The 60,948-nt window shown below is 57.3% G+C and overlaps 2 protein-coding genes across 6 annotated transcripts; both read left to right on the forward strand.

Moving 5' to 3' along the window:
* The first annotated feature begins 16,982 nt into the window (after window positions 1-16,982).
* On the forward strand, window positions 16,983-28,778 carry PHF24 (PHD finger protein 24). 2 transcript variants are annotated; one of them, XM_062620391.1, is made up of 9 exons: window positions 16,983-17,093; window positions 17,181-17,373; window positions 23,390-23,759; window positions 24,997-25,182; window positions 25,613-25,691; window positions 25,782-25,984; window positions 26,755-26,921; window positions 27,038-27,139; window positions 27,217-28,778. In XM_062620391.1, exons 3-9 carry the CDS (start codon window positions 23,394-23,396, stop codon window positions 27,311-27,313), a joined length of 1,200 nt encoding a protein of 399 aa, XP_062476375.1. In that variant the 5' UTR covers window positions 16,983-17,093; window positions 17,181-17,373; window positions 23,390-23,393; the 3' UTR covers window positions 27,314-28,778. The 2 variants fall into 2 exon arrangements, with proteins under 2 accessions (XP_062476375.1, XP_062476376.1); XM_062620392.1 differs by having other exon boundaries at window positions 17,082-17,099.
* Window positions 28,779-44,570: 15,792 nt separating this feature from the next.
* DNAJB5 (DnaJ heat shock protein family (Hsp40) member B5) lies at window positions 44,571-58,243 on the forward strand. Of its 4 annotated transcripts, none has more exons than XM_062620395.1 (4): window positions 44,571-44,625; window positions 51,045-51,289; window positions 53,334-53,932; window positions 57,903-58,243. In XM_062620395.1, exons 2-4 carry the CDS (start codon window positions 51,079-51,081, stop codon window positions 58,134-58,136), a joined length of 1,044 nt encoding a protein of 347 aa, XP_062476379.1. In that variant the 5' UTR covers window positions 44,571-44,625; window positions 51,045-51,078; the 3' UTR covers window positions 58,137-58,243. The 4 variants fall into 4 exon arrangements, with proteins under 4 accessions (XP_062476379.1, XP_062476378.1, XP_062476377.1 ...); XM_062620394.1 differs by lacking the exon at window positions 44,571-44,625 and adding an exon at window positions 46,978-47,196; XM_062620393.1 differs by lacking the exon at window positions 44,571-44,625 and adding an exon at window positions 47,449-48,158.
* Window positions 58,244-60,948: the final 2,705 nt, after the last annotated feature.

A 60,948-nucleotide genomic window follows, 5' to 3' on the forward strand; every position in this document is an offset into this window, starting at 1 on the left:
ATTCTGGAGGCTTTGCTTTGTGAGGTAGGTTGGCAAGAAACAGTGACTAAGCTGTGTTAGGGTGTTTTATTTGTGGAGGGCAGACTGGTGATCAAACCTCTGCAGGGCCACAAACAAAAGGAGAGCTGTTGACATCAATTCCATGCACCCACCACAAAGAGATATTCTCTTCAGCAGCAAGCTCGCAGGGTGCCCCCAAGTCCAGGGAGAAGTAACCTTTCCCCACAAACTGCTTATCTTTATTCACCACCCGGGGGTGGAGGAGGCAGAGGTGGAGAGCTGGGCAAAAGGGTCCCTTCCCACGGGGTATGCCCCCATTCCCCTTTAAAACCTTATGTGGGAGTTGCACTGGCTTTGCTTTAGGCTGCTTGGGCTTTTCCCAGAAAAACAGCCTTTCTTCTTTCAATATACTTGTAATAATAGCCATACCATCCCTGTGCGCCTGACTCACATGAAGGATGCTCTGTGCCAGGCAACATGGATGGCTGAGCAGGAAGATACCCCGCAGATGCCTGCCTGCCCTGGGAACACCAGGGAAATTCCAGCTGTAGAAGAACTACAAACCGTTGCAGCGAAGATCCCTCAGCTCATTCCTTCAGGGCTCTTGGGTGCAATTTGTCTGCGCAGCTACTTTTGAAATATTTGCCCCCAGTGTATGTCTTCTAGCATCGCCTCTAGTGCCCAATAAACTGGAAAGCATTTCACACCCTTCCTTGCTCCTTCCCAGACACTGAACGCAGATAGTGCCTTCATTTCTCTGTCTTGTGTAATAGCATTTTTATTCTTTCTGGAAGCAGATTTAAGAGTCGAGGACGTGTTTTGGTAGTAAAGCTGTCCTCCTCCTCCTCATCGCTGTGGTCAGCCATGCGTATCTCCCAGGAGCATTGACAGCTTTATTCACTTCCTAACTTCCCGTTTGCATCTGCTCATGCTGACCCTGCTCGTTTTGGATAGCTGCTCCCACTTCTCTGCTGAGACCACCAGTGAAATCCCCTTTCTCACTGCACAGCTCAGGCTTCAGCCTCAGATAACGCCTTTCTAAAGCACATGCCTTTCACTTTTGTGTTTTCAGCCTGCACTGCTTTGCCTGCTGCAAAACGCACTCAGGGAACACTCAATCCCGCTGATGTTAAGATATTAAACAGTACTGGTGCCAGTACATACCCTTGAGGAACACCACTCATTACTGGTTTCCACTTGGACACTGAGCCACTGACTGCAAATCTTGGGATGCAGCCATCCAGCCAATTCCTTATCCATTGCTCTTCCCAGGCGGAGCAGAGACAGCGGCTGGTCAGCACCACAGCAGCACCTCGAGTGCTTTCAGTTTGGCACAGGGAGCACGAGCACATGTGCCTGGTGGCACGGGCACTGCAGTTTGCCCCTACAGTTTGCTTGCATTGCTCCTGCCAAGGTGAGCTGTAGTGCCTGGGGTCTCTTCTGGGCTGGAGGACCACAGAATCCCAGAATGGTTTGGCTTGGGAGGGACCTTAAAGATCATCCTGTTCCAGCCCCTGCCATGGGGGGTTGCTTCTCTGGGCACCCTGCCTAAGAGCTCATCTCAATCTCCCCTCTGTCAGGTTAAAGCCATTCCCCTTTGTCCTGTCCCTACAGGCCCTTGTCCCAAGCCCCTCTCCAGCTTTCCTGCAGCCCCTTTAGGCACTGGAGCTGCTCTAAGGTCCCCCCTTCAGGAGCCTTCTCTTCTCCAGGCTGACCCAGCCCAGCTCTCTCAGCCTGGCTCCAGAGCAGAGCTGCTCCAGCCCTCGCAGCATCTCTGTGGCCTCCTCTGGACTCCCTCAAGCAGGTCCACATCCTTGTTGCACTGGGGGCTCCAGAGCTGAATGCAGGACTTCAGGTGGGGTCTCACAAGAGTGGAGCAGAGGGGTCAGGATGGCACAGCCACCAAGGGTGTCCTTGCCCATGGGAGGCCACCATATGCCCTTCTCCCTTGCAAGTCCCTGTTCCTAAGAGTGCTCCTGGGGCTGGTCCTCCAAAGCATCCATGGTGCTCCCACCACAATGTGCTCCTTGCCATGGTTCCAGCCTCCAATTTATAGCAAGACAAGGGCCAAGGAGAGACACAATGAGGGGCACAGACTGCACCATGCCTAGGGCTGGGTCTTCCCTGTCCAGATTAGCTTTGGCAGCATGGGACAGCCTTGTCACAGCACTGCTCACTGCTGGACCCTGCACCAGCACAGGTATGGCCCCTAGACACAGCTCTGGGTTTCACAGGGTTTCACAACTGTGCAGAGGTCCAAGGGAGCAGGGAGACCCAGCTCTGTAGTTCTCTTTCTGGGTCAGGTCCATGTTTCCCAGGGGAACTGAGGTTTGGTTCTGCCCCACAGGGTTGTCTAGGCTGTGGGGAGGAGGGGGAAAGAGTACGGAGCAACAGGGGCAGAAGAAGGTCCCCCGGGCTGAGGCAGCAGCCCATGGAGGAACAGCTGCCTTGACAATCAATGGGCACTGGAGAGGCAAGGGATGCAGCAGAGGCCCATGTGTTGCCATGCAGGGATGCCCTGAGCTGCTAATGCGTGTTCTGCTCTGCTTTGGCTTCAGCAAGGGTGACACAGGTGCAGCATGGCCACAGGAGAGCAATGACCACGTGCAAGGATTTGGGCAGTGGCTGATGCAGCCTCTCCATGGACCACAGCACCACCCCAGGAAGCTCCACAGCTTTATCTCCATTCATTTCTTGCTGTGTGCAGTCAGAGCCTGCTGAGCACCTCCTGCCTCAGCTTGAGATCTGAGATGCCAACACGAGCTGCAGTGTGGGGTTGGCTCCCATCCTCAACCATGCACAGGTGTGGGGTGGCAAAGTAAGTCTTTGCTTTGGCAGCACCAAAGCTCATCCTTTTTCAGGTCCTGCTGCATTGGTAAGGCTGGGGCAACCATGGACAAAGGCCACAGCACCTTCTTCCTCAGTCTAAGAGAAGGAGTATCTTGCACAGAGTGCTCCCCAGAGATGGTGTCTGGATGGATGAGCAGACCCCTGTGAGCAGCTCTTCAGCTCCATCATCTGGTTTGCAGCCCTAGATCTCCCAGTCTGAGGGGGCTTAGTGTCAATCAGGACCTGCAGAGTGTGCCTGGGGACCCCAGCTGGTGTCCCTGTGCCACTGTCAGCAGGCTGGGAGGAAAGAGGCCGGGTAGTGGTGATCATCTTCCTCTGGCAGGATCGAAGCTCATCCCGCTGCCAGTTCCACTACAGGTCCTGCTGCCTTGGGAAGGGCTGAGGGGGTCCATGGACAAAATAAGAGTGCACAGGGAACCCTTCTCCCTCTGAGTCAGCCCCCATCTGGGTGAAGGAGGCTCTTACACACAAAGCTCCCCAGCACTGGCTCCTGGCTGTCACAGGCAAAGCAGCATGGACCATCCCAGGCACCAGTCTCTCCTCCCCACATCCCCGCAGAGGCAGCCCCCCCTCAACTGGCAGTAGGGAACCTGCCAGCCATGGCAGATGGCACCTCTTCCCATGCTAATGAGCCGTCAGGATTGAATTCCTGCCTCCCATTAACACTCATTACAGTGTCACTTGGCCGTTCTTCTGTGTCTATCACATCTCTGCCACTTCTGCTTCAAGGTGTTAATTCAGGGCTGCTCTGGGGTGGCCACCATCCTCCACCATCACTCCCCAGTAGAAGGCTGCCACCTCACTGTCCCCGAAACCCTGCATTAAATGGGTCTTAAGAGGAGGCAGGCACAGAGCAGGATGCCCAGCATCCATGGGAGGGATGGATGGATGGATGGATGGATGGATGGATGGATGGATGGATGAGCAGACGGATGGGTGGGCCAACTGGGTCTAGACTCCATGTTTTCCCACAGCATCCCCACCTTGCACAAGATCCCACAGCCGCACCACGGGCACAGAGGTGCAGGAAGATGCAGCCAGATCTATTGCAGCTTGCTGGGGGCCAGAAGTAGGTTACTTTCCGCTGTGCATAGAAATGATGTGATGCATATTCATCAGTTACAGTTGTGCGGAGATTATAACAGTCGCATAAATTGCAGGTTTAGGGATCGTCAGCTGCATTCCCATGACTTTCCCAGGGCTTCCTCTCCTGAAAAAGACATGGAAATTAGAGTCATCTCATGAAACATACAGGTCAGCACTTTAAGTGCCGTCTTGGAAAAATAGTTTTCTTTACTGTACATCTTTGCATCCCTCAGGTGAACAATTCAGTGATTATAAGCCTCGTCTTCTTATTTAAAATTATATTTATCATCTGTAATCACTCTCAATACACTTTACTTCTTGAAAATCAATTTACCAGCTCTTCACAGGTACAATGGAAACAAATTGTATTTGAAGCCCAGCTTCGCTGGATTGATGCTGACTGTTTACAAAGGGAAAACACTCTTTCATGCAGCTGCCTTTGAGCATAATAGAGCTGAGGGAGCCTAAAAGCTTTTAATGGGGAGCAATTTGAAGATTGATGCTCTGCAATCACCCAGGAAGGCACAAGCTGGGGGTGAATGTGCCCTGGGCATGCAGTCCTGCCCTGGTTCTCCTGTTGAATGAGGGTCTCTACAGATACTTGTCACCAGCCTGGCCATGGTACAGGCTCTCTGGTGTGTGCCTCCTTGTTGGCCTGGCTGCATGGTACCAGGTCCCTCCGCAGAGACAGCACCATGGTGATCACTTCACCCAGCAGTGAGACCGCTCCCTTAGAGAGCCTTAGAGACCTCTCAAAACGCATCCCAGTGGTTCTCACCCCCTGCACAGGGAGCTCTGAGAGCCACCAAAACGATGCAAGCTCCTCTCAGCCAAAGGGGATGAAGTTAATGCTGGGGGGCAAACGTGCTGCAGTGCTTCTTCCCCTCTGCAACAGGCGGAACTCCAAACTGGCCATAGACGGAAGGAAATCAGGACTGAACAAACACTGCTGTGAGCAGGGTCTGTGCAACACAGAGACTGGGCAGTCAGACCCAGGCAAATACTCCTGTGTGCTGCCCACGCCTTGCAGAGCCCAGCAGTGTCAGCTGCACACAGCAATGGATGGCCAAGCTACTGACCACTTGCTTTGTCACACTCCCCACTAGTGCTGAAGCAGGTTTCTAGTGTCCAAGCAGTCCAGCAGACTCTGCGTTACTGTTTTTCAGTGATGGAGCGACTGCACAACAGCCAAAGTGACTGGAATGGTTTTGATATTCTCATATTTTGGGGTATTTGTGACCACAGAAATAAACAGGCTCTTTTCAGCCAAGCCTTTCATTAATTTTTCATCCAAAAGAGGTGGTTATACCTAAGTGTAAAGCTCCCTGCTTCCCAAGATGTCTCATTCGAACTCTTGGGACTCTCAAGAAAGACCATCTATTTCCCAAACAAGTGCTCCAAGTGCCTTGGGATAACACCACCATTCCCTTTTATTCCTCCTGCAGCAACCTCTGTATCACCACCTGTATTTTCACATCTTTTTATTAACAAAGGAAGCTGGGAGAGCTGCTGTTAGGAGCTATTGGAGGATGGCTCCCGCAACCTGTGCATCCTCACCACCACCAAGGAGAAGGGATAATAACTTCCCTCAATCCACTGGCCATGCTCCTCCTAATGTGCCCTGGGATGTGGTTTGCCTTTCTTCATGATGAGAGTGCTCTCTTGGCTCATATTCAGCCCAGTGCCCATGATAACACCAGGGTCCTTCCCATCAGCACTGCCTGGGCTCATTGCACCTCGGTGATGCACTTGACATCCCCCTTGGTGGGTTTCAGTGGGGTCAATGCTCACATCTATCTAATCCCTCATGGACTGAGGCTATGTCAGCCATCAGCCACCCTCATCTAGTGGCACCTGAGGCTTTGCTGAAGGTTCAATCTGTGTCAGTGCCCCTTTTGCTGATGGCAAGCCCTTGTGTCAGCCCCTGGGTGCTTCACTCCGTACTGGACAGCCACCAGCTGTCGAGCTGTTGGTGGCCACACTTGGAGTCCAGCACAGTTTTCCCTTGGGAAATCCCTGCTTGTCCTTTCCATGCTCAGAAATGGTTTCCGAGATGCTCTGCTCCATATTGGGTCTTACAGCAATTACAGCTCCCTTTACTGATCCTCGCCAAGTCACGTCTCCCCTTCCCCAGAGAGCCCAGAGCCCTTTGACTCCCAGATGGATAATCCCCACCACCAGTCAGTCCTCCTCCTGCAATCATATATCCACAAAGAACACAGAAATTAGGGGTCAGAGAACATAAGATGTCTCTTTCCCCTGTGTTCTGCTTGCCAGCCCAGGCGCTGGGTCCCAGCCAGCCAGTGATGCCCTAAAATCTCCTTCATGATGAACCATTTCCAGCACAGAGGACAGCTTTGGGTGATCCCAGCTGCAACGTTTCCGCGCAGGCTGGAGCTTTGCATCCCAGCAGCAGTCTCAGCTAGTTTTATACAAAGACGCTAACGAAATTCAGGATATCTTGGGTTTGAAAGCAAGGCATAATTGCAAGCTGTTATTGTCTGAAACCGCATTTGCAAGATGCAGCCTCAACAACCAGGCAGTTTGGGGAAAAGAAGCACTTGCTCGGTGTGGGAGAAGCTCCTGCAGAGGATACAGCCTCACAATACCCTTGCCAAGCATTCGCAGGTCCTCTTCTCAGCTGCCCAAACACCATGGGTTTCAAGCAGGAAGCTTAGGCAACATCCTACCCGAACACCCCCCAGCCCTTTATATAAGCTGAGGGGTTTTCTATCCCATACCGCTGTATGCCCGGTAGGACACTTCATCACACAGCATCATTACGTAGCAAAGCCAACAGTGGTTTGCAATGGGGCAGGTCTGAAAGCTCTCCCCACCCCAAAATGCTGCATCCAGAAAGCTCTGGCAATGTTTCCATGTACATGTTTCTACCCTGCTCACAGCAATCCTGAGGCTTTGCAGACTGTGCCCTTTCATGCAAGTGCTTGTGATCCCTTCTAGAATCTTCTTTCTCATCTGCCTTGAACAGCTGAGACCTGGGAAATGCTAGATCTGATCAGCATTGACAAAGCCACAGGCATGAGTGTTATTTCAGGCATGTGATTCATCAAGGGACCAGCGCACCACAGGACAACAGCTGGATTTTGTCTAGAGCTTTGTGGTTGTATTTTACAAAAAAACCTCATCTATTTTGGGCTGGATCCTGCACCTTGCACAGGGTCTGGTCAATGGCTCCATGATGCCCAGCAAGGGTTTGAATGGCAAGGCCAGCCTTTCCCTGCAGGACATCACTGAATATCCCATCCCTCATTCATGTCTTCACTTATCCTAACCCCCCTGCACCCAAACTTTGGACCACTTGTACAAAGCTCGGACTGCACAGCAAGTATATACAGTTGTTATATATAACATATAGCATATAACATATAACATATGACACTGATACCCTTCTTGGTATCACTGGGAGATGGATTTTGCAGTGCACTGTATTTTGTGATACATGGCACAGCCCTGTGTGAAGTCTGGTTACAGAGATTCCACCCATCCTTGGGGACAAAGAACAGGGACCATCCGCTGACTGACTCCAGCCTGGGACATACCTCCATGTGGCTTGTGCATGAGACAGGATCTGAAGTGGGTGTCCCAGGTACTTCTGGGTACCCGAGGGATGAGGATGGCACAGGGATGGAGTGATGCTCCAGTGGATGCTGCAAGTCTACTTGGGTTCAACAGGAGACCAAGCTCAAGGGATAGAGGCCACTGAGGACAGCTCAATACTCACATGGTGCCAGCACCCCGTGCCCTCGGCCACCACTGTGGCACAGCTCTGCATGGCCCGGCAGCATCAGTGTTAACTGGGCTCTGCCCCAGCCCTGCAGGGTGCACACACTGCCTGCGGAGCTGTGCTTCCAGAACACTCCTTGCAATTACATGCCCTGCCACCATGCAGGCGAGTTATTAATATTTATTAGGCTCAATTATTCATGGCCTCTTTAGGATCCTGTTGTTTAAGTCCAGCTTGAGATCTCCAGGCTAGCAATCACAAAAGTTGCTTTCCAGAGGAATTACAGTAAATCAATCCTTTGGAGATGTTCAAGGCAGCCACAAACATTAACAGATGGAGCTGCCTGGAAAGGAGCCTTATGCCCAGCCCTCTGAAGTCTTAGTAGTTGAGGGGAGCTCAGGCTTTGCTGGTGTGTGATGCAGGGTCCTGGGACACAACATTCCTCCTCAGCACGGAGGTCACACTGGCCATTTCCTTCTGAAGCTGCAGGGGAGAAAGCCTATGGATAAGGGCATGGAGGTTTCTCCCTGTCAAACGGAAACCTGGTGAGGATGAAGAACAAGCCATGATGTTCCCAGCACAGCAAGGCAAAGCAGGACAGCCTGTCCTGGCAGCTGTGACAGCGGATGCCCTTGCTTGCCCCAGCTAGTGCTTGGTCCATAGCTTCCAGGGAAGCCACAGGGAGGACCCGGTATCTGGGAAGGATACCCCAGGGTGCTCCCAGCAAGCACACCCCATGGCACAGGCACCCCACTGAGACCTGCCAAAGCAGAGCCGGCAGCAGCTCGGAGCACGCACACACAGCCTGGAGAGGGGGGGATTTGCCTTCCTGCCCTGCTGGTGCCCTGCTGTGCCCTGTGTCAAGGTCTGGGTGAGTCCCAGCACCAGGCACTGAGAGCACAGGGAGGAGGCAGGAGGCTGCCCGCACACCGTCCCCAGCAGACACAAGCTGCCAGGGCTGCGCTGTGCCAGCACAAAGCCATCTGGACCACTCGGAGATGCTCAGCAGGGCTGATAAGCCGAGGGCTGGCACCACGCTAACTGCGCCCGCCGCGCTGTCTCACGGCTGCTTGCAAAGCCCCGGGCAGCGAGGGCAATCCCAGCGCTTCCCTGGCAAAGCCTGAGCTGTGTTCTCGCTGCTGACCTCCGCATCTGCTCGGAGCAGCCACGCCGCATCCTGCGGCCACTTCCAGCGGCTCCCAGCACCATGGGAATAATGGGTGGGATGGGGGAGTCCCAGGGGATCCACATGCTGATGGAAGGAGATGTGGGGTGCACAGGGTCCCCCCGTCATTGTGCATGGTACATGTTCCTGCAACCCTCTTCTCCTTGGAGAAGCGAAGGCTCGGGGGGACCTTATTGCTCTCTACAACTGCCTGAAAGGAGGTTGTAGTGAGGTGAGGTCGGTCTCTTATCCCAGGTAACAAGTGATGGGACAACAGGAAACAGCCTCAAGCTGTGCCAGGAGAGGTTTATATTGGATATTGAGAACAATTTCTTCACAGAGAGGCTGCTCAGGCATTGGAACAGGCTGCCCAGGGCAGTGGTGGAGTCACCGTCCCTGGAAGCATTCAAAAACCACGTAGACATCAGTGACATGGTTCAGTGGTGGACTTGGCAGAGCTGGGGTAATGGTTTGACTTGATGATCTGAAAGGTCTTTTCTAACCTGGCTGATTCAATGATTCTAACCACCCATGGAGCAGCTTCACCCACTGAGATGGCTGAGCCACATCAACAGCATCCAGGGGATGGAGCAGGGGTCTAAAGCGAAGCAGCACTGCATGTTGAAGCCTCAGCCACAGGCAGGCTAAAAGGACTGGCCTGTGCCCCATCACATCCTGCTCGGGTGGATGTCAGGGGCCAGTCAGGGGATGCTGGGATGGAGAGGAGCTGGGCAGAGGCACTCAGATGCTACAGCAAGGGCCATCCCATGAGACAGGATGCCAAAAGGCCGCATGTCACCATCACAAACTGCCTTTCCTCGTACGTCATCCTTCTTCCAGCCTGCCCTCCCTGTGTCCCTTGTGTGCCTGCAGCAGCCAATGCCTCCTGCCTGTGACATGGCTCTGCTTTGACTAATACCCATGCTCTGGGCTGATGAGGACACCAGAGGCAGCCCAGATCCCACCCAGCTGGGCAGAGGCCTGATCCAGCTCACAGAAAGGCCAATGGTTGCAAAGAAATGGATTCAGAAGGCGGGAGAAAGGACCAGACCCCAGTGATGCTGGGGTCCTGGGACAACACCAGATTGGGGACCAAATAGAGCCAGACCCTCTGAGCTGTACAGTCTGCCCACATCTCCCCCCAGCCACCTTTACCCCATTGCACCAGTGGCTGCAACACCAGCCCAGCCCGATTTGGGGATGGTGGGTTCCCATTGCCCGTCCATTTCGGGATGGTGGGTCCCTGGGGCCAGGACCCATTGCCCATCCCCACACTGCCTGTCCGGAGACACAGGCACCTCTTCCACACAGCCCTGCAGAAGAAACGGAGATGGTCCCACCACCAGCAGTGCCTCAGACAGACTCCAGCAGGCAGGGGCATTTTCTTTATCCCCAAAAAGCCTCTGAATCCCAGCAAGAGCTGTTTTAATCAGAGCTTTCTGCCCTGCAGGACTCAGCACACTGTAATTGAAAGAGCCCTTTTTACTCTACCCCCACCACCACCATCAAACCTGGTTTGGCCTCCTCTCCCTTTTTAATCCCCGTATCCCCGCATTTCAAGCCTGCTCGGTAAGTGTTTTGAGAGCGATGCTGATGCCGTTGGTATGGCAACGCCAGGCTGGGGCCCTCGCCTCAAACCCCAAACACACAATTAGCTGATTAAGAGGCAGAGCAGCAGCCGCGTGCCGGGGCTCTGCCGCTCACCACATGGGGCTGTCCCCAGTCACCCCACCTGAAGGGTGCTCAGAGGTCTCCAATAGCAGAGAGCAGCATCGGGGGCAGGATGGGGTGCAGGCAGCATGTGCAGGCACTCATGTTGGGGAAGGACCCTGGAGAGGTGGAGAGCCGGGCTTGGTCAGGCTGCAGAGGACAAGGAACAGGGTGACCTCATGAAAGGGGAGCTACAAGAGACATGGAGGGGGCTTGGGACAAGGGCAGGCAGGGACAGGACAACGGGAATGGCTTTAACCTGAATTTAGATGAGTTCTTAGGCAGAAGCTCTTCCCTGTGAGGGTGCTGAGGTGCTGCCACAGGGTGCCCAGAGAAGCTGTGGCTGTCCCATCCCTGGCTGTGTTCAAGGCCAGGTTGGAGCAACCTGCTCTAGTGGAAGGTGTCCCTGCCTGTAGCAGGGAGCTGGAATTGGGCGAGCTTTAAGGTCCCTTCACACCCAAACTATCCTATGATGACAAGCCTCTGCATCAAGCCAGTCCGTAGGATGCTGCGGCTTGGGAATGGGGTTGATGGAGACAGCAAAATCAGTGATGAGGCTGCTGTTGTCATCGTGGTGATCTCAAGCACCACATCCCTATCCAAGCAGCAGCACCCAGGGGCCTTGCATAGCACCTGGCTTGGGTTCAAGTCACACCATGTCCCACAGGACAGCACCCAGCCCTGCCCCAGCGGTTTGCAGTGGTCACATTCAGCACTCCCAGCTCCACCAGCCATGCTCCCCTGGTGCCAACAGGGCTCTGCATCTGCCTCCAGCCCCGGGGGCTGCCTGCTTGCCCCCAGCCCCAGAACAGGCCGTGGTGCTCTGCACCAGCACAGCAGAGGCATTTGGGCAGGCTCTGCCTCTCCTCTCCTCTCTTCCTCTTTCCCTCCCTTCTCCCTCACCCTCTCCCTCTTCCCTGCCCTCCTCCCCTCTCGCAGGGCTCTGTTGCTCAGAAAGCGGCTCAGGAAGGCAGCAATCATCCCCATGACATCCCCGGTTAATGAAGTCGCCTTCATTAGGCGTTTCCGTTCCACTTGAAAAGCTCCTCTGTGAGGATGCTCCACCAGCCTGCAGCAGAGATGGCTGCTCCAAGAGAGCACAGGGAGACGGGTGATGCTGCAGAGTGTCAGCCAGAAGAGGAGGGAGGGATGGCATCCCCATGCATGCCTCCCTATGGGGATGAGTGTGTCCCTTGCAAGGTGCTGTGGGGCTGTCACTGGGACATATAACCTGCACGCACAGTCCTGGTGCTCCCCCTTTCACCCGAGGCTCAATCCTTCTCCCCACCCCCAGGGCTCATTCTGCTCTCCAGAGTCCTGCAGTGCCTTGGGGAACAAGCACCTGCACCAGGCTCTGCTTTTTGGGTATACCCATGTCCATGGAAAGCCATGGGGCTCATCCTTGACCCTTTATTGGAACTTTCAGATAAAGGGAACAGGACAGGCTGTAGACAACAGCCTCTTGCCATGAGCTGGAATTGCCCTGTGAGAGAGCCTTGGGGTGACATGATCTTTGTGCGGCATCCTTGCCCATGGCAGGGGCTTGGAACTGGATGACTTTAAGGCCCTTCCCAACCCAAACCATTCTATGATTGTGTGATTTAGCTAATGTCTACAAGAGTGCTCCTGGATTAGAGAGCTCTAAAGTGCTCAGCTATTATCTGTCCAGAGGGAGCATCCTCATCTCATCAGGGCCAGGCTTGGTCAGCTGCCAGCTGCAGCAACAGGGTCAAAAGACCCACAGCTCCTTGCCCTGGCTGCTCTGCAGGGATGTGCCATCCCCAGGAAGGGCAGCCCAGGGTAAGCCCAGGCAGTGCCTTGGGGAATGCCTTTCTGCAGACTCCAGACCATGGGGCAAGCCTCCTGGGGCAGGAGGGGCTGTTGGCTTCCTGCTGCCTGCTCCACCTCCTGCTTCCATCACCCCTGCACCTTCCCCCAGCACCCCTTGGGGTATTTTGGTACCCATCTGGCTCATCAGACCACAACTTTTCTCCGTAATCCATCCCCAGGTCCTAACACTATTCCCCACCAGCTCTTCCTCCTTATCACAGGGGTGGAGGCAGGTCACGAAGGAGCAATGGCTGCATGAGGTAGCATGGTGCTGAGCTCTCACACTCAGCTCCCCAAAGCTCAGTCTACAGGGAAAAGCTGCCACTGCAGGATAGGAGAAAGGAGGACACAGGCAGGGGCTCATCCAAGAGGATGGATGGGAATGGCTGCAGGCTGGATCTCCAACTTCCAGCAGCTGGAGAAGCTTCTGGAGTGCATTGTCCACTCAGGGCTGCACATCCAGGGACACCGATGCTCAGCCCAGCAAGTGTGGGGAGGGACACGGTGGTGAGGGCTGTGCCAGACACAGGCAAGCATGAGGAGCTCAGCGCTCATCTCTGTGCCAGGACAGGGCTCTGCATGGAGCTAAAATCACCATGGGGACCACAATGTGCTCATGCCCAGGAAGGGATGCTGGACTGGGCTGGAGTGGGAGCTCAGCCCAAAGCCGCTACAGAGCAAAGGAGATGTGCCTCCTACCCATGCAAACCAGTGCCCTGCCCTGCCACAGCAGGGACTTCAGCTACCACGTGCATCCATACTGCCTCCAACTGTGGAGCTATGGGGCTGAAGATAGCTCCATCAGGTGAATCCTGCTATGGGCTTTTGTTCTGCGGGGGCTCTGCATCTCACAGAAGCTGCTGAGGAGGGGGCAAAACCAGCTCTGTGCACCCTGGCAGTGCACACAAAGCTGCTCTGCAAAAGCTGTACGCTCCAGTGCTGGGATGGGAGGGGAAAGCCGAGATCAAACACAGTGCCACAGACACAAGGCACACAGCATCTGCAGCATCTTAACCTACTTTGGGTTGTTGCCACGCTGCTGCTGACAGCGGCCAAAGGAGGGGCTGTGCCCATGCTGGCACCAACTGACAGCTCCTGCTCGGGGCACTCGAGCATCTGTCCCTAATCCCATCATCATTCCTGATGCCATGGCGGGGTGAATGCAGGGAGTAGGAGCCACAGAGCAGCCACCACCTCATCACAGTCTGCAGTGGAACCAGCACTGCAGCCCCACAGTCAAGTTGATGACCAGGGATGTGATAGACAGACACCAACAACCCGGTGTGAATGTCCATAGCCAGTGATGTAGAGAAGTCAGTGGGCATGAGGCACTGGCACAGGGTGCACAAAGAAGTGGTGAATGCTCCATCCCTGGCACTGTCCAAGGCCAGGTTGGACATAGCCTTGGGTAACTTGGCCTAGTGTGAGATGCCCCTGCCCATGGCAGGGGGTTGGAACTGGATGATCTTAAGGTCCTTTCCAACCCAAACCATTCTGTGATTCTATGATTCTATGGTGGACAGCTGTCAGTGGGCATGAAGAGCAGCCATCAGCGGGTGGCCTTGGGAGGTGCTGCCTACAGCCAGCACCAGGAGATGTGCTGGTGGAGAACAGGATCCTTGGTGGATTAAGTCTATGGGTGGAATTCTGATCCCCTTCCACTATGTGGACCCCACATTAGGATAAAAGGCATGGGCTGGGACAGCTGGAAAGGACCACACATGGTCCCCCTTGCTGACCACCTTGCCCCTGCACCTCTTGTTCTCAGCAATGGCCAAAGCTCTGCCATCCCTTTCCCACAGCCATACACAGCAGCCCATCAGGCAGCTGGTTTTTATCCCATTTCATGCTGACATTGGCATCATCCTCCCCTCCTGAACCAGCTGCACACCGTGCGGTGCGCCGGTGCCTCTCCGCACCCTCCCCGCAGCGCATCAACACCATTATCTCCATCAGCCAAACTTGTAATCTCCTGAAGGAAGATATCTCGCTATTTTGACAAGTTCCCTCTTCCATCACCCCCCGCTGACTGGCAGGAACGCCGGCTCGCGCAGGCGCTGATGCTGCTGACAGCGACGATGATCCTGCTTCCCAGCAGGAGCCAAAACTTTGGGTGCCCTCATCCATCCAAGCACAAACCCTTCACCCCTTCCTTGCAGGGCCCCCTCCCCGAGGTGATGACTCCCCACGGCCTGGGTAGCCAGGATGAAGCCGCGGCGGCATGAGGCAGCATTCCCAGGCTCCAGAAGCATCCGCAGATGGTGAGCCCACACTCCACGTCGCTGGAGCAGCCAGTGACCTACACGCGGGCGTCATGTGAGATTTCGGAGCTGGGGGGGGAGCTGACAAAAATGCACATTCCCACTGAGGCTCAGCTCTCACCTCCGCCCCTGCAGCCCTCCTCGCTGCCGGCGCTGCCAAGAGCTCTCCCAGCCTGTTGCCATCGCTGACAGGCACCCGCAGCCACGCTCTGGCTGTGCAAGCAGGGCAAGGGGGGGGACCGCGTTCTCCTGCTCCCCCAGCATCCTGCATCTCGCACGGGGCGGAGAGTGACGGGTACGCTTTGAAGGAGGGGATTTGGGATGTAGCTCTCTATGGTGCACACAGTGGATAGCAAGGAGCTGCCATACATCACACAGGCCCAGCCAGCCCCATACATGCAGCCTAGCTATGCTACAGCTGTGTTTCCCAGGGCAAACAGCAGCAGGAACCCCATCCCCAGTGCAGCTCAAGCAGGAGCAGGGCTGGGGCTCCTCCTTGCCTTTGCTTTTCCAGGAACTCGGCCCTGGGTCCACTGGGTGCAGGCTCTCCCTGCAGAGGCACTTAAAGCTTTCATATAGCGCTGGCACACTCCTCATTTCTGCTTCCCCTTTCCCCAGTCCTCCGGGGCCAGGGTTCGCCTGCAAACATGTTTTCCTCTGTCCTCATTCACAGATGGGCTCCATGTTCCCCACCCCACATGCATCACAGTGCTTTTCCAGGTCAAATAATGCAGAATGTGATTCACCCTAAAGGGAAGCATCCCTGGGGAAGGATGAAGAATGGGACAGGTCAGAGTGACCGGAGGATCCTTGTAAGGCTCCCACTGCTGATGGAGTGAAGCCAGACAAGACCTCACAGCCACAAGGAGATAAATCTTGTCTGCATCCTGGCTTTGAACATCTCCACACAGCAGGGAAGGAAGCTAATGTCCCATCAGAGCACACAGGCATGGCCTTTCCCAGTCCCTGGTCTGCTTGCGGATGACATGAGCTGCAGATGGTCTCAGCTCACTCCTGCCTGAGCAGGAAGGGGCTGTGATGGGAGGTATTGGTATTATGGGACCCATACTGTTGCCCACACATCCAGGGAGGGCTAGCACAGGGTGAGGAGCACATTCAGGGGTAAGGGACCAGCCTGGCACTAGTGAAGCTGGAGCAAAACCTGCCCCATATATACACTGCTGGGAGCACCCATCGAGGCTATCCTGCCCCCTGCAGTGGTGTCGGATGCTGGGTCCAGCACAGGCCTTTTCAGAGGTGGAGAAGGCCCCAGAAGTGATGCTCCACATCCCCTGGGAGCCAGCAAGCTTCAGCCATCATTAGCCCTTCATCCCATGGCTCCAACTCCATGCTTCCCATGGGAAAGATGATGTTCCTCCCCATCCATGGCCCTACCACAGCCTCCTGAACCCATGTGCAGACAGACACACACACACAGGCCCACTCGTTCGTGGGGCTGGCATGTCTGCCCTGCCCCATGGAGGGCACAGGGCCTGGCATGGTTGGGATGTGAGGCTGGGATGTGGGATTCCCCCCTCATCAAGGACAGGAACAATGCAGTGGGGCTGAGCAGAGCATCCCTCTGCTTTAGCCAGGAGAGGACCCGCTGGGCACTGCCCAGGCCCCTCTGCTGTAACCTTCAGTGTTAATCCCAGGCCTGGCTGGAGACTGTTCCTAGAGGGACTGAAAGGTTTTTGCACCCTAAATCATCCCCAGGTACAGCTGGCAGCTCTTGAAGGAAAAGCACAGCCCCTCAGCCAGGGGTACGCCATCCCAGAGGGTGTTGGGGGTCCAAGTGACCATTTCCACCAGGTCAGTGTGGGGCAGCTGGAAGTGCACATGGTGTGGGTATCCCACCTGCAGAAGCACTGCATTAGTGCCTTCTCCAGCCCAGCAGCCTCCCTCTGCCCCATCACCTCCCTTGCACCCAGCGAGCCCCCAGCCCTGCAGTGTGCACATACAGGTGATACCCAGTCCTGGGGACCAGTAGAACTGAACCCCCTCACGCTGCATTGCACTAGGAACACAGGGCTGCATGTAGCCAGGAGTCCCCATGTCCCCGCTGCACCACGGCATGGCGAGGACAGCCCGCCTGCAGCACTGACCAGCAGCCATCAGGTTAAAGCAGAGGCTTTACATAGCCCATGGGGTCCAGGGAGGACCCCATGGGTGTGCAGGGGGGACCTTTGCTCCTCTGCTGATGCATCCCCATCTCTGTAGCCCTTCAGGTTGCTTCGAGGAAAGGCGGTTCATCCCCCCGGGGCCAGAGGGGATGCGGGGAAAGCTTTTATTGGTATCTCCCAGCCAACGTCAGCCCGGGTGAAAAAAAAAACATGCTTCGTGTCTCATAGAGCTGTTTAACACAGCTCAGGCAGCAATTGGTACAGGGACAGCAAACCAGGCTGCATCTGCTCAGCCCCAGTCACAAGCTCCCTGCTTCCTCCGTGTGCGTGTGAGTGTGTGTGTGTGTGAGTGTGCGCTAGACACAAGCATCCGCTCACAGCATCTCGCTGTCTCCTGCATCCTCCAGCAGCAAGTGCAGGGCTCTGGCTCCCCGGGTACCAGCCTTCCCTGCTCCATCCCCCGGCAGGGAGCTGCACGCTGGGCACGGGATGCGGTGAGCATCTGCAGGTGGAGACAGGGTGGTCGTGGCCAGAGGCAGCGGTGATGGACATCGTGTGGACTGCTCTCTAGGGCTCGTGCTCTCCAGACAGACCCTGACCCTGGTAAGTGGCTTTTTTTGCTGCTGTTGGCGCTTTGCCTGGGGCATGGCACGGGCTGACTACACATCATGATACCCATAGGTGGGTCCCCTTGCTGCCCCCCGGGACACTGGCTCCCTGGGATGGAGAGACTGGGAGCAGGGAAGGGGATGGGGTGGGAGGGTCCTGCCCAAGCATCGAGGTCCTCATGTGGGTGTTTGGGAGAGGGGCTGGGGAGGGAGAGGAGAAGGGGGACCTGGTCAGGAGCCGTGTCTGCTGCAGGGGAAGGGACTCTGCTGTCACGGCATTTTCACCCCACTCTGGGAGACAGAAGCGTGTGACACACCTATAAAATCTGCCATGGCGCGGCAGGGAGAGCAGCACCGGCTCCGTGTCCCCAGGGTGGGGACACAGCACAGACAGGGCTCCAACCACCCCCCAGACCTAGGCACCGGCCCCCGCCCCCCCCCATCCCTGCAGAGGAAGGGGAGGGTACCACCATCCAGGGAGTCCCTGCCCCATGGCAACCGGGTCACCTCACAGCAGCATCCCCAGCAGTGCCACAGCACCAAGCAAGTGCCATCTGCCATGGAGAGGGGGACAAGGGGATGCTGCCCGACCCCTCTGGGCATCCCCAGCCACCTCAGGGAGGTGGGATACAGACCCCAACAAGCAGAGCCTGCTGCTGGTGCTGCCCGGCTCCGCTCTCCCCAGGCAGCAGTGCTGGCAGTGTGTGCAGGGCTGTGCCAGAGACACAGCAGCTCCTCCCAGCCCCACTCGGTGCCCTTCAGACCCTGGGTCCTCAGGGTGTGCTCCCCATCTGGACCACATCCCTCTGCCCCCAGGTTCCTCCTGCAGGCACAACACTGGAATGGGATGGAAACACCAGGAGCCTGGCGAGGGCAGGGAGGAGGCCTGGGCTACAGGAAGGCATGGGGACCAGGAGCATCCTTCCCTGCTAGCGGGGAGCCACAGAGGGGGTCCTGCTCCTGGTGCAGAGCAGGGTGCCATGGACCCTGCTCATGGTGTGCACCAGCAAAAGCACCCACGGAGCCTTTGGTTTGCTGGTGGGGCAGGCAGGGAGGCAGCAGCCTGGACACTATGGCTTGTGCTCCAGCTCCCCATGGCACCACCAGGCACCACAACAGCGCAGCCTGCACCCCACGCACAGCCTCAGCCACCACCTCGCACCCACTGCTCTGCAATTCCCCTGCACCCAAAGCCAGCACCCACTGCATGCGCCCACAGCCACTGCAATACCCCCAGCCCTCACCCCCCCACTGACCGTAACACCCGCCCCATGCTGCCAGCCACACCATAGCACATACACCCCACAACACGTCCACCCTGCAGCACATACACCCCTAACACACATACACCAACACACACACCCCTAACACATACACCTACAACACACACAGCCCAACACACACAGCCCAACACTCACACCCCTAGCACACACACCCCAACACACACACCCCTAAAACACACCCCTAACACATACACCCCTAACACACACACATACCCCAACACACACACACGAAACACATACACCACTAGCACACATCCCTCACATACATGCCAAACACACACATCTAATGCATCCAACCCTAGCACACACATCTACTCCTAACATATCCACCCCATAACAGATCCATCCCTCCCACATACACCCCTAAATCATCCACAACATAAAGCATCCAACCCTAACAAGCCCACCCCAATATATCCACTCCAAATATACCCACCCCTAATGCATCCTTCCCTAAAACATACATCCACCTGATCCACATCCACTCCTAACAGACTCACCCCGTAACACATCCATCCCTACCACCTGCACCCTTAATGCATCCACACCATAATGCATCTACCCAACACACACACACACCCCCAACACACAGAATCATAGAATAACAGAATGGTCAGATTAGGGTTGGAAAGGACCCCCTGCCACAGGCAGGGACACCTCACACTAGACCATGGCGCCCCTAACACACACAACCACCCCTAACAAATCTACCCCTAGCACAACCACTCCCAGTGCATCCACCCCTAACATGCACACCCAACCCTAATATATCGACCCCTAAAAATACATGCACCCCTAACACATCCAACCCATAGACACACATGCACTGCTAATGCATCCACCCCTAAAAACAAATCCACCCCTAACACATCCACACCATAACACATCTACCCCTAACACACACATCCACCCCATACACATGAATTCATCCCTAAAAATATCCAATCTTAAAAAGACATCCACTCCAGACACATCCACCCCTAATACATCCAACCCTAATACATCCATCCCTAACACATCTATCCCTAACACACCCATCCCTAACACATCCATCCCTAACACAAACATCCATCCCTAACACACACATCCACCCCTAACCACATCCATCCCTGATACCACCACCCCATAGCAGATCCACCCCTAATACATCCATTCCTAATACATCCACCCCTAACACACACATCCACCCCTAACAAATCCATCCCGGATACCACCACCCCATAGCAGATCCATCCCTAACACATCCATCCCTAACACACACATCCATCCCTAACACACACGCATCCACCCCTAACCACATCCATCCCTGATACCACCACCCCATAGCAGATCCACCCCTAATACATCCATTCCTAATACATCCACCCCTAACACACACATCCACCCCTAACACATCCATCCCTGATACCACCACCCCACAGCAGATCCACCCCTAACACATCCATCCTGGATACCACCACCCCATAGCACATCCACCCCTAAAGCATCCACTCCTAAAAACACATCGACCCCATAGCACATCCACTCCTAACATATCCAACCCTAAAAACACATCTATCCCATACACATCCACCCCAATACACCCACTCCTAACACATCCATCTCTAACACATCCATCCCTAATACATCCACCCCATAGCACATCTGCCACTAATGCATCCACCCCACACACAGACATGCACTCTCACCGCATCCATCCTGTGCTCGCAGCCACCACAACACCCGGCTGCGCTGCAATACACCCACCTGCCTGTCACCCACCCGTCACCCACCATCCTGCACCCTTGCAGCCAAGCTGGGCACCCCACAACCTCAGCACCAGACATAGGTGCTCCCCGCTCCCATTGTTAGAAAGGAGGCTTTGCAAGCACCATTGGCTCTGCATCGGGATGCTTTGCCCTGCTGCTTCCTCCTGCAGAGCCATCAGCCCTGTCCCACCAGTGCACCCCATCCCCACCTAAACCAGGCTGATCCTCACCCCAGCTGCACCAGCCTTGCCTCCGAGCCTCAGTTTCCCCATGCATGGGGCTGGGAAAGATAAGTCAATGGGTGCTAGGGAGATAAAGTGCCTTCTGATTCAATGTTTTGCTGCAGGGATGAAGTACCAAGGAGCAAATCCCCACCAGAAGAGTGTGGGGAATGGGTTCTGCCCAGGGGACGGGGCAAGGATACAGGGAGCAGGAAGCAAGGGATGGGAAGAGGGTGGGAACGTGCCCACCATCCGCTGCGACAGGCCCTGGTGCTGGCAGAGCTCTTTGCAGGCAGCTCCAGCCCATGCACAGATTTAGCTCCTCCAGGGGGAGGACCTAAAAATAGCCCCCACGCTGGCACCCAGCACCAAGGGCAATGCCCTGGCACCTCAGGACAAGGTGAACAGGGTCCTCACCCAGGGGACAGAAACAGCACCAGAGACATTGTCCCCTAGGAACATGTGGGGATACAGACATGTAACTGGGATGCTATGGGGTGCCACAGTACCCCCTCCCTACATCCACAGACCCCGGGAAAAGGGCGACCACCCAAGCCTGGAAGAACCTTGAGCCTGGCCAGGATCTGTGTGAGAGTCAGATAGGACATGGGGAGTCAGGGGGCCTGGGGAGCGCAGACCAGTTTTAGGGTATCTGAGGAGCATGGGGGCCTGTGGAGAAGCAGCAGGGGCAGGAGACAGAAGCCATTCAGCCCCCAGATGTGCAGGTAGGGCCCAGCTGTGCAGCCCTAGCTGCAGGGAGGGCAGTGGGGCTGAGAACAGATGCAAGCTGTGACAGGAGTGATGCCCTCCAGACTCCAGGCACACAACAGCTGGTGACACCACACTTGGGAGTGCACAGGAAGCAGGGAGATGGCCTGGGATCTTCCAGCAGTGACAGGGCATGTGTGACCATGCCATGAACACCAGGGGAACCTGATTATGGGGGGGATTACAGCAGGCCCATACTCCAGCCACCCCATGGCTGCCCTGCCACACTGCAGGGTGCCACCTTGAGCCCCACAGTGCTGTGGGGAGATGCTACCAGCATGCTGGGGACCAGGATCACCAGTTTAGCTACTTAGCAGACTGGTGTGCCGAGAGCTGGGACACACACCCCTCTTCTTGCTCTTCTCCATGAGCACAGCCCCTCTGCACCCTCTCCACCCTGCTTCTACCTAGGGCAGGATCCACCCAATGCTCAGTGCTGCAAACGCAGCCCTTTGGGAGGGATCCCCCTGCAGTGCCCCCAGCCCGATGACTCGAAGGCAGAGCCAAAACGCTGCCCAGCATCAGTGCTGATGCTGCCCACAGCTGATGAATCCTGAGCCATCCAGGCATGAGGTGGTGGTGGCACAGTGAGGAGGCTCCGGTGTCTTCCCTCCCACTGGCACAGCCGCAGGGATGCTGTTGCTGTGGCTCGGACACGTGCCTGCAGCGCTTCCCCGCTCCCAACCTTTGCTAAGGCCCGAGCACCATCAGGGCACCCATGGGTGCCGATACCCCCTTCCCACGGGTGTGCCGGGACCAGCGCGCCAGGACGGGGCCTTCATGTGTCACACGCCCGGCTCCGCGTGGGAATGAGCACGCAGATGGTCCCGCGGCGGAGGGGGCAGGCTGGGAATCACACACATCACATGTTGGAGCCGCCTGCCAGCGCCGCTCAGCACTGCGGGTGTGGGGCAGCAGCAATTATCCATGGGCAGGCCCCCCAGCACCGCAGCGGCGGGAGACCCCGGCGCAGTGCGAGCACTGCTGCTCATTATCCCGATACCTGGGGACTCCCCTGCTGTGGCTGGCAGCACAGGAGATGGCTGCGCTGATGGGCCCCCAGCTAGTGATGCCTCCCGGTCCCTGGGCACCAGCTGGGAATGCCTCTCTTGGCTGCAACGTCTTCCATAGCACAACCCCAGTGCTGCAGGGGGATGTTGTGCCCCACACTGCTGGAGAGCAAATCCTGCTTCCCCACAGCTTCAGCTCACCCCAACCTGCTGCTGCTGCTGCTGTTGCCCCCTCCCTATTTTAGCCTAAGAAGGTCTTCTCCCAGTCCTGTGGCCAAACCCCCTTCTCAGGACGCATGTGCCCCAGATCCATGCACTGTTCCACTCCCTCCTGCACCCTCCTACGTGGCCCAGCTTCTCAACATGGCTGTTGGAAGAATACGGGATACCCAGCAATCAAGGCAGCAGCACACACACGTACACATGGGCATGTGAATCCAAGAGAGGCAGGGGGTAAAAAGAGATTTAAGGAAGCTGAGACCCAGCACCAGCTCTGCTATGCCCTAGCCCTGGGCAGAACTGTGGGGAGGACATCTCTCACCCTTGGCTGGACAAAGCTTTCTCCAAGGCAGAAAGGAGATGCACACAAAAGGCAGGGTTACAGCTGGTCCAAATCCCTCCAGGATTCCTGCTCTGGTGTGGAAATGGCTGGGATGTGTTTCTTGTTAACGTGGAATCCACAGAGCAAGGATGTAGAGTCAGGATGTGGGTGCCCCAAACCAGCTCCCTGCTTGCTCCCCCAATTCTACCATCAGCACCCAGGCCCTCCAGAGCCAGAACCCCACATTACTTCAGGTCCGCCTCCCCATGGCCACCACGGATGACTCCAGCACCTCCTCACCAAGCAGCCCCCATTTCTCCCTACCCTGAGCTAGGGGAAAGCTGGGGGACACCCTTTTGGGGCCAGGCGCACAGTGCAGGGAAGAGGTGCAGCAGCAGCACAGCACCTTTATCTCTGAGCACCTTCCTTCCCCCGCACAGAGCCATGGGGGTGCTGATGTCCAGGCGGCAGACGGTGGAGAAGGTGCAGAAGGTCAGCTTGGCCGTGTCAGCCTTTAAGGACGGGCTGCGGGAGCAGCCCTCGACGCGGCGGCGCGCAGGGGCAGGGGACGCCCGTCGGGGGACGCTGGAGCAGTCGGTGCAGGAGGGAGAGGACGAGGCGTCGGCGGGGCCCTCCCAGCCCGAGGAGACCAGCGCGGGGAAGGCGGCCTGGGAACGGCTGCGGGATGGCCGCGGCGTGGAGCCGGAGGAGTTCGACCGGGCCAACAGGTTCACGCCTCCCGCCTTCATCCGGCCCAAGCGGGAGCTGGGCGATGATGAACCCCCCGACATCAGCCTGCAGAGAGAGCAGGTGAGCAAAGCGCGGGGATGGGGCGGTGCAGCGGGGCGCCGGCAGCGCCGGGGGGGCACGGAGCAGGGGCAGGGACACCGGGCACGGCGGAGCCCCATGGAGGGGATCAGTGGGGGGGCTGCAGATGTCATGGGGGGGGGAGTGTGAAACTGTGCGCTGGAGGGACCCTGTCGTGGGGAGGAGAGGTCAGTGCTGGGCACAGACAGCTCCAGCTCTGAGGCCCCCAGCACAAGAAGGATGTGGACCTGCTTGAGGGAGTCCAGAAGAGGCCACAGAGATGCTGCGAGGGCTGGAGCAGCTCTGCTCTGGAGCCAGGCCAAGAGAGCTGGGCTGGGTCAGCCTGGAGAAGAGAAGGCTCCTGAAGGGGGGACCTTAGAGCAGCTCCAGTGCCTAAAGGGGCTACAGGAAAGCTGGAGAGGGGCTTTGGACAAGGGCCTGTAGGGACAGGACAAAGGGGAATGGCTTTGAACTAGCAGAGGGGAGATTTAAATCAGATATAAGGAAGAAGCTCTTCCTTGTGAGGGTGAGGTGCTGGCACAGGTTACCCAGAGAAGCTGTGGCTGTCCCATCCCTGGCAGCGTTCAAGGCCAGGTTGGATGGGGCTTGGAGCAACCTGTTCTAGTGGAAGGTGTTCATGCCCATGGCAGGAGGTTGGAACTGAATGAGTTTTAAGGTCCCTCCCAGCCCAGTCTAGTCTGTGATTCTATGTTTGTCAGCCCTCAACTCAAGCCATCTATCCACACTGAGACCCTTACAGCTCAGCCCACTACAACCCAACAGCTTATCTGCCTATGCCCACAGTCCTACAGCCCACCCATCCTCACCCATGACCCTACCCATCCACCCACCCACCCAAACAAGCCTACACCCCAGCCCATCCTACTTACAGCTAACCCACCCACAACTACAACCAGCTAACCCACAGATCAGTACTTCCACCCATCCACACTACAGCCAACCTACAACCCACAGCCTAGCCATCCACACCTACCACACTGCACCCCAAAGAACCAACAACCCCAGTCCCTCCTGCCATCCACCCTCCATTCATGATCCACATTCACCCTCCTCTAACCTAACCAGCCATGCCCCTACAACCCCACCACCCACCGATTCCCTACGCCAGCCCCGCACAATCCCATCCTCTCACGAACACCCAACCCCACCTTAACCCCCACCTTGAGAAGCCACCCCCTGTGCCCATTGCCCCCTCTGAGCACCTGCTCATGTCCCCCAGGTCCATAACGACGAGATGTGTGAGATCTGTGAGGTGTGGACGGCCGAGAGCCTCTTTCCGTGCCGCGTCTGCAGCCGGGTGTACCACGACGGCTGCCTGCGCCGCATGGGCTACCTGCAGAACAACAGTGCCGTGGAGGTGACCGAGACGGCGCACACCGAGACGGGCTGGAGCTGCTACTACTGCGTGAGTGCAGGGGGTGGGGGGTACCGGGGGCTTCTGTGGTGGGGTGGGTGCTCCACAGGGTGAGGAGCAGGGTCCCACATCTCAGCCTGGTGCAGGGCGATGGGGAACCTGCGGCTCCCCAGCTCCTGCCACCGCTTTGGCCTGATGGGGAGGCATCAGGGGAGAGTGGACCTTTGCCACGTCCCCTTCTGCTGCAGCCAGCCTCACAGCACCTTGGTGGGGATACGGCACCACAAACGTGCTGCTGGGCACACAAAGACCAGGGGTGCGGAGCCACCCCACTGCAGCACCCCTGGGTGACGCAGCACTCCATGCCTTTCTGTGTGCCTGCATCCACGTGCTTTCAAGGGATCCCTGTGCGACAGCACAGCCGGGTGCTCCCCCCATCCCGTGCCTTTGCCCCACGGCTCCTCTCTGCCCCCCACTCCAGGACAACCTCAACCTGCTGCTGACGGATGAAGAAATGTACAGCCTGATGGAGACCATGAAGCAGTGCAAGATCATTCCAGGTGTGTATTCCACCAACAGCAGGTCCCAGGTGGTTGGGGAGGTGAATCCCCCCCATCCTGAGCACTGCACAGCCCATGCATACCCCACAGAGACCTCCCTGTCCCTGGATGACTTCCTGCACTACAAGCACCTGGTGCACAAGCAGCAGTTTGAGCAGCCCATGGCCGAGGCGCAGGAGGAGCAAGCAACCCTCCAGTTCTCTGCCCTGGACCCTGACAAGAAGGGGCACATTGAGTGGCACGACTTCCTCTCCCATGAGTCCATCCAGCTGCTGCAGAAACTACGGCCACAGGTACAGCTGTGGGGCCAGGGACCAGCTGCAGCAGGCTGCATCCATTACCATGACACCCAAGGCCAAAACTCATGCACATGGCACCTAAGGTCAGTTCCTACGGCTAGCACCCATGGCCACAGAACCTGGGATTGGCTCCCATGGCCATGGCATCCATGGCCGTAACACCCAAGTCCAGTTCCCATGGCCAGCACCCGTGGCCCCAGTACCTGGGACTGGCTCCCATGGCCAGCACCCATGCCCATGGCACACAAGATCAGTTCCTATGGCCAGCACCCATTCCCATGGCACGCAAGGTCAGTTCCTATGGCCAGCACCCATTCCCATGGCACGCAAGGTCAGTTCCTATGGCCAGCACCCATTCCCATGGCACGCAAGGTCAGTTCCTACGGCCAGCACCCATGCCCATGGCACGCAAGGTCAGTTCCTATGGCCAGCACCCATGCCCATGGCACGCAAGGTCAGTTCCTACGGCCAGCACCCATGGCCATGGCACGCAAGGTCAGCTCCTGTGGCCAACACCCACTGCTATGGTACCCATGGCCAGCACTCCGTAACACCCAAGGCTAGCTCCCACAGCCAGCACCCATGGCCAGGTCCCATTGCCATGACACCCACGGCTAACTCCCTTTGCCATCACACCCAATGCCAGCTCCTATGACCATGATACCCAAGTCCAGCTTCCACAGCCAACACCTGTGCCATGATATCCAAGTCCAGCACCCATGGCCATGACATCCATGCTCCCCATTCCCTTCTGTGCCCCTCAGAATGCACTGCTGCGGCTGCTGACCGCCAAGGAACGGGAGCGCGTGCGGGCAGCCTTCCTGGCCCTGGACCAGGACAACGACGGCTTCATCGGGGACGCCGAGTGCCGCCGTGCCCGGCACTCCTGGTTCCGCAAGCACCACAAGGAGACACCATCCTGCAACGTCAGGTATGGGGATACCTCCCCCTTGGAGCGAGCCGGGGTTTCCACCACAACCCATCACCCCTTAGAGGTGCTGGGCACACAAACGGGTGCCCCCTTCCCATAGTCCCCCCTCCCCACAGCATCAGCCACGTGGGGCCCATATCGGAGAGCAGCCCCGCCAGCAGCAGCAGCAGCAGGAGCCTGGAGAAGACCCCGCGTGCGCTGGAGCAGGAGGAGCCCAGGTGAGACGGGGATGGTGGCGATGGGGGGGGACACCCCCACCGTGGGGCAGCCGCAGTGACCCCGTGTGTGCCCGCAGGCCCGTGGACTGGCCCGGCTTCCTGCGGGACAACGTCGCCTTCGTGCTGGCCGCCCGCCCCAACAGCGCCGCCCTGCACCTCCTGCCCCCCGCGTAAAGCCCTCGGCGCCACCTTGGCCTCTCCCGCTACCACCACCCCGCCCTGCCCTCCCCTGAGGGCGGAGCTGGGCGGTGATTGGCTGGTGAGGATGCGGCCGAGCTGCCTTCTCCACCTGCCTCCGCTTTCGATTGGCTGTGAAGAGGACGGGTGCCGGGCTCTGATTGGCTGAGGGAGAGGGGCGCGGTTTTGGGGATCTCTGATTGGTGGGGAGGGGTAGGGTGTGGTCCCATGGTCTCCCCGCAGCCCACCGCGGGGATGCCATGGGCACAGGGAGCTGTTGTCCCCATGATCCCCAGCCCCACAGCACCCGGTCACCCACCAGCCCTGCAGCTAACAGGTCCCCATGAAGAAGTGGAGTTTGCTTTGTTCCTGGGGCCAAGTCTGGGTAGGTTTGGGGTGAGAGCAGAGCCTCCACGCGTCCCCAGCGCCGTGGGGCAGTGCGAGTGAACCTCTGCATGCCACTGGCATCAGCACCCGTGGGTCTGCAGCAAGCACTGGCTCAGCTCATGGCCATGGTGAATCCTTGGTGCTGACCCTCACTCGGCTTCTCCCTGCGTGGCTCCAGTGTGTGCTGGAGCACAGGAAGTCCATCCTTGCACCCACAGCTCATGGCTGAGTCTCGAGTCTGGGGACCAAACATTTCATGCCAACATGAAGGGTATGGGAAGGGTCACTGGGAACAGAAAGCACCAGGGGGTGGAAGAGCACGGATGTGCAGGAATGCTCACCTGCATCACTCATCCTCTCCTGTCTCCCTGGTCCTACGGGATGCTCTCCCCTCTGCTCACCATTCGAATCTCCCATTTGCTCCCACTCCCGTCCAGCATGGCAGGCGGCATCCACACTTCACTGGGGCATCAGTGCTTGGCGTGAGGAGGAGGAGGACGAGACAGAGCCCAGAGCCACTGGGGGTGAGAAGCACTCACCATGCAGGGCTGATACCCAGTGTCCCAGGAAAGTGGATGGATGCTCTCAGCCCACAGGAGAAGGAGCAGGGACCCTGCAAACCTCACCCCACGCATGCCCAGGCCCCATGGCAGCCCCAGATGCTGTCTCCTGGCCCCTCAGCCCCCTTCCCTGCAGTGCCCTCAGCCTGCCCCCCCACCCAAGGTGCCCCAAGGTATGCACAGAGCAGGGGTGCACCTTCAGCAGCCTGCTCACTCCCTCCTCACCTCCACCCCGATGTGATGGGGGCTCTGTCCCGCTCGCCCCCCCCTTCCCTCGCCAGGGCACAAGTCCCCTTCTCCCAGGGACTCTCTCCGCTACAAGACCGGGAGGCACGCCAGTGCCATGACATCTTCCTTTACCGCCCTGGCGTGCCAGGTCAATGGGGATATTTCGGATGTTAGGTCCAAGATGGGGATAAGAGCCATGGCCATGGCGAAGAGGCGGCTGTGGCTGCGTGTGTCGCAACCCCAGCTCTGTACTTGAGAAGCATCCATTAAACAGCTGTGTCCAACCAGCCTCCGCACCGTACACTTACAGGCACTCCTCGGGGATCTCTGGGGACCCCACGTGTTGTGTTTAACACCCTGACCCAGCCTCGGGCCTCTGTCCCACCTGCACCTTGTGTCCCCTAAGTGTCACATGGAAGTGATGGAGGGAAGCCAGGGTGCACCCTCATTGCAAACTCGGGGTGCCCCATGTTGCACCTCGACAGCAGACGGCAGGGAGAGTGGCTGGCTGGCCCCACAAGGGCCCCAGCCCCTGCAGTACCCATCCACTGGGATGAGGGTGCTCCTTGCCCACAGAGGCACTGGAGCACTGGGCACCGGTTGGATGCTGGGAATAGACTGTTTGAAGTGGTGCTGGGAACCCCAAAACAATCCCATGGAGACACCAAGGATCTCAGGAGGAGGTATTTGGAGAGCAGTCCCCATGGCTGGAGGCTCCTCCACTGCTAGACACATCCATGGAGCTCCCAGGCAGGGAAAGCTGTGGCTGTCACTGGTGTTTTGTGGGAACCAGGCTGCTGGAAAGGGTGCTCACCTGCCATGGGGGATGTTTCATTGCACAGTACGCATGCTGAAGGCTGGAAGGAGAGGGCTTGAAAATTGGATCCAGGGAGACCATGGCAGCACCTATAGGGTCTGAGGGAACACAGAGCTTGCTGCTAAAAGCTGGACCTGTATATTTCATCCCATCCCCATGGCTACAGTGGGCTGTCATTGCATCCAGACCACAACAGTGGTGTCCAGCTGGCCCCCAGACAAAATCCAGTGAGTGTTGCAGGCCCTGGATTAGCCATGAAAGCTCCTTGGAGGAGCACCCATCTCCTTGAGGAAGACGATGGGCACATGGAAGAAGGAGGAGCTGGTGACGGTTTGTGTGCCTGAGGCCGGGTTGCTCCAGGTGGCAATGCCATGGGCTCTGCCCATGGAGTGTACCCTCACCTGGGGAGATAGTGGTAAGTGCTGTGCTACTGCTCCTGTGCTGGAGCTAGAGCACAGGTCCTGGGAACCATGGGGGTGAGGTGCCCACTGCCAGCACCCCAAAGCCACCCTCTGATCACCACACAGGATCCAAGCTGGGAGGGCAGAACCCCTCTGAACCCTCATCTAGCCACACTCTGCACACTGGGGACAAGGCACCAGCAGCTTTACCACTCCCAGCTGACCTGGGCAGACACAGGAGGACTTGGTGAGGGAATGGGCAAGGTGGTGCCCGCAGCATCTCTTAGCTGTCACCTGCTCCACTGGAGGTGATCTCAGGGACCCAGTCCCCAAAAAGACCCTGTGGCCTGCACAACACCCTCCCGAATGCTGGTGCAACCTTCCCCTGCATGTCAGTGCAAACCTCCTGAATGCTGCCACAAATCTGTCCCTGAATCCTCATGCAATCCTCTCACTAAACACTGGTGCAAACCTCTCCATGAATCCCTACAAATGCTGGTGCAAACCTCTCCATGAACCACCCACCCAAATGCCAGAGCAAACCTCTGACCAGGTGCTGGTGCAGACCGTCTCTGAGCAGCACTGTAAACCCTCCCCTCCAAAAGCCCCATAAGTCGCACTCCAAAGGATCAGGATATTTCTATAGGATCTAAGGCCGGGGCAGGAACCAGCTGCCCGGCACACGGTCTCCCCACTGACCCCACAAGAAAGGCAATCCCAGAGTATTCATGCTGTAGCGATGGTGCCTGTGCAGCCCACCCGTCTGCTGACCCACCAACCATCACCATGCAGTGGGTGCTGTGCTCTCGTGGGGCTGCTCCGCAGGGAAAAGGGAGTCTCCAGCCCCAGAGCTGCACCCCAGCACCCCTCCTCCCGGGGCTGTGGTCCGCGAGTAGCGCTGTCCCGCTTTACAGGGAGGCTGCACCCTCTGCTGGGGTGCGCGGTCATTGCACAGGGCTGGCATCATCCCACCCAAACGACGCGGCGGTGGGTAAAATGGGTGCTTGGACCGCACCACAGAGCGCAGGGTACCGCCCTCCTCCGAGCACAGGCATCTCAGCCTGCCCCCGGGGCTGCCCTACGCTTGGCCACCAGGTCTGGTGTGTCCCAGAGGGGAGGTGGACCAAAGCGGGCCCTACACCAGAACCGGTGCTCTCCAGATCTGGAGTGCTGTATTCAGCTTTGGGGCCTCCAACACAAGAGGGATCTGGAGCTGTTGGAGCCAGTCCAGAGGAGGCCATGGAGATGCTCCGAGGGCTGATGCAGCTCTGCTCTGGAGCCAGGCTGAGAGACCCCAGGAAGATCTTAGAGCAGCTCCAGTGCCTGAATAGTATGACAAGAAATCTGGAGAGGAGCTCTTTACAAGGGCATGTAGTGACAGACAAGGGGAATGACTTGGAGCAACCTACTCCAGTGGAAGGTATCCCTGCCCATGGCAGGGGTTTAGAACTGAGTGAGCTTTAAGGTCCCTTCCAACCCAAACCCAAATCATGATCCTATGAATGCTGGGGACACATGTGGGCAGTTGTACTGACAGAGGAGGGGACAGAGGATCCTCTGGGCTGAGACAGTGTCACCATGTCCTGTGGCACCTGGCCATCTCTGGGACATGTCAGAGCCCCATCCCACCTCTGCCACAGGTGCACCCAGGGATCACAAACAGGAGATGAGGGTTCTCTGGTCTGCATGTGACAAAGACAGCAGCAGCCACAGCCCATGGAGGCACTGCCACCCTGGTGACACCAACCATGCTTCCGCCTCCCCGGCCACAGCAGGAATGACCACGCAGAGCAGGGATAAGTGTCCCCCCGGTATAGCAACATCCCGCAGATGCGAGCAGAGCAAGGAGGGGAGGGAATTTGGGGCACAGAACTGGGACGAGGAGGTTGGGCACCCAAGAAGGACCCCCAACCCCAAGCCAGGGACCAATGGAGGGACAAAAGCCCTTTGGGGAGGCTCCGCGTGGGCTGTGGGGCTGGGGAGGGGTGCGAGGGGCTGTAGTGTGACCCCCCCTTCCCCAGCAGCGACGTGGCCACCGGAGGTCGCCACTGCACCGCGAGAGGAGCCGGCTGTGGCACCGCGGGACCGGCACGGGCAGGGGGACAAGAGCCTGACACCGGGACGTCCTGCACCGTCCCGGCACTACCACATGGGCAGTGCCGCCATCCTCACGCACGGGTCCCAAAGCCATCAGAGCACGCAAGGAGGAGGGATGCAGAGACTCATTTCAGTCCCAATAAATCATGCTGCAGAGCGGTTCGTGACCCCCTTCTCCTCCTGCCCCACCAACCCAGCTTTGACTCCAGTCTCTGCCCCATAGAACCCTCCTCCTCTGTTATTGTGTGCCCGTGGCAGGGGGCTGAAGCTGGATGAGCTTTAGAGGTCCCTTCCGACCCCAAACCATTCTATGGTTCTATGAAATGCAGCCAGACACTGGGCATGGTGACAGGGATAGGGACAACGATGCCCACCACCTCCTGGAACCAGCCCTATGCTGCCTGGCACCACAGTGCAGCCCGGAGGGAAACATACGGAATCAGAGCAGCGAAATGGTGTTCCCCACCACCACCACCCCATCACCTCCCCTCGCACACTGCCTGGAGCTGCAGGACGGTCTGCCCCCGCAGTACACAGCCCCACGGGCACCCCGCCATGGACGTGCTGTGCTCCTGTCCCGGGAGGATGCTGCTGGCCGGGGCCATCCACAGGAACCCACGCAGGGGCTGTGCACGGCACACGCTGTGCGACACCGCGCGGGGCTGCCAGACACCGCCTCCTGTTCTCTGCTCCCGCTTCCCTCCCGCGGCACAGCTGGGGCCGCGGGGAGCCTGCGTGGTGCCAGGGCTGCAGAGGCGGGGGACACGGCGTGGTGGTGCCGGGCACTGTGAGCATCCTGCTCCCCGCGGCAGCTTGGCTGTGACTCACGCTGGGAGCCCACGCAGGATCCATGTCCTGGTCCTCTCCTGCCTCCGCGCAAGGCCATGCGGGACCAACGCGTTAACACTGCAAGACCCGGATGCCTCTCTCCGCACCTCCCATGGCTATTGTCACAGCCTTGCGGAGAGACCGGGAGGAGGCACCGTGGATGGTGGCCCCACCGCTGAGCTCCCGTGTCCCGCTGTTCCCGTCTCCGCAGCACCCCGGTGACTCCTAAGCAGCTGGTACCGAGCGCCAGGGCTGCTGTGGCTGTCACATAAGGCAGGCAGCGAAATGGTTTGGGGTACAGTAAAAGGCAGAACCTGCCTTCCCAATCTGGCTGCGCGGATCCAAACCCCACGGTTGGTGCGGGAGCAAATGCCGACGGACTCTCTAGGTAACTGTACAGTGTCATGCATGTCCCTGCATGCCCCAGCATCCTTTCTTGCCTTATTTCGCCTGGGATGCACTCTCTTCATCTGGGATGCACCCCTAGACCTCAAAGCCAGCACACACAGTCCCCTCTACCCCAAATTCCCCATGTCGGCAGACTGGTGACAAGGCATCAGCCTAGAACTAACGTGGGAGCACAGCGGGGACGAGGCGTACCCTGGCTGGCCACGGAAGGAGGAAGGCAGCCATGATACCTGGAAAGCAGGGATTTGGATCCGAGCCACCCTAGAAAGCTAGTGCTGTGCTGGCACGCATCCCATAGCCAGCCAGGGATGTGGAGCCCCGTCTGTGTCACCTGCCAACCCATGCAGCATCACAGGGGCCACTCTCTCCCCACGCAGGCGCTCTGTCAGCGAGGATGTGGGTAGTGAAGGGGGAGGCACCTCGTGTTCGGCACCGTGCACCCTGCGACCCGCAGCGAAGCGATCCGGGGGCTGCAATGACTGATCAACGAAGAACCGCACGCAACAGTATCTGTCTCGCTCGACTGAGCGATGACTAAGGGAAGGACAGGGGAGCAGTCTGCACACCGACAGGCAGAGGAGGAATTATTTAGGCTGGAGCACGGGGGCGGAGGGAGAGGGGGGCTGGAAAGAGATAGGAGGAGGGAAGGTGGAGGATGGTGGGATGCTCTGGCAGTGCTCCCCCTCTCGGCTGGAGGGACACCGGGTACCCGGGCTGGGCTGGGAACAAACAGTGCAAGAGCTGGGGGTCTGGGAGCTCCCGGCTCGCTTTTGGGGATAAACTGCTCCCAGATAAGGGGGTGTCCTGCTCTGGCCGCAGCCCCACAGCTAGGCGCTGGCTCGGAGACCAGCCATGAGCGCCGCAGGACGGCCAGCAGCTCCCACATCGTAAAGGTAGGGGGAGAAGGTGCTGTGAAACAGGGGCTCAGCATCCTCTGGGACCAATCCCTTCCCCCAGGAAGAAAAGGATGCTGCTACGCCAAGCTGTTCCCATAGCTAAGATGTACCAATTTCCAGGGTTACCCTGCACTATAGGGGCTTGCAGCAGGATGGACAAGAGTAAGTCTTTTTACAAGGGCATGTAGTGACAAGACAAGGACAAATTGATTTAAGCTGAAAGAGGGGAGATTTACATTAGATATTAAGAACAAATTCTTTACTATGAGAGTGGTGAGGCCCTGGCACAGGTTGCCCAGAGAAGCTGTGGCTGCTCCATCCCTGGCAGTGTTCAAGGCCAGGCTGGACAGGGCTTGAAGCAACCTGGTCTAGTGGAAGGTGTCCCTGCCCATGGCAGGGGGTTGGAACTGATTGATCTTTAGGTCCCTTCCAACCCAAACCAGTCTGCAACCCAGTGGTTCTATGAAGTCAAGCATATGGAACCACAACTCCTGCTGATACTTCAGTAGGTGGCCCAACCCTGCCTCATGGCCCTCAGGTTGCAACTCCTCTTCCCACTCTGCGAAGATATTTGCAGCATAACTGGGGCACAAACATCCCAACCCAGCAGAGGCTGCCTTGTGCATGGGGAGTGGAGCTGAGGAACCTGCATGCCCTCCAAACCTCCCAGCCCAGGAGGATGTTTGCAAGGGGAGCACCATTTCTAAGCCAGAAAGCCCCCAAGACTTGCAGCCAGGAGTGTCTCAAGAATCTCTCACTTTAACAGTGCAGAATTTAAACATTAGGGTCAGGGAGTGGGAATGAGCCCCATTAGTTGAACATCTACAGGCTATGAGAGCAGGACCACAACCCAGCATGGTGTTGGAACTAGATGATCTTCAGGTCTTTTCCAACCCAAACCATTCTGTGATTCTGTGATCCTACAATTTCATGCCCATGTGTTCAGCAGTACTTGACAAATAATCCTGCCTTCTTTATCAGATGACTTTATGAATCCTGTTGCTAAAACATCACCATAGACATACCAGGCTGCTGTCAGGTCATCCTGAACACCAAACAAAGCTTCCGGAGCACTGAGTAATGCCAGGGCAGCTCTGGAAGGCCAGTCACCTCCCAGCACCCAGCCTTGTGGACCTCCACCCATCACACCAGCACCCCCGGGCCATGACATCTCTGCCACCACTCAGTCTCCTCCGAGATGGCCTGTGCCCAGCAGCTCCTTGGGCTGCCAGTGAGGTGGGATGCAGAGCATATCCCAGCTTCAACTCCCTCCTTCTCATCCTCAAAGCAACCTGACATCCTTTTCCAACACCCTCAGTGTAGCCTGGCAACAGCAGTACCAGCATGGAAACAGCCATACTGACAGAGAAACAGCATTACCAGCATAGCAACGTGGCTCCTAGTGCAGAGACCAAAATGTCAGGCACATCCCCCCTTGCCGTGGCCATCCCTTTGCCTCCCGGAGCAGCAAAACTGCCCTGTGTCCCCTGGGTACTTCCAATGGGCTGTGTGTGCTGGGCACAATGCACCCTGCAGCCTCACCTCCTCCTCTCCCCACTGCATGAGACAAGTTGCTGGGTCTCAGCCCAGGTCTCGCAGCTCGTGTTATCCAGGGAGAGCCACAGCACCACACAGATGTCCCCTGGGGGTTGAGACCTACAAACTCCTCACCTCTTCCAAAGCAAACACCTGGTTTGAGGGGCATAAATTTGTGAAACCCAGGAAAATGCTTCCTCTGGGGTTTGGTTAAAGGCTGTTTCCTGCAGCCAGTTCCTCTGCCTGTCTGCCATCCTCAGGTAGGGGGACATCAGGGCTGCCCTCACACTCAGTTTAGCTGCGGGGGATGTCTCTCCAGCAGCAAGCACGGGAGGGCAGCGGAGCATCCCCTTCTGCCAGGGAAGGAGATCCGGTGAGGGCATCGGAAGTTACACAACGCTGCGCCAAGCCGCCGAGGCATGGAGTGCAGCGGGGGCTGCAGTGAATTCCCTGACGTGGCAAATATCTCCCGAAGCCCCCTTGACACCCACCTGCACACGCAGGCAGGAGCCCACGCTCATACGCAGGCAGGAGCCCACGCTGCTCCGGCGCACACACGACACGCCTGCCTGCCTCTAAAGGAAAAGCCTCTCCAGAGCCAGCGCTGAAAAATAGTGAATTGCCTCATTCATTCACCCTCTCCTCCGGAAGCTTTGCCCGTACATGCAAACATACGAGCCGGGGAGACATGTGCGGCAGACACGTGCGTGCACCTCTACGCCCTCTAAGGAATCCCCCCCCAACCTCCCCCCCAGACACATTCTTCAACACCTGCTCCACAATCCAAGCGCAATCTGCTGTCCCTCCATTGTAAACCCCAGCTCTGCCAGCAGGGAACCCTGGAAGGAACAATGGACCTTCATGGTGGGGTGGGGTGACCCATGCTCCCTGGGGGATGAAGCCACTTTTTGGTCCCAAATCCAGAGAATCTCGTATGTGATACGCCCCCTTAGCACACACATAAGCCCTCCCAGTCACGTCTGCCCCCATGGCCCAGAGGAATGATGTTGCAGCAAAAAACCCTAAGCACAGACAGACACTTCACGCAACCCTCTAAACCTTGAGCAAGACGTGGCAGAGGCTATGCAGGGCATAGGGGACATGTATGGGCATAGCATGTAATAAATGAAAGCCCAGTAACACATCCACATGGGATGTACACAGACAGAACCTCCATTTCCAAGCTGGAAGGTCCAGCCTGGTGGTGTCACCCAACAAACATCCGTGGGGCACAGCGGTTCGCAGCACAAACCTGCATGCAACCCCAGGTACATGCAACATGTGCCCACAAGCATGTGCATGCATCTGGCATGCTCTGTGACACATGGCTCCACAGACCCCATTCTGGGGTTCAGCACAGTGCCAGGCAGCAGCAGGGCAGAGCGATGCCTCTGCCCGCTCTGCCAGCATGTCCTTACCTAACCACGTGGCACAAGCCACCACATGAAGCAGGGAGATGGAGCAGGTTCAGCTCATTTCTTTTCCTAGAATAACTTCTTTTTTTTTTAAGTCCCGTGAGGTGCTGGAGAAAAACATCCCATCTCCACCCCCTGCCTCCTCACCCAACAGCCTCACAGCAGCATCAAGCTCTGGTGCAGTGACAACAGCCAACACGAGTGTGCCATTACGCCCTGGCTAGGGCCCCATTCCAAACCTGGAGTACAGGTCCTGGCCTCCAGGATGGTCAGCTGTCACGTCATGTCCCTCATCCTATTCTACCTCTCCTACTATAGGAAAGAAGTGATGATGAACCTGCAGGTATTCCAGGACTTGCAGTGGTACCTGACCTCCTGGAACCCCAGGACCTGCAGGACAGGCACCAAGTTCAGTTCTCCCTCTAATCAGTGGCACAGACACATGTCAACATCTGTGTTGGACAGGGAGAGTTTCTTGCAGCAGGACTGCTGTACACATTGGCGTAAGACAGGGATGCAGCACTGGACCTCAAGGTGCACATGCCTCAAGGAAGCAAAAGCAACAGCATCCAAATCCCAAAGCCTGTGCCTCATTCCCACCTACCCCCAAACAGCTGCTCTTCCATTCTGACTTTGAATATCCTTATTTTTACCCAACCTTCTCTAGATTTTGAGATCAGACACAGGGACTTGGATCTGCCCAGGCTCCTTTTTCCTCCTTCATGAACACAGGTCATTCAACAGCACTCCAGCCTGATCCATGCTTTATAAAGCCAGTGATTTGCCAAAGAGAACATGCCCTACATGCAGCAGCAACCCCAGGCCCATGGTGCAGCTCAGCCCCTCTCCATACCCTAGAATGTTGACTGAACTGCTCTGTGATTTTGTTCCCCTCCAGCAGCAGTAATTCCTCCTTCCCGCCTCCCTCCCACTTTCCACCCTGCTTGGGGCTGCACGTTCAGTGGTGCTGCCCCCAGTGAAGGTTTAAGAGGAACAGGGAATTAGCTGAGGGATGCATTTTCTCAAGCGTTAATTCTTTCAACCCCTTCTCATGCAGCTCTCCTCATTTGCTCCCTAATTATGCAGCACTGTGACTTTTCCCTCTTTGCTTGCTGTCTTCCAGCAAATTGGAGCGTGGGGGTTGCAAAGTCTCATTTTCACCTTAATCCACCCCATCCCCGAACAGGATATATTTGCTTTGCGCTTGTCCTGTCAGAGACAAACCACAACCAGCTTTATCTTGGTGCCTTGCAGCAGCTCTAGGCACTGTGTGCCAGGCTGAACCTGCACTGCAATCTTCCCCGTGGGTAACACGGAATTAGAACCCCAATGCTCCAAATGTAGCCCCACAAGTGGTCAGCTGTGCAAAGCTTCCTTCACGTCCCCAGGGATCTGGCCCCTCTGAAGCCTCAGCTCACAGGGATGGTGGAAAGGTTGGTGGGTGCTGGGAACAGCCAAAGGCCCTGCCCTGTCCATTGGTCTGGGTGGAGAGGAGAGCACGAGGCTCTCCTTGCTTCTCAGGGTGTCCTCCCAAGCCAGTGTGACACAAGGGGACAAACACAGCCCTGAGCAATGCAGGTGATGAGTAGAAGCCCCATTCCATCCTGAGCAAGTATGGGAGGAGCAGAACAGATACTTTCAAGGTCACCTGGGCAAGACCAATACCCCTTCCTGAAGGAACTGGGCAGTACATCCAGAAAAAACACACCCATGCACAGAGGAGCCGCTACAGACATCTCTCACTATACAGGAGCAGATTAATGTGCCCAAATACTACAGTGATGGGCACCAATGGAGATCAGATTTAACAGAAACCTCCACTGGCTTCCCTTTGGGCCAGAGGCACATGAGAAAGCTGCTTGACTTGCAGACAGTAAATTCAGCTCTGGGGTCCCCAGCACAAGAGGAAAGTGGACCTGCTCCAGCAAGTCCAGAGGAGGCCATGAAGATGCTCTGAGAGCTGGAGCACCTCTGCTCTGGAGACAGGCTGAGAAAGCTGGGCTGGTTGAGCCTAGAAAAGAGAAGGTTCTGGGGTGATCATACAGCAGCCTTTCAATACCTAAAAGGGGCTACAAGAAAGCTGGAGGGGTATATTTTACAAGGGCAGGTAGTGACAGGACAAGAGGGAATGGCTGTAAACTGACAGAGGGGAGATTTAGATATTAGGAAACAATTCTTCACTTACAAGGGTGGTAACACTGTGTCCCTACGCATGCAGGGGGTTGAAACTGGGTAATCTTTAAGGCCCCTTCCAATACAAACCATTCTGTGACTCTACGGTGTCACAAAACACACTATCATGCCCTGGCCACTTCATCCATCACTTCATACAACCCCACCTCCCCATAATTTGCCTTTGAGTAAGAAGTGGGCAGAGAAGAAAACCACCCTTGATCCAGCCTCCAGCCAGGAGGCCCACAGGCTCACCCACCCTCTGCCAACATCCCCAGCTCACTCACTGCCACATTCCCCCCCAACCTCAACACTGGCCAGAATCTCAGGCTCCTGATGAAAAGCTCCAGGCAAAGTTGTTCCCTGCAGTGACCTGGAGATCTGCAGAGCCACCACAGGACTGTCGCAGTGCCATGCAGCAGAGCCAAGGGCTGGCAGGCACAAAGCCCCATGAGACTGAGCTGAGACGCCCAGGGCCAGGCAGCCCCACATGTCTCCATGTACTTGCAAAGATGAGACAGTGTGCTTGGAAATCTTCCTCCTTTCTCTTCTCCTCCTGCACAGGAATCTTTATGGCTTTACCCACTCACCATCCATAATCCCACTGGCCAAGGAGATGGGATACTCAGGAAGCCGCTAAACCAGAGGGGTTGTTGTTACAGGCTATGGATAGGTAGGGAAGCAACCTGCACTGCTGCTTCTACTCATCATAACTCAGCATAACATCACCTGCATCCCTCCAAGCACCACCAACCATCGGGTCAGAGCAGTCACAGAGAATGACTTTTGGGAAGTACTGGAGAAGAGGCAAGACCAGAATAAAGGCTGGGTACTGCTTTGTGTTCCGATCAATCCATCACATCTTGCTACTGTCAACTCATTTGGCAAATTAAGGATTAGATGCCAGGCAGATCTGCAAAAGTAAGAGCATCAGGATACACTTGCAACAGAAGCAGCAGGGTTTGTCTGCAGTCTGGACATGACCCACCTCAAGCCCTGACATTCAAGTCCAGCATTCCTGCTGGATGCCTCTGCCCTGGGAAACAGGGACTTAGGATGTGTTTCAAGGCCAAAATTCCCCAAATGATGGTATGGCTTGAGAGACTGGAAGAGCAAAATGTGCTTGGCACCCAAACACACACTAGAAATAACACGGTTAAAGTGTAAGTTGGAGAGAGCCATCCCCAGGACAGACCAGCAAGTGCTACAGGATGCCTTTGTCAAAGAAAGCGGAGCAAAAGCTGGAAGCTGAAATGGAGCCAAGCCAAACTTTGGCGCATGTCCTCCACGTGGAGACAGGTCCCCAGGGGTGACTGATGCTATTTGGGCATCCCAGCAGGGTCAGCCTCCCTTGCAGGGGGATGCATGAGGTCATGAGTGGGTAGCAAGAAAATGCCAGGGGCTGCAGGAGAGCTGCCAGCTCCCATAGCCCTGCCTTGGCACAGAGCACCTCAACCAGAGTCCAGATGCATCAGATTAAAGTCCCATGCCTGTTGCTGTTTCCCACAGCAACCCAGAACAGCTTGCCATGCTGCAGCATCCACAAGTCAGGGTGGGGACACTGCCTTTCCTCCTTCACCTGCTCAGACACAGGGGCTGCAGAGGCCTTCCCAGTTTACTCTGCATACAGTTTAGACCTGCACCTTGGTGTTTCAGAGTAAGACCCAGTGGGGTAAATCAGGCCAAACCAAGGTGTCCAGAAGTAGGACTTCCCCCCAGAAAAGACACTGCAGCATCCCCCACACTGCCCTTTCCTCCTGATCATTCCTGCCCTCAGGTTTTGGCCACTCCAGCAGAGCCAGAGCAGCAGGAGACCAGAGGACTGAGTGTTCCAACACACTGCTGCCCACCACCATGTAGAGTCGCTTGCATCTCCCCCATATCCCTGGTGTGGGTGGCAGGAGAGCCCCGGTGCGCTCATCTGATAGGGTTTGCAAAGGTCACCCTGAGAGGAGGTCTCCAGCAAGGGCTGTGTGCCAGCACCGCCTGGGAACCACTTGAGAATAGAGGCAGGAAGAGAGGAGAAAAAAAAAGGAATAAAAAGGAAAAAATAACCCAGCTGGCAGCACAGACGCTGACGGGAGAGAGAGGAAGCAGCAGGTTGAGGCAAGGACACAGCTCATTATGCCACCCCCGCTGGTGCAGAGCTGGGAGCGGAGAGGCCGGATCGGCAACACTAACGGGGGGAGGCAGCGGGTGCTTGGTCCCAGCTGGGGAGGACAAACCAAACACCATCATTATGGCCCAGAGCAGCTTCCACCCCTTCTCCCCTGCACGGCTTTGGGGGCTGGGAGCAGGCTCTGGTGAGTTGCAGCACCACAAAGACATGGGAAATCCTGCTGGAAACAGGCTCTCCCAATACTGTTTGCATTTTTTAAGGTCAGCTTGGATAAAGCCCTGAACTGCCCATTCTGCCCTTGTGGCTGACCCTGCTTGGAGCATGAGACTGACCTGGGACCATTCCCATCTTCTAGGTTATCCCATACTCAGAGCCAGGTGGGCACAAGCCCAGCAGGAGCATGCTGGGTCTACAAAGCCAGGGTTGTCTGGGAGCTGGTGAGAGCCATTCAGGTTTGGGGGACCCACCAGGGGCTGGATGAGCCCTGAGAAAGGTAAGTCCCCATGGCCTCAGGACAGAGCTTGCCTTCATAGACAGCAGTTTCAGCAGGTGCTAAGATGAAGGCCTGACCTGGAAGCAGACCCACGAGAGGCATCAACCTAAGACCACAGCCAGGACAGCAGCAGGTGGGGAAGAAGGCATTAATCCAAAAAAAAAAAAAGCGTGCCAGGCATGGATTTGTTCTCACAGCCCTTTCCTCATCCTGAAGCTCAGGGTGCTAGAAAAGGCGGGCAGCATCTCCAAGGATGGGAACAGGCAGGAAGGAGAAGGTGTGGGCGCTGCTCCGCCGCGGAGAACAGAGTACAAACCCCGCTGCTGCCAATCCCAGTGTCCTCAGATGCATCTCCCCTGCTCATCCAGCCAGAGCTGCCGGAGACTTCCCCGCACCCAGCCAGGCCGGGGAGCCTGAGGGGGACAGGGGAAGCATGGCAGCTCCTGCCCTGTCTGCTCAGCACAGGGAGGTCCGAATCCAGCTCAGAGGTGTCAGTGACAGAGAAAAGTAAGGTTGTCCCATACACAGCGGTATAGCACCCACCGGTGCTCGGGTAGGAGGTTGCTGAAGTTGGTGGCCTTGCCCACTGCTTGACTTTCAGACACCGGGTAATGATGTTTGAATAGAAGAATAGCCCAGGATGTGGTTCCCTACCCCGGCATCCTCTCTGGGACAGAGAGCCACAGACAGAGCCTCGGGAAGAGCTGAAGCTCCAGGGGAACACATGGTGTTACTCACTCATGGGGACTGCTCACAGCAGAACCACCAGCGCTGGGCTCACCAGCCCGCAGTGGATTTTTCTTCTCAGCAATTTGCTTAATTGCTTTCTGAGCCCAGACAAGTTTCCCACTTCTTCCCTCCATCCCTCCTCACAAGGCTGCCACTTCCATGGGTCAATCCCAACTGCTTCACAACACACACTCTCTGTGAGGGGCCACTGCCTCTTAGAATCATAGAATCATAGAACAGTTTGGGCTGGAAGGGACCTTAAAGCTCATCCAGTTCCAACCGCCTGCCACGAGCAAGGACACATTCTACTAGACCAGGTTGCTCCAAGCCCCATCCAACCTGGCCTTGGACACTGCCAGGGATGGAGCAACACATCTCTTCTGGCATGAGACTCCCCATTCCTGGAAGCAACCCTTCCCTGCTCACTTTCCCCCTGCCACACAGGATTTTATCATTCCCTGTCATGCCTCCCTCAGTCATCTCTTCCCCCAGACGGAAGACAGCCCGTTTATGTAATTGTTCCTTCTATGGAAACGGCTTCGTACCTTTAATTATTCCTGCCACTTTCCCGGCGTGCCTTTACAAGGGTGCGGAAGCGCCGGCAGGCATACAGGCTGCGAAGGAAGAACAGTTCTGGTTAAGGTAGGTTGTGGTCTGCCCTGACCCTGCCATGCCCCAGTGCTGGGGCTGCATCCACCCACTGGACCAAAGCCCTTGTTTGTGCCCAGGCAGCTGCACACGAAGCAGATCATTTGTGAGCACAACACCAGCTCCCCTGCCCCGGGGCCTCCATAACCCTGTGATGAAAGGCTGGAACAAAAAGCATTTGCAAGGCAAGGAATTGGCATGACTGCGCACGCCAGGCACACAGACAATGAAACAGACGGGTAACAGGGAGTGCTGGTCTGGTGTCAGCGTGACTCAGCTGCTGTGAGGGGGAGCACTGTGAGACCCACAACCCTCCCAGGACAGAAAGGCTCCACAGAGTTCAATGGGGGAAAAGAGGCACCCATGCTTTTCTGGACAGCCAGAAATAGGCAGGGGGGTTGGAATTAGATGATCTCAAGGTCCTTTCAACCCAAACCTTTCCATGATGCTATGCCTCCATCCCAGGAGAGGACAGGGAGCCCAACACTGTGACCAACCCACGGTGGAAGGCCTGTCTGTGACTCAGAGCCCACCCAAACACCTCCCCAGTGAGGGGATGATGACAGTGGTGACAAGAGCACCTTGTGATGATGACAAATGTGGCTCCAGCAGCCTCCACTGCTCACCACCAGCTGCAGCACATACAGCACCTTTCCCCGCGACCCATACAGGCCTGCAGGAAGGAGAGCGGCCACTGCTCTGCACCAACACGGCACCTCAATGAGGGCAAGAGACGGGCTTGTTCATGTGCTGCGTTTATAGGGCAAAATCCAGGACAGGGTCTCCACACACCTCCTCCAACACGATGCCTAACCACGCCCAGGACACTGGGAAGAGCAAGGGGGGATATTTAGAGGGCCAGAGCCAAACCACACGCCCCAGGGAAGCACCCTTGTGCCGGGGCTCGACCGAGGAGCAGCGCTGGGCTCACATCACCTCAGCCCCGCTCCGCCATGTTGGGTGCCTGGCCACGGAGCGGCCTGAGGGGCAGGGGTCGCTCGTCTCGCCCCTCCGCCATTGAGTCCTCCCCTTGGGACTCCCCCTGCCCGCCCCACGCCGGTCCCTGCTCCCGTTCCCGGTTTCCCGTTCCCATTCCCGGCTTCCCGGTCTCTTTCCATTCCCTCACCCGCGGGCGGGTGCGGCCCGTGAGAATCACCGCCCCGCTGACGTCACACCTTTCCAGAACATTCCCCCAGAGACCCCGCCGCTCCTAACCGGAGCTCTTGGCCAATGAGAGAGCGCCAAAGGGGAGGTGCCGGCTTGAATGGACCAATAGGAGCCGGCGTTAAGGAGGCGGGGTGAAAAGGGCGGGTAAAGGGGTAGGTCTTGCTTTCAACCCTCCCGCTTGGCCCCGCCCCCTCCCCTGGGACAGCCAATGAGAGGCGCGGTGACGGACACACCGCCGGCCCAACGGGGCGTGGCGAGCGTGGGCGGGACTCCCCTGACGTGCCGGGCGGAGGCGGGAGAGGGGAGGGCGGGGAATGGCGGAGAGGGGGGAGCCAGATAGCGGGGGTTGGGATGGGGCGGGGGGGGGGCGGCTCAGCGAGCGCACGGCGCCCCGGGACAGCGCGAGCGGTGAGTGCCGGGGGCGGCCCTGCCCCACACCGCCCCACAGCGCTGCCCCCCCTGCCCCACAGCGCTGCCCTCCGCCGCCCCATAGAGCCCCGCCCCACACCGTGGCGCGGGCCCTCAGCTCTCTGCGGTGACAGTGTGGGGCTGGGGGCGTGGGGGTCAGTGCCCCCGCCCCGGTGGGTGACAGGGAGTCGGTGTGGGCTTAAAGGGGGTCAGTGCTCCTACCCCATGTGGTGACAGGATGTCGCTATGGGGCTGGGGGTCAGTGTCTCTGCGCCGAGGGGTGATAGGGTGTTGCTGTGGGGGCACAGGGGGTGAGTCCTCCTGCCCTGTGGGGCTCAGTCCGTCTGCCCCATGGAGTGACAGGGTGTCTCTATGGGGATGGGGTCAGTCTTCCTGCGCCATGGGGTGACTGGATGTCACTGTGGTGTCAGGACCCCTGCCCTGTGGGGTGAGCAGGGTGCTGCCGTGGGGCTGGGGGTCAGCGTCACTGTGCCATGGGGTGATAGGTTGTTGCTGTGGGGCTGTGAGTCAGTCGCTCTGCCCCATGCAGTGACAGGATGTCACTAAGGGGGTCAGACCCCTTGCCCCATGGGGTGCTGTGGGTCTCACTCAATTTCTGCCCCACGGGGTGTCAGGGTGTTTCTGTAGGGGCTGGGGATCAGCCTCTCTGCACCATAAGGTGACACTGTGTCCCTTTGGGGTCGGGGGGACAGTCCCTTTGCCCCACGGAGTAACTGGTGAGGCTGGGGTCAATCCTCCTACCCCATGGGGGTCAATCATCCTACCCCTTGGGGTGCCTGGGTTTTGCCGTGGGGCTGGGCAGGGGAGGTGAGCCGCTATATCCCTTCATGGGTGGGGAACAGAGGCTAGCCATTAGGGCTAGTCCCCATAGGGTAGCAGGGTGTCCTTGTGGGGCTGAAGACAGGGTAGGAAGGGACTGGTGCCTTTGCCCCCATGGGGTGGCAGGGTTTCCTGGTGGGGCTGTGGGTCAGGGTTAACTGTGGAGCCCTACCTAAAGACAGCATGTCTCCATGGGTCTGAAGGGGGTGAGAACAAGGGGTTCCTCCCTTTGCCCCCTAACAGAGCATTCAAGTTTGGCAGAAAGGGGTTAATCCGTCCCCTCCATGGGGCTACAGAACAGCCTTGTGGGGCTGGAGAGGACCCTGAGGTGAGGGCTGACCCCTCTATCCCATCCCGCTTTGGAGGGGATAATGTGTCCAGTTGGAGCTGTGTGGTGTGGCCAGGAAGGGGTTAACACCACCACCACCCCTTCCGTTCACATCGGGGGTACCAGTGTGTCCCAGTGGGGCTGAGCTGGCAGGGGAAGTGGATAAAGACCCCCTGCACCCCCCAAGTGACAGTGACAGAGTCAGCAAGGAAGGGGTTAACCCCTGTCCCCAGTGGAGGTGACAGTGTCCCTCAAGAGAGCTGCAGGAAAGGGTTAACCAGTGGGGCTGGGGGCCATGGGGCTGGGGCACAGCAGAGGGGTGAACCCCTTCCCATATAGGTAACAACTCACCATGCTCCTATATGGGTCACCCCTAAATGGGGCACTGCCTGGGGGGTTGTAGTGAGACTTATCCCCATCCACACACAGGTCTTAGCCCCCCCCACTGGGGCTCGGCAGGGGGCTCAGAATGAGCAGTGAGGGGATTTAACCCCATCCCCACATACTGTGGTGGGGCTAGAAAGGGGCACCCCATGTTAGGAGGCAGCACGTGGGACTTGACCTTGTCCCCACACCACAGTGGGGCTGGGATCCTACACTGGGGGGGGGAACACACTGAGGGGCTGGAAATGTTTGACACTGATATGGAGAGACGTTGAGGGGGGCTTAACCCCAACCCCACACCAGTGCGAGCACCCCAGTGGGGCTGGGATCCTACATGGGAGACACTGGGGAGGGGGCCTGACCCTGTCCCAACCCAGGACCCAGCACCATAGTGCTGGAAAGGGGGAATCCTGTATGGAGAGGTGTTGAAGGGTGCTTGACCCCGGTGGGGGCTGAAAAGGGGGAGCCCCACAAGGGGAAGCAGCAAAGGGGGGTTTGACCCCATCACCACCCAGCACCGTGTAGGACTGGGAATGGGAGACCATGCCTGGGGTGGGGGGAGTTCAGCACGTGTATCTTGTCCCCATCCCCACGCAGGAGTGGGCATGGGAATATGGGACCCTCTGTGGGGAGACATCATGGGGGGGTCTTGCCCCGTTCTCCCCACGCCGGGGGCTGCCGGTGGGGGCTGTGAGGCAGAGCAGAGGCAGCGAGGGGAGGGTTAACCCCATCCCCACGCAGGTGCCCGCACCCCAGTGGGGCTGTGGTGGGGCGGGGGGGGGGGGCGGGCACTATGTGTGGGGGCCCGGGGAGGGGATGATTCATTGCGGGTAGTCATGACATTGCTGCCTGCGGCTGCCAGCCAGCACGGGCACGGGTGGCTCTGCCTGCCCCGAGACACTGCATCCCATCCCGCGTCCCGTCCCGCATCCCCTCCAGCATCCCATCCGGCATCCCTGACTGAACCCGGGATACGCTGCCATGCCGGCCATCCTGCTCTTCTGGAGCCGCGCCGAGAGGTATGCACTCATCCTGGCTTATCCATCCCGGCTCATCCATCCCGGCTCCCACCACCAGACCCCCCTAATCCCTCGGGATGTGGTGTTGCGCTTGCCGAGGGTAGGATGCAGGAGCTGCCCGGCACGGCTGCCTGATTCCATTGTGAGGCATCCAGAGGGGATGCACTTAGTGGCTCGTGAGTGATCAGGGGGATGCGGTGCCTTTGGATTTCCTTGGCGCGCCTGAAGGTGACTTCTCAGAAGTAGGTTTTGTGCCGCTGTGCTCGGACCCGGCTCCATCCCGGTGCCATGCTGCACCGGGAGCTCCATTCTCCGGCTGGTGGGACCCCTTCTGTGGGGCACCGGTGTTGCGGGGACCCGCGGGGGGAAAGCTGGGGATGTGCAACCCGGTCAATGTGACTTTCTAACACATCGTATCGCCTTTCTGCCACTGCCGTCCTACTTTTGGGTGCAGAGCAGAGTCCTTTCTGGGGACACCGAGGAGGGGGGAGCTCCTGGGTACGCTCCCTCCCTGCTCCTTGGTGGGGGACGTGACGGTAACGGGGACGTGACAGTACCGGGGGACGTGTGTGACAGGAGCGGGGCGGCCGGGAGGCAGTGGGGAGGGAGGATGCTGGAGCTGAGGAAGCGTCAAGAAGCCAATTAAAAGGAAGATTACGGAGAGCGACTCCATTGAGGGGTGTCCCCGTGTGTGTGTGACAAAGGACGGCAGCTCCCAGCAGCATCCCCCTGGCACCCGCTCACCCATCACCACCTAAAGCCCTTTTGGAGCCATCCCGGGTGCCGACTGCTGCCTTTCTGCTGTGCCGGAGGGATCCGGCCACCGGAGCATCCTTCCGTGTGGCATTCCTGGCAACTCTCCATCGTCTCCCGGGGCACCTGTGGACAACGGCGATGTTTAAAATCAAACTAGAGCCTTTGAAAAGGTCGGCTTGGACTATGAACGTGTTCGTCAAGTTTCGGTAAGTGGGTTCCTGCCTCTGCACCGCGCGTCCTGCCATGACCTTGCTCCCCGAGGTGGACAAACGGACACAAAGCACAGCTCCCCTTTCCGGTGCCGCTGCCCAGGGTGAGCCTCATCCCTCCAGTGGGGACTGCCGGGCACAGGGATTATGTCAAGGGATCGCTATTAGCTGATGTCATGTGCAGGGATGGAACAAAGCCGCCGTTTCTGACTTAATTATTTCATTTCGGGTCCATGTGTGTGGTTACAGGAGGGGGATGAAGGCCAGGCTGGTTCCCCAGGGCGTGGTGGGGGATGCTTGTGTTCCCCTACCAGGTGTGGGTTTGTTGGGTGGGTGATGCGGGAATGGCTTTTTTACCTGCCTTTCTTCACCACCACCCCCCCCCCCCATCTCTCCACCACCAGCCCCGCTCCTGAGGGGGTTAAATGGGAAGGCAGATGACTGAGCAGAAGGGGGAGAGGAGCCGTGGCAAGGCGCAGCTGATCCCCGGGAGGTGGGAGGGAAACTGTGCGGGGACAGAGTCGTGTTTTATCATCATCATCATCGCACATGTGAGCGTCGCCTCCGGAGCGTTGTCTTAACCCACCGGGTCACCTGCCGCCGGCTCCTCACGGTAAAACATGCGTGGGGGGATGTTTCGGGACAGTAATTCCCACCCTCCATCAGCAGAGCCACACAAAGGGATCCCGGGCCAGGAGAGCATCCCTGGCTGCGTCCCCACCCCAGGCAACAACCCCTTGGTGGGCAGGACAGGGGATTCTGGAGGGGGCAACAGCGTTGTGCTGGGATAGGAGGTGTTTTCTTGGGAAGCGCCGTGGGGTTTTGGCTGGGCAAGGGGGGTGCTGGTGGTGCTGTTGGATTGGGCTGTGTGGGGTTGGATCTGGAGCTGGGTGCTGTGGTGGGAGTCAGGTGCTGTAGTGTGCGTCTCTCAAGCCAGTGTGCGATGGGGTTGTCCTCAGCGCATCGTCCGGACAGGGGCAAATCCTGGTCCAGGTGCTGGTGCCGGTCATGGGGAGACCCTGCCCAACACCAAGGCTGCATGGGAGTGACCTTTGGTGGGGGCAATGGCAGGTTACCCTCAGCCCCCCTCCTGTTGCTCGTCTCTGGGTGTTGCGCAGCCTGTTCCCATGGGAAGGGCAGAAGAGAGCTGAGGTGGACCGAGGGCAGAGCATCCCCCAGCGCCTGCGTGGGATGGAGCCGCCGGCGGCTCTGCGCAGGAGCTGGCACCAGGAGCTGCCGTGGGAGACGCTGTCGGATGCTCTTTACACCCACAGGGACCTTCTCCCACCTCTTCTGTGCCACACAAATCTGTGGGTGCCCTTATCTCACCTCACTGTGTCCTTTAGAGGTCTGTGCCTTGCCTGCCTTTGCTCTCTTCCCATCTATAGCAAAGCACCTGCTCCGTGCCAGGGGCAGTTACTTGCTCCAGAGGCTGGTAGTTTGCCCAAGTGTGGGGCCAATTTCCAACCCCTATACAGACACCCATCTGTAAAGGGGTGATTGCCCATGGCATGACCCAAGGCCACCCGTGGGTGAATGCCAGGGGCTCAACAGCGCTGTGGTGGCCCTGGCCACCCACATCTGAGCTGCTGTGATTGGAAGATCCCTCTGTGACCTCCATGGGTGCTTAAGGATGGGCGAGAACATCTGGCAGCTTGTATGGTGGTGAAGGACAGGATCAAGGCTCACACCCCATGCAGAGATCTGTCTGCTGGGGGGTGGTCGAGATGGGTTGAGGCTGCCCAGGGGTGTTTGGAGCAAGGATGGAGAGAAACCTGGGTGGTAGCAAGGAGCTAGATGTGAGCAGGAAGGCTTTAACAGGGGGCAGGAGGTCTGATGGGAGAGGAGGAGGGCATGCAGCAATCACTGAGTTGTGAGGGAGGATCAGGCCGTGCTCAGGGTTTCCGGAGTTTGGTCAGATAACCAAAGGTCAAGAAGCAGCAGGAATTGTCCTTGTGGGAGTGTGGGGTTCGCTCAGCCTCTGCCCTCCCCGGTGCTCGCTGGGTCTCTGCGGCTCCAGCAGCATGACCGGGGAATGAATTACAGCCACTGGATTTTCCATGCCTTAGTATAGGCATGGCCCCAGCCTCGGCCCCCGCGTGATGGAGCGAGTGAGCCCTGTGTTTCTGGCTCTCTGCGAGATGCAGTTGGAGGCTCTTGGGGAGTGCAAGTCAGGAGAGAAACTGGTGGGAATTATTTTTTTTCTTCTTTTTCAAACAAAAAAAAAATAATAAAAAAAAAAAAAGCCCTCCCACCACCACAAGATGTTTCTGTCTAACGGCTCCGTTCCCTCTTCGCTAAATACAAATTATGGCTCTGACAGCCGGAGGCATTTATCTCTAGCTGAATGCCAATTGCTTTCAAGAACAAAATGTTTGAAGTTCCTTTAAGGTGAAGGCGGCAGCATGGTCTCTGCCGCTGCTTTCAGCCTCCAAAGCCCTGCTGTCACCACCCCAACTCCCATCCCAGGTCCCTGGCTGGGAGAGGAGGGGACACACACGGGCTGCTGGCTACATATAGGCATAGCTCAGCCCTCTGGGCCCACCCAGGGGCAGGGGGAGGACATGGTCCCGGCCTGACGTGAGCAGTGGCGTGGCTTTTATAATGCCATGCCCTGTTTCAGGCTCTCCCTACTCCCTTCAGCCTCAGAGATGAGTGTCCCTGTCCCTGCCTTAGTGCTCAGAGGGTTACAGCTGGAGCCAGGACACATCTTGGCCCCAGGGCTCTGACCTCCATTGGGAAGCGTGGACTTGAGCCGGCTGTGGTGCTGCTGGCCGGTGGGACGCAGGGAGCACCAGCTCCGCGATAAGTGCGTGTGGGTCCCATCCCCAGCCGAGCCCAGTGCAGTGCTCGCCTTACCCAGGGCTGTCTTTCTGCTTTCAGGAATAAGTACTCGGCTCCCGGCAGCGTCGCCGTCATGGGCAAGGACTATTACAAGATCCTGGGCATCCAGACCGGTGCCAACGAGGATGAAATCAAGAAAGCCTATCGGAAAATGGCCCTCAAGTATCACCCTGATAAGAATAAAGACCCCAACGCCGAGGAGAAGTTCAAGGAGATCGCGGAGGCTTATGATGTCCTGAGTGACCCCAAGAAGCGAGCTGTCTATGACCAGTATGGGGAGGAAGGTAAGTGGACAAGCGCTGCCTGCTTTGGAGGCAGGGGTGGTGGTCCAGATTGGGTTTTGTAGGCAAGGGAGGCTTTTCACACAGAGGGTTCATGCCTGCACTCAAAATGGGGCTGGTAGCTTGGAACTGGGGACAGTGAAGGCTCTACAGGTGTCAGGAATCCTCTTTCATCCTGTTTCTCTCTGGGTCACCCTGCTTTTCCACCCTGCTTCCTGGGATGGCAAGGGTTCTCCCTGCCTTCTGCCCTAAAACACAGCTGGGACAAGGGAGGTAGAAGGAGTTCACCTGACCTCCTGGATTGTACCTGGGGTAATTCGTCAGCAGCCCTTTAATTGACCTAAATATCCCAGCAGAGGAGTATTGCTTTTGTCCACATTCTCCCTGCATTTGGGCACTGGTCCCGCTGTCCTCCCTGGTACAGGCTGACCTACAGTATTCAAAGCTTTTCCCAATTTAAGTAATAGGTCCTTGTTTTGAAACCAAGCGGCTGCTGTTGTCTGGTGGTTGGCACAGAGGAGGAGGAGGAGGAGAAGAGCCGCTCAACCACAGGCGGCCTTATTAGTCGAAGATGGAAGAGCGCAACCCCATTCGAGGAGAGCACCGAATAGCATCTGCATTAATCAGCCCAGGACTTGGGTGCTTAAAAGAGCAGGAGGTCTGGCAGGAGCAGGCTGCTGGGTGGAAGAGGCAGCCCTGTCAACGGGCAGGTGCATCCTCTTAATGAGCTACCAGCAGAATTAACCAGCAGTGGGTTAATTTTGACCCGTCAGTTATGTCAGGGCTATGATGGATGCACCGGGCGCAGTGATCTGCCACCCTGTAAAATGAGAAGAGGCTGCCTCAAGTGGGAAACCAGCCTTTCCCCAGAGGCAATGCCGAGGAAATCGGACCCAGCTCGGGCTGGCGTCACGGGATTAAAGGTGAAACCTCCTGGCTGTACAGTCTGTTAGGGGACAGGGGCTCCCTGGGGATTTGGCGAAATCCCCATCACCTGAAGACACCTAAAATAAAGAATGAGTTAAGGAGGGAGGGAAGAGCAGCCCCCTTCTTGCTCCATCAGTGTCGTGGCCCATGGAAACCTTTTTGTTCCCCATCAGGTGACATTTTTTTGAGCAACATGTCTTGGGGATCAGCATTTTGAAAGGCTTCTGCATCCATGTGGTGGGCAAGGTGAAGTGAAAGCCCCCCTAACCCACCCACAATATTAATTTCATCAATCAGACCCCCAAAGTTGCCCCATTGCAGTGATGGGGGGGTCTGGCACAAGGAGCAGCCTGTCAGAAATAGTCCATCACTGTCACTGTTGTGCCCTGAAAATAGTCCTAGAGCTAGGCTTGGCTTAACCCTTCCCAACCCTCCTGGTCAAAAATAGCCTCACAGAGCGTATGTGACCTCTTTGGAGGGGCACTTATCATGTGCCTTGGCTGCTTGGGACCTTGGGGGAGCTGCAGTGACGTAAGGCTTAGCCTGGGACCTGACAGGAGAATTCCCCATGGGAATGGTTGCAAAAGGATCCTAACCTTGAGCTTACCTGGTGTTTTGTACAGTCTGTACGCAGGCAGCTGTGTGCTGACCTGGAGGTCTGCATGGTCACTTGTGAGCTCAAAGCCTGCTCTCAGCTACAGGATGTGATGCTCCTGGACTGCAGCCATTGGTGCAGCTCAAAAGACAGGACAATGTGGGCAGAAGGGAGCCTGCCCACGGGGAAAAATGGAGATGGGATGGTCAGGAAATGCTTAAAGGGGATGAATTGGGTGGAGATGAGCAAAGAAGAACTTCAGTAGGGATAGCAGGGACAAAACCTGATCAGATTTTGAGCTTGGTGAGCTTGTTTTGAGCTTGTTCGTCATGGGTTAAGCTAGTACCTTCCTGCCTCGTGTTCTTTGCAGGTGGCTGGCTGGAGTGGGTGACCTGCAGCCTTAGGAGACACTGGAAGGTCTGCCCGGAGCCAGCAGAGACCATGATCCTGCCTGGAAAGTGCAGTCCTGGCATGGCATCAGCTGGCAGAGAGCGTTCATGTCTTGTCTTCCCCTTTCTCTTCCAGGTCTCAAAACTGGAGGTGGCTCTTCAGGTGGCTCAGGGAACACTTTCCACTACACCTTCCATGGAGACCCCCATGCCACCTTTGCCTCCTTCTTCGGAGGCTCCAACCCTTTTGACATCTTCTTCGCCAGCAGCCGCTCCCGAATATTCAACGGGTTCGACCAGGAAGACATGGACATCGATGAAGATGATGACCCTTTCAGTGCCTTCGGCCGGTTTGGCTTCAACGGCATCAACGGGGTTCACCGGCGGCACCAAGAGTCCCTGCACACACGCAGGAAGGTCCAAGACCCACCCGTAATCCACGAGCTCAAGGTGTCCCTGGAAGAGATCTACCACGGCTCCACCAAGAGGATGAAGATCACGCGCAGAAGGCTCAATGCTGATGGCCGGACCATGCGGACTGAGGACAAGATCCTAAACATTGTCATCAAACGGGGTTGGAAGGAGGGAACCAAAATCACATTCCCCAAAGAAGGGGATGCCACCCCAGACAACATCCCTGCTGACATCGTCTTCATCCTCAAGGACAAGCCTCACTCGCACTTCAAGAGGGATGGAACGAACGTGGTCTACACGGCAAACATCAGTCTTAAAGAGGTGGGTATGAGTGGGAAATCCCAAGGGGTGGGAGGTGGTTCTGGGTCATGGCACTTGGCAACGAGACAGGAGTTGTTTCTTCTCCTGCAACGATGAGGAAGGGCCAGGTAGGTTGGGAAAGACACAAGCAAAGACATCTGGAGAGAGGAGCTGTGTGTAGGACACAGGTGCTGTGGCCCCTGCTGGGTGCACCTTGAGCCTGTACAAGGTGGCATTTGTTTGTTGTTTCCCTTCCCCATCTGTCTCGTCTTTCTGTTTTAGCAGAGGGTGTTCACATGTGGAAGAGAGCCCAGATGTCTGTAGGAACAAGGGATGACCTGGGTTGGCATGAGTCTGGTCCCTGCTTGTTCTCACAGCTGAGCCTGCTTGTGGCTTAGCTACTGTCCAGGATAGCACTTTCTCCCCACAGACAGAGAGCGGGAGCTGTTCTGATGTGGAGAACAGCCACCTTGCCCTCCCTGAGCAATTCTTTAGCTGTTTTTCTTGGTTCTGCCTCCCCTACATAAAGAACCAAAAGAACAAAGCTTTAGGCAGTTAGCAAAACTCAGCACATACCAGTCCTGCAGGTCACAGTGGGACTGGATCCATCAGAGCCAGCAAACTGCTGCGAGGTGGGAGAGGAAGGGCAGGTTAACCCAGCACAAGACATGCCATTCACCACTGCTGCTTTATAACTACCTTTCAATAAATCCCAGCTGGCAGCTGCACTTAACACTGACGTTTTGTGCAGCTGCCATTTGCTGTTCCTTTCAGACTGTAGACGCTGTCTGTCTTCTTAATGAGCTGATTTCTTTTCTTCCCGGAGACAGATTTATGTTCTCAAATGCATTTCATAGAAATAAGCTCAATGGGCCAGACCTGAGGTAGGGAAACGTGAGCTTGTGAAACATTGCCAGTGAGTCAGAGGAGCTTTGTCATGGCTCTGCATCCCTGCTGGGGCCCTGACCTGGTGCTCTGGGGGAAAGGAGCAGCCACGCAGGTCAAGCAGACCTCGGTGCTCCTGGGGAAAACTCAAGCTGAAGTTTAATCTTGACTCAGGAGCTAACTGTCCTTCGCAGTGCAGAGTGCAGAGGTTTATTCCTGTGGTGGCTGGCTTCCCTGGCTGCGCCAGAAATACTCGGGAGAGATTGCCTTATTTATGGGGCCAGCATGCCATATCTCAGATGTTCCCTTCTGTGCATTCCCCTATCTCTCTGTAGAATTAACCCCAGGCTGGTTGTGCTGATGTTAGCCCAGGTTCATGCACTGCTGAGGCTGGAAGGACTCTTGCCTGGAGTTGTCCCTTGAGCAGCAAGTGGAGAAACCTGCTCTGGCTCCACGTGCTGCTGCACCAGGAGCAATGGTGCTCATCCCTGTGATGAGCAGGGCGTGTTGTGCTGCCCTTTGGTTTGCACAATGCAGTTACAATGTGGAAAATTGCTGGTCTGGGCAAATTCCTCACCTCTTTGAGCTAGAACTTGTGGTCTTTGTCCTCCCCCACCGCAAACCCAGCATCCTCAGGGAGGTGCCAGCCTGGCTGCTATCCCCATCCTGTGCTTGCCAGGGGAGGGTGATAACTCTGCTGCTTTTATCTTCCATAAGGAGAAGAACCTTAAGTACTCTGGAGCACAAGCAGGTGCCAGGAGCTTCCCAGCTCCGTATGCCACCACCTCAGAATGTGATGGAGTGCAGCCTCTTCATCACCAAGCCATAGCCTTGGCTACTCTCCTTGCATCCTTCCTTCTTGTAAGCCTCTTCCACTGCCACAAGAGGAGCAGAGCACAGTGCCAGCCTGCAGGCAATGCGTGCTGTGACCCCACTCCTGGCCGTGCTGGAGACCCTTCACCAGCACCCTGCTGCCACAGGGAGCAAACTACCTGGTGCTTAGGCACCCAGGAGAGCATCTTCCTCATCCTCCTCCATCTTCAGAACCCTCTGGAGAGTGACCGAGGGATGCAGTGCCCTCCCAGCCCCCAAGTCTGGCCCCGCTGGACTGCGACAGTGCAGGCTGGTTACCAGAGGTGTATGAGGGACTGCACGGAAGTGTCTCTTCCTAAAACTCCAGGCTTGTGTCGCAGTGGGAAGCCGGGGGAGGGAGGAATCGCACTGCTCCTGGCAGGCAGACCTCAGGGGCTTTGCTGCCTAACGCCTGCATCCTTTACCTGGCGTCACCTTCCTCAGAGCATCCGGATGGCTGGGGCACAACCGGTGCTGACGTTCCCCCCCAGTAGCTCCGCTGGGAGCGGAGGAGGACCCAACGCTGACCTAGATAAAGCTCTGCTCTCACAGCTACCAAACCCAGGGTGATTTCATCCCCAGGGATAAACCCAGCCTCTTTCTAGGATGCGGGGCAGCTCCCGCGGTTACTTCAGCAACCGGTTTCCCAAATGCCAGAGGAGTTGAGCAAGAAGGAACTAAAAACAGGGACATACGGTGGAGGAGTGATTGCCTGGGATTCTTGCATCTTGGCTCTAGGAAGGAAACATTAAGATCCTGTCTGCCTTCGCTGTTACCGCCCGCTCCTGCTCACATCCTTCTCTTTGCCCCATCCACGTGCTCCACAGGGAGCGAGTTCCTGTTCTCCTTCCCACTTTGTGGCTGGAGATGTCCTTTCCCTGGCACACACAGACACATGCAGCCCTCTGCGGTGGGTGGTGGTTTGCACCGGGGAGCAGGAGGGCTCCAGCATCCCTGTGTGATGCATTGATGGAGCAGAGCATCCTTTCTTCCCCTCCTTCTACTTGCTGGAGATTAGCCAAGCTGCCACTGCCTGCATGGAGCTGGAAACAGCCATCCTCCCACAGCCAGAAAAGCTCATTCCTGCAGGACACCCTTCCCAGGAGGAGACCAAATGCAGATGAGCTGTGCAAGGAGACAGCCCCATCTCCTGCTCTCTGGTTGCCACGCAGGCTCTGGCATGGGCTCCTCTGTGATAGCTGCTACAGATCCCTGGCTCAGCTGCAGAGCCCTCATCCGTCATCCCCGAGCACATGGCCAGCATGGGAAGAAATGTTTGTCCTGGTGCCTGTTGCTGCTTTGCCACTGGAGGCTTTTCCTGTCGAGGGGAATGCAGAGCATTCCCCAATCTACCCCAGAAATAGCCACTGCATCCTCCTCCCCTCCCTTTGCAGGGTGTTCTGGGATGGCTGGGACCTCAGGGCCAGCCCCCCACCTGGAATCTCAAGGATGTACTCCTGGTACCCCCCTCCTTTCCTCTTCCAGAAGCATCTCTCCCTCAGCCCTTGCTGAGAGCCTGGAGACGATCCTGCCTACGTGTATGCCAGAGCTGTCTGAGTTATTTAAGGACATGAGGGTTTTCTTGCTGCATTCCTGCATCACGTGTGTCGCTGATGCAGGTTGGCTGCTGCCGGGGTACAACGGGCTGGTGCCCACCAAACAGGGCTTGGAGCAGCCTGCTCTAGTGGAAGGTGTCCCTGCCTGTGGCTGGGGGAGCTTAAAGGTCCCTTCAAACCAAACCATTCCATGAATCTATGAAACCACTAGGGGCTGGTGACAGGGACCATCCCCTGTGGCTTCTAGGAGAGCTGCAGCGCTGCCTCGCACCAGTGTAACCTTTTGGGGCTGTTGTTGAGGGGAGAACAGGCCGCACAGGCTGTGCTATAGATAACCCAGCACGGGGCAGAGCTGCCGGGCTGCTCTGCAGGGTGACAGCTGATGGACCGCGGCGGCATCTGATGATCTCAGCTGGATTTTCGGCTGCCGGAGGCTGGGAAAGGGGCTAAATTTAGCCTGTCCTGTTGCTGCGAGTGGTGGGGGGCTCGCTGGTAGCTCCTCCTGGGAGCGCAGGAGGTGGGGATGGAGCGTGCTTCATCTCCTTCAGCCCCCTCCGTGTTGGGGGGCACCAGGAGAGACCCAGGCTCGCACTTGGTGAGCATCACCCGAAGGGATGGGATCGGCCAGTGCGGGGACCACGGGGACGCTTTGGGGTGTCAGCCCCACCTAATGGCGTTGTCTGCTCTTCTCCCCACAGGCCTTGTGCGGCTGCACCGTGAACATTCCCACCATCGACGGGCGGGTGATCCCGCTGCCCTGCAACGATATCATCAAGCCGGGGACAGTGAAGAGACTGCGTGGGGAGGGGCTGCCCTTCCCCAAGGCCCCCAGCCAGCGAGGAGACTTGATCGTGGAGTTCAAAATCCGCTTCCCGGACAGAATAGCTCCTCAGACGAGACAGATCCTCAAGCAGCACCTCCCGTGCTCCTAAAGCCCGGGGACTCCTCTCCAAGCAGCAATACTCCTATCGCTCGTGCCGCAGCACCGCGGAGCAGAGGTGCCACAGCACTTTCAAATGCAAAAAGAAAACAACGAGAAACCAACCCTTGCAACACCTTCCTTTACCCCCCAAAACCCACCCCATCCATCCATCCATCCATCCACCCATCCATCCATCCATCCATCCACCCATCCATCCATCCACCCATCCACCCACCCACCCACCCACCCCTCCTGGCCTGTTTTCTACTCCAGCAGCAGGGAAGCTCCTGCCCATCCCAGCTGCCAAAGCTTTTCTATTCCCACCCTGAGCTCCAGCTTTCCCACCTCGCACAAGCCGGCGGCACGGGGGGGTGCGCGTCACGTATTGGGTTTTTTAACGTCACCTGCTTTTTCAGGCCACTTGTCCCCACCAGAGGCTGGACTGGCCGGGGCCCGGCGCACTGTAAATAGGACTCTGCAGGATCTGCCGTGCCCGATGTTGGTTTTTCTCCTCCCCTCTTTGATACTTGCTGCTGTTGGGGGTCCCGCTGTGCCCATCATGGGTGGCCTCCCGCCCCGTAGCCGGACTGTTTCTCACTTGGGACCACGGTGCCGAGTCCGACCGTGGTCCGCTCTCCTGTGCCAAGCCTACAACCGAGCCTCGGCTGTGCCAAGTGACGTGGGGACGGTCCCATCCATCCTCCTGCCCGGCTCTGTCCCTGGTGCCCGATGGGCAGCAGGAGGAGGAGGGGGGGGGAATCCCAGCGTGGAGCTTTCTTGTTCAGATGTGTTGAGTTTGCATTGCTGCTTTTCCTCCTCTTTTTAAGTACATATATATAGAGCTTGCTCGATAGACGCCGCAGCGGTTCTCTGCCCGCTCCGCGGTTCCCGACGTGGTGCACCCTGACTTCCTTTCTTTTTTCTTTCCTATTTTTTCCAAGGGGGGGGGCGATGGTTCAGCCAAACAAACAACACGTCGACCCCCCCCCCTAAAAGGGGATGTGTGTGTGTGTAGCACAAGTCTGGGTGCAAAACCGGAGCCACGCGTGAGCAGAGCCGCAGGGTTCGCTAGCATTTAAGGTCAAACATGGGGATTTTAGTCATAGAGAGGTGCGTGTGTGTATATATCCTTTTTCTACAGGGACGGATCATCCAGGAGGCCGGGATGGGAGGCGCGTGAGGCAGAGCCCGTTTGGTGGCTTCACCTTCAAATACTGTATTTTTTTAAAACAAACGCAAAAAAAAAACAAAAAAACCCAAAACTTTGGATTTTCACCGGGAGAATTTTTGTATTTCCCACCCTCTCTCGGCACGCTCTGCCTCGCGACCGTTCTTTTTCCACCCCCTTTTTCCCTCCTCCCAGGATACAAACCAGGCTCCCACGGAGCAGGAGGCGCGTTCAACGCGGGGTGCTTTTTGTACGGCTCCTCTTCCACCAACCACCATGAGAAACCCCCCAGCAAAGCACCCCCCGACCCAGGGAACACGGGTTTTGTATTGACAGGGTTGAACCCAATGACTTCAAGCAGGGTCCCGTGGGGCAGGAGGGTGAGCGTGGGGCTGAGCACAGCCCCACAAGTGCATATGGGGCCGGATTGAGGACACCCCTTCATTCACTGCCATCGGTCCCCTCCGCTGGTCCCTATGGAGTTCGAGGTAGAGAAGCCTGGTGGACACCGTGAGCGAGAAGACAGGACAGCGCCCGCGCTGCTTTGGTTTTCTCGGTTTCAATGAGACCTGAATGTTTTATAGTGCTTCTTTCTTTTTGTAATTTTCTTCTTCTTTTTTTTTCCTCCTTTTCTTTTTTTTTTTTTTTTTTTTGTAATGTCAGTATTGAGAGAAAAAGAGAAATAAAGTATTTTAAAAAATACACTTCCTTCATGTGCGTGTGTGTGGTGGGGGTGGATCATGGAATGGTTTGGGTTGGAAGGGACCTTAAGATCACCCAGTTCCAAGCCCCCACCACAGGCAGGGACACCTTCCATAGAGCAGGTTGCTCCAAGCCCCTGTGTCCAACCTGGCCTTGAACACTGCCAGGGATGGGGCAGCCACAGCTTCTTAATGGGCGCCCTGTGCTGGTGCCCTCACAAACACCAGTGCCAGGGACCACACATGGCTGGTGTTGGGAGCAGGGGCTCGGTGCCTGCTCTGGGCTGCTGTGGGCAGTGGGTGCTGTGGCTGTGGCTGGTGAATGGGGCTCTTACCGGGTGGGAGAGGCACAAGCTGCGGGTGGGGAATGTCCTGCTCATCCCGGGATGTGTTTGTCCCTGAGCTCCCATCAGGAGCAGCACAAGGGCAGGGGATGGGAGCGATACCCACGGGCGTTGTGCCTCAGGAGGCTGCCAAACCCCCGGTGTGGGGCCAGGATCTCCCGGGTGAGAGCTCAGGGCTGTGAAACCACCCCAGCAAAACCTGACCCTGCAGCGCAGGCAGCAGAGAGCAGCAGGAATGGGCTCCTCTGATCAGCGATGGGGGCTGGCAGGGCTGCCAGGGATGCCCGTGGAGCCCGGGAGGGACGTGGGGAGGAGAAACCCTTGGAGCAGGAACACACGGGATGGGATGCCCGTGGGGCAGGGGATGTAGACAGGGAGCGCACATCCATGAAGCTGGATCCATGGAGAAGGGATGCCCTTGTGACAGAGATAGCCAAGGGGGTGTCCACAGAGCATCCTGCCTGCTCCAGAGCAGCATGGCCACTGCCCGCCCTCTGCTAGCAGAAGCCAGGAGGGTTTGGGGTGCTGCAGGACCCTCTGAGCCCCACACCCTGACCCCCATGCAGCCAAGAGCCCCTTCCTTTCTCCCCAATGCCTCTGGGGGCTCCC

Source organism: Pezoporus occidentalis, unplaced genomic scaffold (genome assembly GCF_034315485.1).
Source record: "Pezoporus occidentalis ecotype Australia unplaced genomic scaffold, CSIRO_AGI_Poc_V1 ctg220, whole genome shotgun sequence".
Lineage (NCBI taxonomy): Eukaryota > Metazoa > Chordata > Aves > Psittaciformes > Psittacidae > Pezoporus > Pezoporus occidentalis.

Bases quoted from the DNA above. Each gene is read 5' to 3' on its own strand.
- PHF24 (XM_062620391.1), top strand. From the start codon at position 23,394: ATGGGGGTGCTGATGTCCAGGCGGCAGACGGTGGAGAAGGTGCAGAAG. The intron at 23,760-24,996 runs GTGAGCAAAGCG...CATGTCCCCCAG, and splicing joins TCAGCCTGCAGAGAGAGCAG to GTCCATAACGACGAGATGTG. The intron at 25,985-26,754 runs GTACAGCTGTGG...TGTGCCCCTCAG, and splicing joins TGCAGAAACTACGGCCACAG to AATGCACTGCTGCGGCTGCT.
- DNAJB5 (XM_062620393.1), top strand. From the start codon at position 48,091: ATGTTTAAAATCAAACTAGAGCCTTTGAAAAGGTCGGCTTGGACTATG. The intron at 51,290-53,333 runs GTAAGTGGACAA...TTTCTCTTCCAG, and splicing joins TGACCAGTATGGGGAGGAAG to GTCTCAAAACTGGAGGTGGC. The intron at 53,933-57,902 runs GTGGGTATGAGT...TTCTCCCCACAG, and splicing joins CAAACATCAGTCTTAAAGAG to GCCTTGTGCGGCTGCACCGT.